This window comes from Abrus precatorius, unplaced genomic scaffold (genome assembly GCF_003935025.1).
Source record: "Abrus precatorius isolate BTA unplaced genomic scaffold, Abrus_2018 Scaffold8, whole genome shotgun sequence".
Lineage (NCBI taxonomy): Eukaryota > Viridiplantae > Streptophyta > Magnoliopsida > Fabales > Fabaceae > Abrus > Abrus precatorius.
The window spans coordinates 26,118,583-26,181,122 of record NW_020874428.1 but is presented as its reverse complement, the minus strand read 5'-3'; the positions used below and the strand labels follow the sequence as shown (position 1 = coordinate 26,181,122).

At 31.5% G+C, this 62,540-nt stretch overlaps 9 protein-coding genes across 18 annotated transcripts; 4 read left to right on the top strand and 5 right to left on the bottom strand.

The window, feature by feature from the left end:
- The first annotated feature begins 2,993 nt into the window (after window positions 1–2,993).
- On the top strand, window positions 2,994–4,655 carry LOC113848286 (taxadiene 5-alpha hydroxylase). Its single transcript, XM_027477740.1, has 3 exons — window positions 2,994–3,945; window positions 4,047–4,234; window positions 4,359–4,655. The coding sequence occupies exons 1-3, from the start codon at window positions 2,994–2,996 to the stop codon at window positions 4,653–4,655; spliced, it is 1,437 nt and encodes a 478-aa protein (XP_027333541.1).
- Window positions 4,656–8,547: 3,892 nt separating this feature from the next.
- LOC113874556 lies at window positions 8,548–9,572 on the top strand. The gene is made up of 2 exons (XM_027512777.1): window positions 8,548–9,369; window positions 9,516–9,572. Exons 1-2 carry the CDS (start codon window positions 8,548–8,550, stop codon window positions 9,570–9,572), a joined length of 879 nt encoding a protein of 292 aa, XP_027368578.1.
- A 4,727-nt stretch (window positions 9,573–14,299) lies between these two features.
- On the bottom strand, window positions 14,300–16,193 carry LOC113848526 (peroxisomal and mitochondrial division factor 1-like). The gene is given in 3 exon segments (XM_027478100.1): window positions 14,300–14,880; window positions 14,882–15,797; window positions 16,077–16,193. Coding segments are annotated over 2 exon segments (933 nt in total). The 5' UTR covers window positions 15,790–15,797; window positions 16,077–16,193; the 3' UTR covers window positions 14,300–14,855.
- Window positions 16,194–19,990: 3,797 nt separating this feature from the next.
- LOC113848527 (transcription factor PAR1-like) lies at window positions 19,991–20,543 on the bottom strand. The gene has a single exon (XM_027478101.1). The coding sequence runs from the start codon at window positions 20,490–20,492 to the stop codon at window positions 20,091–20,093; it is 402 nt and encodes a 133-aa protein (XP_027333902.1). The 5' UTR covers window positions 20,493–20,543; the 3' UTR covers window positions 19,991–20,090.
- Window positions 20,544–25,043: 4,500 nt separating this feature from the next.
- Window positions 25,044–30,594, bottom strand: LOC113848523 (mitogen-activated protein kinase 10-like). Of its 3 annotated transcripts, none has more exons than XM_027478098.1 (11): window positions 30,141–30,594; window positions 28,627–29,035; window positions 28,145–28,272; window positions 27,944–28,003; window positions 27,507–27,656; window positions 27,241–27,396; window positions 26,833–27,044; window positions 26,616–26,717; window positions 25,800–25,957; window positions 25,592–25,718; window positions 25,046–25,460 (listed from the first exon to the last, which is right to left on the bottom strand). In XM_027478098.1, exons 1-11 carry the CDS (start codon window positions 30,225–30,227, stop codon window positions 25,436–25,438), a joined length of 1,614 nt encoding a protein of 537 aa, XP_027333899.1. In that variant the 5' UTR covers window positions 30,228–30,594; the 3' UTR covers window positions 25,046–25,435. The 3 variants fall into 3 exon arrangements, with proteins under 3 accessions (XP_027333897.1, XP_027333899.1, XP_027333898.1); XM_027478097.1 differs by having other exon boundaries at window positions 25,067–25,460; window positions 25,569–25,718; window positions 30,141–30,577; XM_027478096.1 differs by having other exon boundaries at window positions 25,044–25,718; window positions 30,141–30,591.
- A 5,874-nt stretch (window positions 30,595–36,468) lies between these two features.
- On the bottom strand, window positions 36,469–40,157 carry LOC113848525 (DNA primase small subunit). Its single transcript, XM_027478099.1, has 16 exons — window positions 40,067–40,157; window positions 39,902–39,952; window positions 39,640–39,815; window positions 39,385–39,462; window positions 39,165–39,276; window positions 38,950–39,034; window positions 38,805–38,856; window positions 38,668–38,729; window positions 38,475–38,590; window positions 38,263–38,384; window positions 37,961–38,023; window positions 37,729–37,786; window positions 37,453–37,526; window positions 37,091–37,139; window positions 36,822–36,904; window positions 36,469–36,531 (listed from the first exon to the last, which is right to left on the bottom strand). Exons 1-16 carry the CDS (start codon window positions 40,119–40,121, stop codon window positions 36,469–36,471), a joined length of 1,299 nt encoding a protein of 432 aa, XP_027333900.1. The 5' UTR covers window positions 40,122–40,157.
- A 620-nt stretch (window positions 40,158–40,777) lies between these two features.
- On the top strand, window positions 40,778–48,523 carry LOC113848484 (protein MEI2-like 2). 7 transcript variants are annotated; one of them, XM_027478022.1, is made up of 14 exons: window positions 40,967–41,142; window positions 41,235–41,374; window positions 41,698–41,754; window positions 41,850–41,993; window positions 42,094–42,560; window positions 43,371–43,529; window positions 43,618–43,734; window positions 43,852–44,003; window positions 44,645–44,736; window positions 44,849–45,788; window positions 45,904–45,988; window positions 46,129–46,197; window positions 46,475–46,654; window positions 47,667–48,523. In XM_027478022.1, the coding sequence occupies exons 3-14, from the start codon at window positions 41,709–41,711 to the stop codon at window positions 47,781–47,783; spliced, it is 2,568 nt and encodes an 855-aa protein (XP_027333823.1). In that variant the 5' UTR covers window positions 40,967–41,142; window positions 41,235–41,374; window positions 41,698–41,708; the 3' UTR covers window positions 47,784–48,523. The 7 variants fall into 7 exon arrangements, 6 of the variants coding, with proteins under 6 accessions (XP_027333821.1, XP_027333825.1, XP_027333823.1 ...); XM_027478025.1 differs by lacking the exon at window positions 41,235–41,374 and having other exon boundaries at window positions 47,667–47,727; window positions 47,850–48,372; XM_027478020.1 differs by lacking the exon at window positions 41,235–41,374 and having other exon boundaries at window positions 40,778–41,142; window positions 47,667–48,383.
- Window positions 48,524–48,819: 296 nt separating this feature from the next.
- LOC113847588 (ribose-phosphate pyrophosphokinase 4-like) lies at window positions 48,820–51,600 on the bottom strand. 2 transcript variants are annotated; one of them, XM_027476783.1, is made up of 7 exons: window positions 51,410–51,600; window positions 50,633–50,948; window positions 50,140–50,235; window positions 49,898–49,966; window positions 49,694–49,822; window positions 49,280–49,376; window positions 48,820–49,195 (listed from the first exon to the last, which is right to left on the bottom strand). In XM_027476783.1, exons 1-7 carry the CDS (start codon window positions 51,532–51,534, stop codon window positions 49,062–49,064), a joined length of 966 nt encoding a protein of 321 aa, XP_027332584.1. In that variant the 5' UTR covers window positions 51,535–51,600; the 3' UTR covers window positions 48,820–49,061. The 2 variants fall into 2 exon arrangements, with proteins under 2 accessions (XP_027332584.1, XP_027332585.1); XM_027476784.1 differs by having other exon boundaries at window positions 49,898–49,962; window positions 50,136–50,235; window positions 51,410–51,587.
- A 6,124-nt stretch (window positions 51,601–57,724) lies between these two features.
- Window positions 57,725–59,696, top strand: LOC113874555 (glycerol-3-phosphate acyltransferase 1-like). Its single transcript, XM_027512776.1, has 2 exons — window positions 57,725–58,509; window positions 58,818–59,696. Exons 1-2 carry the CDS (start codon window positions 57,781–57,783, stop codon window positions 59,694–59,696), a joined length of 1,608 nt encoding a protein of 535 aa, XP_027368577.1. The 5' UTR covers window positions 57,725–57,780.
- The last annotated feature ends 2,844 nt before the right edge of the window (window positions 59,697–62,540 follow it).

The following is a 62,540-nucleotide window of genomic DNA, read 5'->3' as shown; positions in this document are numbered from 1 at the left end:
CTAACTGGAGTGGTGAAGTTTTCATGGATTCTGACTATTTTGGTAAAGGTGCTCTGCAACATTTCTCTGAGATCGTCTCTTGAACTTGGATCTGAATTGTTCTTGATTAATAGGACAGAAATATGACTTTGGACTTACTTTAGTAACATGTTGTAATATTACGTTACGAGAAAGAATATATATATATATAAACTCTATCAATAATGGTGACTATTACTATAGTTATTTTAATTTTTGTCATAATGTTAAGCAAATTAATATGAGAAAATCTAAATTCTAAAGGTCATAAATATTTGAAAAATGTTTAAAAGTGTCTTTAAAATACTAGTTGAGATATTAAAAGGACAAAGTATAAAAAAATATTATCAATATATTGTTACTGTTAGCATTTTTTTATATATATCTTTTGCTGTAAATTTTAATGATATTTTTATGCTTATTTCTTATCCAACGATGGTAAGAGGCTCATTAACAAGACCTTCAATTTCATAGGAGAGAATTTATCAATGATTATTGTTTATAAGGTCCATTAGTTATATGTTTTGAAAAATCATGTGCTTCTCCCTTTAATAAACTTGTATATATCTTATGATTCACCTATTCTCTTTATCAGTTTATCCTCAACCAAAATATTTACCACGGACCTAAATTAAAAGAAAAGGTGCTTCCTCTACTACAGCAGGAGTTCTTTTTATCAGTTTCCATAAATTCGCGAATCCAACAGCCATCTCTGCTTGAAGAGGCAATGCAAAAGGGTTTTCTTAAAAATTTGACTCCATTAGGCTCATGCAAAGATGAATATTGGCTGAAGGAGTGATAAAAAGGAATGGAGTGTATTTCTATCCCTCACGGGAACTTCATAGAAATAACTTATTATAAGGGGTGCAGGACCACCCTTCTAAATAATTAATATTCTATAATGTTGAAAAACAAAGGAGCTCTTTGCATTCTCTGTATCTTGAAGCACATATATAAAAAAAGAAAATAAGAAGAAAAAAAAAAACTCAATTTTAACATGATTCAGCATTTCTTGTTTACATCTATAAATTTCTAACATAGTTTTATTATTCAGTAATTTTGAAGGGATAAAATTATAATTTTTTTTTTACTTATAATTTTTTGATAGAAAATTACAAACTCTCATCTTTACTATTTTTAGACAACTCAAAATTTCCGGGCATTCAAAGTAATATACATTATTATGGTAAAAAAAAAGTACAAAATAAAATTTTATATTTATAATATTTTTTTACTTTTCCTTTCATGTGAAACTTCGATGAACAATTCCCTTTTACTTATGAATAATACTTGTAATACATACAGGTTACCTCGGCGTGTGATAATGAACAAATCACGAGATGAAGCGAAGATAGAGTATATGACTATTAAATGTTTATAATATAATAAATTTACAACAGCAAAAAATGTATCTGAAAAATAATGGTGTGGTGTGATCTGCATAAGCCGTGTGAACTACCACTATTTTGATAACAACGTCTAGACTGCATTGAATGCAACCATCCAACGTCAATTACATGATAACAATGTCTGTATGAAGCTTCCCACAAGATATTATACGCTGTTACAATGTTACTTTCTTCCAAGTGGTCTCAATCCGTTTGCAATTATGTTTTGGTGGTTACATTACCATAATCTAAACTTTCCCTCGAGGGAATGGGTTGTGATAGAACCGACAAGTTTAACATACCACGTATGGAAGGACCATAGAGTCGTTAATTTTCTTTTATTATTGAGTTGTTAGGAATGAGATTTGCTCTATGAATGTAGCTACTCTAGAGCCAGTTCATTTCCTACTCACTCTTGCATGGTTCCATGAATGAGCCAATTTTACTTGAAAATACCTTTGATACAGTGTCATAGATATTTTTTTATATTAATTTTCAGTTAAGATTAAAGTTTATCTCAGTTCCAATTGATAAACAGTACAAGTAGCAATAGCTAAACAACCGCATATAAATTCTGTCTTTTTACTTTAATTAACATCTATTTTAACTATAACAAAATTATACTACTGTTAAGTTATTCATACGAAATAATATATAATAATGTAGAGGTAATTCTATCTCAAAAAAATTGTTGTTGATTATCGTAATCAAATAATGAATCATACAGTTTGGTGACATTGCACTTCCTTTTTTGTTTTCTAGTTTTTATATAAAGTTAGGATTACAAACTAATCTTGACATTAATTTAATCTTAAAAGAACAACTGTATACAATCCTTTCACAGCTTGGTTATAGTTCCTTCAAATTTACATATATACCATAACGAACCTTCTATCCTAAATATCCCCCAACAAGCAATAAATCCTCAAAATCCAGCTTTCTAACTGTGCTTAGGCGGTTGCAAACAACATTATCTCAAAGATTATTAGCCTACCCTTCTAATTACTTTAGAAAGATATTGTAAAGTTGAGATTCAAAGACGGTGATTCTGCACCGTCAGACATAAGTATTTACTTATATATTGCTGCAATAATGAGCAATCATAATGGCTGAAACAAGACCATAAGTTACATAAAATAATGAGACTTCACCAGATTTTTAGGGATTTTTGGGTAACTAAAAAGCTTCTAGCGTTGACCATGAAGAGAAAAACGAGTTTTTTTGCATCTTGAATTTCTCAGGTATATAATGATGATTACGTGTCATTCTTTTGGAACAATGAATCTATTACCGCCAAGAATCCTACATGGGATTCTTTTCACAAGTTCTAGTGCTGTAGTATTCATTTTTCTTTTTGTCAATTTGACCAGATCACAGGCTTTCAAATAAGATATTTATTAGAAGGGAATTGACTTCTAGGATTATCAACATTATAATTATAATAAAATTCATTTGGGTTTGACTTTATTCATCTTCTTCCACAAACCATAGGTTCCTATAAATATGTGATTAGTATTTGAGTCTTAAAACAATTTATAAGATAAGAGTTCAAAATTTTCAAAGTCCTTGATCCTCGAAAGCTCACCAATGTTTGGGGACATAATCTATTTTATTTTATGGGGTTTGTTTCCCCTACTTTTGCTAGTGTCTTTCAATTTCTTGAGGCACAAGCAATGTTGCAAAGACAAAAGAAAGCTGCCACCAGGGAAAATGGGCTTTCCATTGATAGGGGAGACCATGGAATTCTTCAGTGCTCAAAGGAGAAACCAATTGTTTGAAGAGTTTGTTCAACCTCGCATTCTGAAACATGGGAAGATCTTCAAAACAAGGATAATGGGGTCTCCAACAGTGATTGTGAATGGAGCTGAGGCCAATAAATATTTGTTGTCTAATGAGTTCAAGTTGGTGAAAAGCTCTTGGCCTTCTTCCTCAGTTCAGCTCATGGGAAAGGACTCTATCATGGAGAAAGATGGTGAAAGACACCGATTCCTCCGAGGTGTTATTAGCACAAGTCTTGGCTATGTTGGACTTGAACTGCTAGTTCCAAAACTGTGCAATTCAGTGAAGCTTCATTTAGCTACAAAATGGCATGGTCAAGAAAAGATTAGTCTTTACCGTTCAACAAAAGTCCTAACATTTAGCATAGTGTTTGAGTGCTTGTTGGGGATCAATGTGGAGCCAGGTATGCTAGATACCTTTGAAAAAGTGTTGGAAGGTGTATTTTCTCCAGCAGTTATGTTTCCAGGTTCTAAATTTTGGAGAGCAAAGAAGGCCAGAATGGAGATAGAAAAGATGTTGATCAAAGTGGTGAGAGAGAAGAGAAAGCAAATGGAAGAAGGAAGCTTGCAAGAAGAACAAGATGGAATGCTGCTGTCCAAGTTGGTATCTGGGATGATCCAAGGAGAGATCAGCGAAAAAGAGGTCGTAGACAATGTGGTGTTGCTGGTTTTTGCAGCTCATGATACTACTTCTTTTTCAGTTGCCATGACATTCAAGATGTTGGCTCACCATTCTGATTGCTATGGAAAACTTCTCCAAGGTAATCTAAAATTAGCTTTCATGCACTCCGAAATAATCATGTTTAAATTGTCCAAAAAAAGAAATAGAGTTGATAACTTAGTAGTACTTACTTTTTTGCAGAACATGTTGATATAATGAGCAACAAAAGATTGGGTGAGAATCTCACAGTGGAAGACATAAAGAAGATGAAGTATACATGGCAAGTTGCTAGAGAGAGCATGAGATTGTTTCCTCCTATCTTTGGTTCTTTCAGGAAGGCTATTACTGATATTGAATATGAAGGGTACATTATACCTAGAGGATGGAAGGTGAATACAATTCCATCTTTCCTTCTTGTAAAGATTGAATCCACATGTATTTCCAAAATTGTCAATTGTGAATTAAACCTTATAATTAGAAATATGGTGTGTGTTTATTTTTTGCTCTTTTCAGGTGCTATGGACAACATATGGGACACATTACAATGAAGAGTATTTTAAGGATCCTATGAATTTCAACCCAAGTAGGTTTGAGGAGGCAATACCCCAATATGTTTTTGTTCCCTTTGGAGGAGGGCCAAGAGTGTGTGCAGGGTACCAATTAGCCAAGTTAAATATCCTCATCTTTGTGCATTATGTTGTGACTCAATATGAGTGGTTCTTACTCCATCCAGATGAGTCAATCACAATGGATCCTCTGCCCTTCCCTTCCCTTGGAATGCCCATCAAAATTTCTCCAAAGTATACATGAAATCATCTCAAATCATATTTGTTTTACCATATAAAATATTGTATTCTTGCAACACATTGACATTACCAATAAGATAATAATAATATTATTTTGTTTCCTATCTTATGCTGTCCTTGAACTGAGGTGCTTGCACATGTTACTTCGATATGGAAGGAGTTTTTGACTCGGTTCTCTAAGAAAATTGAGAGCAAAATATAAAAAGATTCACATGAGCAGCATCATTTAAATGTATACTAGTGAAAAAGAATGTTATGGGAAACGTATCCATTGAAGTCACAAAACCAGAAAAGCTATTGGTGTAACCATTTCCAAGAAAATATCTGAAATTTAAAAAATAAATGTTGCAAGTGGTAACTGATAAGGAACGTGATTTGGAAGACACGATTTGTTATGCTTCTTTAAATTTATCAAATTCTGAATTTTAAGAACCATCTAATGGTTAAACAAGGACAATGATAGAAATTAAAACTAAACTAGACACGATCTTTCATTATTATGAGATAATAAGATATACCTTGTCACAAGTACACTATTTATAATAGACAAACTCACATGCTTTTTCACATATGATATGAACGTACCAAACATAAAACAGAGTTGCTTGGAAGATCACAAATTCAAACAACTAAGCGTGTGCCACATGAAATTACATTTTAATGTAAACATTATAGTATATGGAATTAAAATAAATTTATATTTAAGTAAATTCAACGTAAAATTAAATATACTTAAGTTGGATTTGTATGTCAGAAGATAACACATCGATAATTTAGAAATAAAGTCTCTGGCTCCTATCAGGTTACTGTACTGTACAAGGTTAAGTCAACATCAAAAATCAAAATTTTATTGAATTATCTTTAAATATTTTAATGTATATTTTTTTAGATATAGAGAGATTATTGTTGTAACTTAAATATAATATTTGTATTTAAATTTAATCATGATTATATTCTTAGTAAATTTTTAAGAGGTGAAAGGCGCACAATAATAGGATAACCGTGACAATATTAATATATATTCTCTATATTAAAAACAAAGAAACAAATAAAAATAAAAGAATAATTTATATAAAACTTACAAAACTTATATTGATACCCGTACAATATAGATTTATTTTTTTAAAATATCACCTATGTTACCTTTTCATAAATAAATAAAAATCATATTGTTTCTATTTGGCTTTGCATCTAATAATTTTTATGGAGAATTAGAGATTCTGATGGAAATTGGAATTGTACCAAGTCCTGTTATTATTTGGTTCTTGCTGTTTGAGACAATGTGGGTCTGACAAGGAAGACTTATACACACAAAAGTTTGTGATAAGGTTTTGACTAAATGCAATGCACTGCTCTGCTTGCTACATGGCAGAACAACCATCACTAGCTATAGTTCACACCTAGCATTGCACAATAACTATTTCATTCTCATTTTTATCCATTTAAATCTTTTTACATTACATTATTCTAATTTTTATCTATCTATTTATATATCAAATATTGATTAAAAATTAATAATAACTTTTTATACCCTCTTTTGTAATTTTGAAAGTACTCTAAACATGATTTTTAATAAATTTTATTTTATTAGTTTTTAATTAATATGTAAAATATTATTTAACAAAATACATATATATTAAATTCATTCATAAAATGATAGAAATTGAACAAGTGTGAGCCAGTTGGTGTACGATGATGCAGGTGAAGCAATGTAAATAAATAATAATAACGTACGAAATTGACTTTCCTACCTTCTTCAAGTATTGAGTGCAGTTTTGTTTACGTGTTATAACTCAATACCTCACAGCAATTATGAATTTTTTAAACTAATTATTATTATTATTATTATTATTATTATTATTATTTTAGAGGCAAAGTGGTCATTGGACATAACCCTCTTTATTACAACAAAAATTTTTGAACTCTTGATATCATAAAGAAAACTTATCTAACATTAGTCCACTTTATTTATAATATTAAACCCGAAAAATATAGTATATTTAATGGGTCGACCTGAGAATATTTGTAAAAAATAAAATAAAAATTTAGACATTATAATTGAAAATTCAAATAAGTTTAAATTTTTTCAGTTCAATTTGTTTAAACTCAAACTCATATAAGGTTGAGATGTTGCTCTTTATTCCATCGTTACTATAAATAAAATATATATATATGTGTCCATGAAAAGAAAGTTTAGTCAAATAATTATATTTTTCATAACATGTGACACTCTTTAAACAAATTTTGTCTAAAATGAATAGACATATATAATTGGTTATAAGGTGACTTTAACAAAACTAGCAAATAAATTATCTAAAAGCTAAAAGCATTATCAAAGATAATAAGAAAACTGATTGAATTGAAATCATTTAAAAATAATAACTTTTGTAAAATATGATAAATAATAAACGAAAACATTACTAATTATAAAATCAAAAATTTTAATAATCACATTTTTAAATAATTATAATTTTTCATATTTTAATTTATTTTATATCATTTATAATCTTAAAAATTTTCTTTACATCTAAATAAATGTTGGACCAATCATAGAAAATCCCTAAGAAACCTTAATTTAATATAAAATATGTTAAATTAGTTGTTCATTTTAGAGGCACCCTTACGTACTTTTCATGAAAATTCTCACTTTTTTTGTTGGACAGCGGTTTCACAAAGCCGAAGGCCCAAGTGCAACAAAGTCACAGGCACAGAAAAGCAAAACCACAAGAAAGAGATGCAAGGCACCCACAAGCCACAACCATTCAACTTCTTATTTTGGGATTGACTTTAAAAAAAGAGTTCTTATTTTGGGTTACACTTATTGGACTTATCAAAAATATTAGCTGCACAAGCGTTACGTGGGCCGAAATCTAACAACACCAAGAAAAAGAAAAAATAAGGAGCAAGAAATAACAAATTTTGTAAGAAAATATTTAAACGTTTCTCCATAAAATCAATCATACGACATTTTATAAATGATAGTTTCTTGGTAAATTTCAAACCTCAAGTCACTCGCATATATTTCAACACATTCTTTTATTTGCAACGTTTGACTCCAAAGACAGCAAGTTAAATCATCTACCTAAGATTGGTCGTGTAATGAAAACATAGTACACATCTTTACACACATATTAAGCATAATATACTTATTCAAGTTAAGGTTGTAACGGTTATCAAAGCATTTCCCTTTTGGATGATGATGATGATTGTGCACATTCCTAGCCCTGATGTGTTTGGACTTTGGTCTTTGGGGTGTTCCATGTAACTGAACATTTCATCATCACTTCAGTTCCCTCCACCAGCGTTTCAATTTAAAAGCACTTTCTTTCCTTATTTAAGTAAACAACGACAAAGAAAGAAAGGGAAGCCACACCATAACCATTTACACACCAAAACCAAAACTTCATCCACCCTTCTCTTTGAAACAACCAACAACCATTCAGACTCAATGCCATCAGCTTCAAGAAGGAAAACAAAGCAAGCCAAGAAAATCAAAACTTTGACCACACCCAACCACCATTCTTCTTCTGCTGTTCAACTCCAAGGTGATCATCACTCTCTAACACTGTTATTGCTCTCCCTATCTACCTTCCCCCACCCACTTGCCTCACCTTTTTCTTATGGCTATCTGTTCTTTCTACATCCTTGTTGGGTATCCTATGTCTTTTTTTTTTTAATTACTTTTCTTAATCTCCTTTTGTTCTCTTTTTTGCTTTCAGTAACAGTTAGACCAAACTGTTTAGGTAACTGTGATGTTATTTATGTTTCTTTAATAAGAAAGAAAACGGTTATTTGACACTCATCTGCCAAAGCCATCTTTTGTGGTGATAAAAGCAAGATAAAGGGTCATTGTTTTATCTGCAGGTGCTGCTGTTTCTGCAAACCGTAGCAACACAATGGAAGGATCTCTCGATGGAACACTGCAAGACACTCAGAAGGTAGCATCTTTGAGCGAAGAAGATAAGGGGGTGGTTGTTGAAACTGCTGCTGATGAAGATGGTGTTAGGTCTTTCAGTGAAACCACTCCGGATGGTGATATTGCCGTCACTGATGAAGAGGCAATTCAAAATGAGGAGAAGAAGGAGTTGATTGAGTCCAGCAAAGTTGAAGAAAGAATATATGTTTTTGAGTCAGTTGCTGATGATTCTTTTGAGCCTGGTGCAACAAAAGATGCTCAAGTTGATACTGTAGAATTGGAATTGAAGGACAAGGAATGGAAAGATTTTGTATCCGATGTAGCTGTGGCTGATGATGGGGTAAAGGAAGCAAAATTGCTTCCTTCAGAAGACAATAAAGAGATCTCTTCAGTTTCAGGTAATGAGGGCTTAAGAGAAACTGAAGTGGTTGAAACAAGTATTAAGGACATGGCAGTTGTTGAAGAGAAGAATGTTTTGTCTTCAGTTGTCACATATAGGTTCAATAGGGAGGGTGAAGAACCAATTGAAATCTATGGTAATTCTTCTTTGACTCCAATTGATGTGACTTCTAAGGAAACTATGGAGATAAGTATTCCAAAATCAGATGAGAGTGAGAAGGTTCCTCCAACCATAATTGAGAAATCACTGGAGTCATCTATGGTTGATAAAGTTGGGGAACCATCAAATGAAAGTGCTAAGGAGTCTTTTCAAGTTCAACCAATGCCAAATGTTCATGCTGAAGGCACTATTGCCACTGTGCAAGCAAAGACTGAAGTAGTACCAAGAAGCACTGAAAATGGGGTGAGTATTTCACACTTTATGATAATTTCATATAGACATTTTATTTTGTGCTTAGAATGTGTTATTAAGTTTTAGAGTTTTTTTTTTTTCATGTGCCTTTCTTTGAAGATATGTATTTAATGATCCTATTCTTTTTGGTGTGACAGACCTCTTGGATGAGTTGCTGCGGACTCTTTGATATTATGACGGGTGGTGGTAGATAATTTAAGGTGAGTGAACTTCAGTTAAGGATTATTTTTTCTTTAGCCAATAATAAATTTTAAATAATTGATTAAGGTGGAATTCAGAAGATTATATGGAGCTTATTTGGATTTATCAAATGGCTCATTCTCTTATGATATGCTCTTTTTATTTATTTTCCTATGGCTATGCTATGATATAAGCTCTTTGGTCATAAGTTTATTGAAGAAATGTTAAATTAAACTGTTTATTTGAAGTGGTTTAATTATGATAGCATATCAATTGGATTTGAATCTGAAATACAAATTGATTGTCTTTATGATAACATTTAAGCCCAATGGGAATATCTGGAGTCCTATGGTTATATTATACGTTTTCCTTTTGATTTGTCCAATTTTCGAAGTTTGCCTTAGTTGGCATCAGAATTACACTTTATTCATCAATTTAGTCCGTAAATTCACTTTAGCATACATTCAATGTCAAATCAATATGATTATTTGAACACAAATTTTGCATATCATGCATGCGGTCAAATTCACAATTTGTGGGTTAATATGCCAATATTAACAATAGTTTTGCTTTGGGGGCATTTTCTAACTTGTGAATCGCTTTGGTTGATTTATTCAGTATTACAGGGTAGAGCATCTTAGAAGGTTGAACCTCGAGCTAAAGTATTGAAGCATTGCACAATCATAGGCTGTGACGTGCCCTTTCTCAAATTAAGGGGCATCTTCTGGTGCTTGGTTTCAGAATTTTTACATTCATTGTTTTCGTTTCAAAACCGGGAAAAAAAAAATGGTACATTTCTATTGTGGTATATTATAGACTTCCATGAACTAGAATTTATTATAAGAAAAATATTTTTCAGTCACACACGTTGTCGACCAAGTTCATGTGTCTCCTGATTCTTCTTCCTACAATTTTGTAGCTTATACATAGCGATAGAAATGGCATTTATCATAAAGCACAAGAACTAAATAAATGAACCACATAAACGTGGCACCATTGAGCTATGGAATGACCCCATTGCACATTGCAATCAGCTGATGGATTTCCATAACTAAAGAAAATAATCATCCGTACCCTCTATCTTCATTATTCAATGCAATTAAATTTAAAAATAATAAATTAAGAGTACAATTTTCATAATTTTTTTTATATTAGCTTACACTAAGCAGGTTTGGAATGGAATGGAATGACTACCAAATTATCCATCCCACACTCATTTCCATCACTTTTTATAAATAAATTCTTAGATCCAAATATATACTCATTTAATAGATAATTTTCCTTTCCATTACATACAATGTTTGTAACTATGTACAAATTAAATTCTCATCCCTAAACACATAACGCATCTTGTTGGCTAATTCCTTTTGTATTTAAGTGAGTATAGGAGGATAGCTCAACTAAATTCAAAGCAACTAAAAGAGCAAAACCTCTAAGAAAGGGTTGATGAAAAAATTAAGTAGTAACTTCGTATGATGAATTTTAATGTGGCCATGGAATGATGGTCACCCTTGTGGTGTCATCTTATTAATTAGTATCTTTCCTCGTCCTCACTTGACACACAAACGTTACAAGGATAAAACCTTAGCACGGTATGTAGTGCGTAAGCCAGCTATCAGTTTCTTTTGCCCATCAAGATCTGCATACCCTCTATCATAAAACAAACTTTTTCACCCCCATCACTTCTAGAGTGAAAAAGGAAGAAAAGCATTTGCGTAATGACTTGTTTTTTCCTTTACCTTAATCCACAATTATACATTTAAACGTCATATAATATGTTTTAAATTTTACATTTATAGACATGTTATATGTACCACAACCATTTTATTAATCATGTCTCTAAATGATGTTTTAATTTCTCCTTTCTGCAAAAAAATGATGAAATAGGGAGAGGAGTAAAATATAATAATTTGAACCGCTGTATACCATGTGCCGAGCCCAAATGAGATTAATAATAAATTTGAATACATATCCTAGCTGTCGATCTGAAAACTGTCAATAGGTAAGGTTGATGATTGATCAAAATTGCACCACACAGCAATGCACAATGAATTTGTCAATTTTCCTTTCAGATAGTGTTCTTGCCACCAGCACCCCGCATGCATGTCATGCTTTAATTTGTTTATGCACATCCAAAGCTCACATTGTTGGGTTTATTATTAACATTGAGACAAGTTCGTATATGTTCCTAACTACTTTAATTTTTAGTTTCAGACCATTAGAATACCTTTTTTTCTTTCACTCTTATGTACTATTGTTTAGGTTTGTCTAATGACCAATGGTGTATTAGAAATAGTGTATTAAAAGAGCGTGTAGTTAACACTCCTCTCAAGATAATTTCAAAGGGAAGTTAATGCACCCTGACTTTCTAAAAGTTTCACTTTTCTAAGTGGCATGTGTGACGAGTAATGACCCTACAGAATATATGCCACATGAGCCTGCTCAGTAAAAGACATTTCCTCCTGAATACCATGCAATTTACAGTGGCTAATTTTTCTTTTTAATTCTTCTGGGAAAATTACCTTTAAGTACGACTTTACAAAAAAAATCCATTTCACTTTATATTTAAGCATGTTATTATGTACCAAAAACAAAAGCAAGTTATTAAGCGAATATGAGCCTTCACCTTTTAAGTTTAAACAAGGCAAAACGTAGGGTCCTTGAAGTTTACACAGGAACCGTTTTTGAAACTACTGAATCATTTTGCTGAGCTTGGTTTAAAATTTTATAGGAGAGGGATTCCTAAAAGGTTGCTTACACCGAGTTCTTCAGACACTGCATAATTGCTTATTGTCACGCTAGAAATAGATTATTTTACTGAGATTTTTACACATCAGAATCATGTTAAAAGATAGACAAGTACAACAACATTGAACAGGTAGAATTCCATCAAAATTTGCAAGACCTTATTTGAAGCCTTTGTATTATCTTTCCCTTCATATTAAAAGTTTCAAATGAAAGAAAATTCATTTTCATCTAATTTACCTTCAATAGGAGATTTTTTTTTTCTGTAATTACGATGTCTAAATTTCCATGAACTAAACATGTTTATCAAATATAATTTACAGACACTATATTAGAACCTTGGTAAGTTTATTTTAATCCATTGTTGCCCTTCTGTTTTGTAGCTTGTAGATATAAACATGACGATCAGTCTTGGTAAATATAGCAATATTATATAAACAAATATTTTTTTGCCTTTTTATTTTTGGCAAAAGATATACAATAACAATTGTTTTATCTCATTCAGTGAAGTCAATTACACAGTTTACAATCAAAAATTAAATTTTGAAAAATAAAATTAATTAAAAAAATTTCTTTTAATAATATTTGGATATCCATCTACTTCTCTTTGACATAAAAATGAAGGATCTCTAATTAATTTTAAATATTGCACATAACTAAACTACTTTAACCAATTTTCAGTATTTTTGCACTATATTAATATAAAAATGAACGATGAGAATTACTTGACTTCTGCTGATTTTAAATATTTCAGTCAGATTCTCGTGGGTAAAGAGTGCACAACAAGACAGCCTTTTGTACTAAGTGAGCATGAGGGAGCGTGATGTCGTTGATGGAGTGACGAGGAACGAACCAGACGGGGATTTGGATGCAGAGCGGTGCAACAGAAGGGCTATGCCGATGACAACCGATCTCTAATTCGTCATTTCCTTGACGACCCAAAACTACAATAATGTTCATGTCCGTCGCCATAGTGTTTCTTGTGTCAATAAGAAGATGCAGAACAGGAGCTATTGATCTTGACTGCACGAATCTTAATAGTAAAAATATCTAAAAAATCAGAGCTTCTAAGCCTCATAGTTGCTTTATTTGGACGATCTACGATGGAACGGCCCCAAAGTTTTTCTTTAGGTCACATGAATAAGCCCCAAAGAGAGAAGAGCCAAATGGAATGGAAGTGACTCAGCTGCTGCTACCGTGAAACCTCGAGTCTAATATTCATGTAAACTGACCAATGGCTAATAGGCTGGAATAGGGTCTATACCCCAAAAGACGAAGGGAGTGAATGCCAACAAATCAAAGAAAAAGAATTATGTACAATTTTATTATTTATGAATACAAATAAAAAGAATTATCATTAAATTCTAAATAGCAATAAATCTCTGGTTGCATGCACGAGGAATTTTGAACCTTCTCCGTGCTAAAATCCATGAATGAACACATTAAGGAGATTCTGATATTAGGAAAAGTTTTAATCCTTCAAGAATGCATACTCATTCAGCATTCTATTGAAGTAATAACACGCACCTTGTACGATTATTTTTTTCATGATTTTTTTTAATTTTAAAAAAATACCAAAAGTGCAAGACAGTGCGTACTTGTACCTTACTGCCTCCCTTTTTATCTCTCTCAGGGTAGAAACTAAAGAAAATTCAGTAAAATGTTCCACTCACAGAATTAGGTCTCCTACGGAGTCAAACAGTAGCTTAATATCTATCAGGTTAAGTCAATGATAGTTTAGTAATAGTATCTATCTAACGTTGGTATAGCAGTCTAACTCGTTTGGCATTGATCTTCAAATTTACGAAATAGACACTTGTGTATCTTTAAATTAAAGCAATGCAAGCCAACGCAAGCAAGAGTACACTCATGAGCCAAACCCACCACCTACAAGTGTCGAGAACTGTCAACCAAATACGAATTCTTCAAAATACGACCACCACAAATGGATTATGAACATGGAAATAAACGAGCAAAAACAGGAAAAATAAATAAATCTATGTTAGAGCACATTCCAAAATGGAACCAATAAAGGCAAAAAGGCCAAAAATAAAACAATAATGAAAGATAAAAAAATCAGCGATATCATCTAACCATCATATACGATTCACCATGGAAAAGACTAATGGCAAAGAAATCATCTTCAGAAACTAAACAACTAGACCAGAGGTGATAATATGACATTGGACAACTTACAGAGTATAACATTAATACCAAGGGAGCCACCTTAAATTGCGTGTAAGGCTGTTGTTATCTTCCAAGCTAACAAGGTCAAACTAAACACAGAAACATTTAATCTCAATTTTGCAACCTATTTATTAAATCCAACACACAATGGTTTGATCCTTATAATAAGCAACTAACAAGCGAATATGCCAACTTCAACATGAGTCAAAAATTCATAGGCTCAAAAAACAAAAGCCAGAGAAGCATTATTTTATAACCCAACAAAATTGCAGCATATTAGTGACTAAAAGCCTGATAAATCTAACCTCTACAACCTCCCATTCAAATTCCCCTCCTTCCATGTTCACTCTCTGATCACAGAAAATTCACCTTCGTTTTCCATAGCACACAGATCACAGCAGCAGCTGCAACAACAGCTCCTGTCGATCCCGCTGCCACTACTGGCCACTGCAACTTCATCCCCTTCAATCCCTTCCCATCACCATGTATACCGTTTACACCCCTATCGGCTGTCTCAACCGCCTTCTCATTCAGCGATATGATCACCCTCTCAGCTTCGGCTGCTTCCTTGCGCAATAGAAGAATATTCGATTCCAAACTTGTTGCTTTCTCCTCAGATTCTCTAAGTGCCTCCTCCAACCTCAATTTCTGCTTAACCGATTCCTCCAACTCGGATTTCTTCCCAGCAGCAACTTTCTCCAACTCCTCAACCTTTTGTCTGAATCCCTTAATTTCCCTCTCCTTTTCATCAATCTTGTCCCTCATCTCCTCCTCGACCCTAATCCTCTTGTTCCTTTCCTCAATTTCCTTGGTCTCCAGAACGCCAATTTTCCTCTCCAAATCCCTAACCTTCACCTCACTCTCCGCCTTCACCTTCTTCAACCCTGCCACTTCCTGTTCCAGAAGCTCAACCCTAGACTCCTTCTCTTCCAAAACATTCTTCAATTCAGAAGCCTCCGCTCTTGCTTCTTCCGCAGCACTCATCTCCGATATTGTATCATGCTGCAGCCTCGACACCTCAGTCTCCAACTCCGCCGCCCTGGCGGCGATCACCTCCGCCGCCTTCGCGGCATCACGCGACCGCACAACCTCTTCCTGCAATTCTTCGATCTTCTCCCTCATCTCCGCACCGTCGCTCCTCAATCCGTCGAGCTCCGCCGTCAGCTTCTCGATTTCCTCCTTCCTATCCAAGATCTCGCTCACCAATTCATCTCTCTCGCGACGCAAGGCCTCCATCTTCGTCGCCGATTCCTCACCGTACTGATCGTCAACACCGTTGGCAACGCCGTCGTCCGCCATCGCTAATTCTACCAAAACAAAACAAAAAAAGCCAACACCGAAAGCTGTTAATTAACCAAAATCAAAATCGAAAAAAGAAAACGAACCGCGCTGTTCAGTTTCCAAGTAAATAAAAATGAAAAAAAGTTTAAAAAGTCCGAAGTTACCGATCAACGATCCGCGAATCAAATTATACAACGAACTAAACAAATTCAAAATAAATAAATAAAGTGATGTGGCATATTGAGAGGAATGAAAGAGCAAAATTACGACTAGTACAGATTATGGAGTCGGAGAGATGAATTTTCCGGGAAAGTGACTGAAGAAGGAGGAGCTTTGTTTTATGGAAGGCGCAGGACTAGGGTTTTGGGTGGTGTGTGCCTCACAAATATCTTTACCATTTTCGTTTTCACTTTTTGGTTCAGAAAAGGGAAGAACTCAGAAAGTGAGATCAGAATCCACCAACGGTTCAGATTTGAAATTCCATTCTCCATGATGAGCGTGCCACCATCCTCCACGTGTCCATTTCTTTCTTGTGTTTGGATTTGGAAGCTCTTCCTTCCAATCCACATTTTTAAGAACCAACAGATAATAGATATTAGAAAATGGAAAAGGGTGCTGCCCATAATTGTTTGGGCCTTAGAGGAAACCCTTAACTCACTATCACCCTTTTGCTATTCCTATTATTTCTATTTTTATTTTCAATTTCACTTACTGATTGATTAAACGACTTTTTTTCATTATGAAATAATTATAATTTTAATATCTTTAAAAATTATCTTTATTTTTTTAATATTAAATAATTTAACTCATTTATTTTATCTTTTCTCTTTTTATGTTTTCTTCTTTTTTCTATTCTTCGTATTCATAGTTGTAAAACTGAGCTATTTTCCTTTTTCATGAAATGGAGTACTATGAATGCCTTGTTTCAAGCTCTTCAGAAATGCCCAGAAAAAGGTGATCAATTTAAATTTACTTATGTAACACCTTAAAACTTTAAAACAATAATGATTTTAAAACAATATAACAAGTGAATGTAAAAGTAACATGTTGTGATTAATTTAGATTTGCTTATGTGACACCTTAAAACTTTAAAAGTTTTAACACACTGGTAAATTTTATATGGATTAAACATACTTCTCTATTTTTACAACTATTGTATCCCAAGGCCCAGGTTGAGCTTCTAACCCTACACATCTCATTGAAAAAAAAAGGACATGTAAGGGTGCATTTATACGTATGATTTTATTAAATTAAAATAGTTTATTTAAAGAAGAAAATTATATTATATTAATATTTTTAAATTTTTTTAAAATTTTAAAATGATAAATATATTATTATATTATATAAGACTATTTTTTATTGTATATAATAAATATCTTATACATCAACAAATTATTTTGATTAAAAAGAAAAACTTCTGTGTAAAAAAATGTTGAATTTAATATATTTTTCAAAAAAATTAAAAGTAAAAATTACATATTTACTTTTCTTTAACTTATGATATTATGCATCAAACGAATATGAAAAAAAATTATATTTCTTAAATTTTATTAAAATAACAAATAAATATTGTTTAATGAATTGAATTATTGTAGTTATTCAAGATTATTTCTCTATTTTCATGTGCAGTTAAAACTAATATTATAGATAATTATTTTTAACGTTATAATTAAGTAAATCTAAAAATTTATAAATATAATTTTTAACTAGAATATAATTTTAGAATTTTATTTAAAAATATTTTTCTTTCAATAAGAATAAAGTTAAAGAATTTAAAAGGAAAATTTTACTATACACGTTAATCCTATCCAGCTCAAACAAAATTGTTTCTAATAAAGGATATTTACGATTTTTAAAAAATTAATAAAAGTTATATATTATTACTATTGTTATTATTATTATATCAATTCATAAAAACACAAATATTATAATATTCGGATAAAATCTAATCTCATCCTAATTGATAAAATATCAACTACTTTTATCTCCTATTTTACCTAACTCTCATTCTATCTTTTTTTAAGTTATTATTTCTTAAACAAATATTGCTTAGAATTATTCTATTTTATGTTAAAATTTAAATAAAAATAAGATTAATGATAGCGTTTGTCCTTTCACTTTCAAAGAAAAGCTATTTATCACAGAGAAAAAACTATTGCAGTTATTGTGATAGAAATTTATAATTAAAAATTAAAAAAATTTAACTTGTACGACATTACATATGATTAAAAATTAACATATAATAAGTTTTTATTAAAAATTTCAGAATTTAATGTAGTAACAATATTAAATACTACAAATTTTTTTATAAAAATGTATTATATATAACTTTTTATCTTATTCAAGATTTAGTGTAATGTTACATGTGTTAGAAAAATAATTAAGAATTATCAGTTTTTTGAAAATTATTTTTGTTTTGAACTTCAGCAATCAATTATTTTAAATAAAAAAAAAATTATATCTCATTTTTATAATTTTAATAAAAGGATCTCCTTAATACAACCCAAACAAATAATATTTAATTTTTTAATCCAGCACATTCAAACATAAAATTCATGTAATGAATAGTTATATCAATGATTGATACATACAAATTTTGTCAACCAGTCTAAACATACACTAAAATAATCAATAAAAAAAAGAAAAGTTATCCCTGGAAGGAAATGACACTGATAAAAGAGATGGGATAAATCTCTTGACATGTAGGAGGCTAGATAATGCTGTTTCAGCAGTGAAGGTGGCATTACTATTGGTAATTGTAATTTGTTATGTATTGAACATTAACGAAAGAAATGCTCTTAATTTTGGAGGTAAATTGAGTGGTTATTGTGCAAATGGATAACAGTGTAAAAGTGAGTGATGTAGAAGTTAGATAACTGATGCTGCTACATGGGAAAGAAAGAAAGACTGGTAATGTTGATGTTCTGTTCTGTGCACAATGTCACACGCCCAAGTTTCTGTCTTGATAAGCTTTTTGATGATTCTCCAAAAATTTATGGTGGCTGTGACTGTGACTGTTCCACAAAGTTGGTAATTGGAGATGGGTTTCCGCAAATTGTGCTGAAATTGGATTGCCAGCCACTAGCCAGAGTGTGTGTGCCTGTGTTGGATCTCTCACTCCCAAACACTCTAGTGAAACTGCCTGTGCCCTGTGCTAGATACATTGCTCAGAGCAGACTTCGTTTTATATCATTTCTGATTTTTATTTTTTACTCCAATTTCTTTATTTTATTTATTATAATGCACTATGGACTGATTTATATTTATTATATTAAAATTATAAAAATATAATGAATATTTTTTAATAAAATATTATTATTAAATACTTGGACTCAGTCTTGTACTAGAGGTTAATAATTTTTTTAATGTTACTGACCCTTGCTGATATTTGTGAGCTATATTCCATCTTTGAAAAACACACAAAAGTACGATAGTTAAGAGTGATCCATCTCCAACAAATGTTTGTAGAATCATTTTGCTAACACTCTCTCTCTCTCTCTCTCTCCAATGTGTGCTTTTTTAGCTTAAATTATGGAAGATCATCCTCGGATGACAAAGAAGCCATGTGAACTTTATAACCCTTCAAGTGGAATGGTCTCTTTTTCTGTATACCGCATTCTAAGTCTAAGTTATTGTGGTAGTAATGGCTAACTGCCAAAAAAGTCAAACAACCCTATTCCAAAATCCTCCAAAGCAAGGTTTTCACAAACAAAATAAAGAGAAAGTGACCAATGACCACATGTGTATGTGCCATGTGAATGACTTTACAAAACGTTCGATCTCATCCAGATTTTAAGACCCAATAGGATGGCCCACTGGACCAAGATGAAAAAACTCTGCCACAGCCCACGTATATAATTAAAATCACCAATGGAGGGCACACCATAATGCCATGCACTCTAATCCATTCTACCATTTCTTCAGTCCAGAGACCATGAAACAGGTTAAGATTCTCACAACAGTTGCCCAAAACTAATAACTACTTGTGTAACACTAACCCAAAAACCTCTTTCTGCAGCGCAACAATATCATTATAATCTATCAAGATTTATATAGATAAAGTCATAAAACATAGTAAGAACTTCAAAAAATAAAAAATCTAAGAACATGGGAAATATTTTCCTTCATCCCAACCAAAAGTACAGCATAAAAAAAAGGTGAAAAAAATAAAATAAAATCAACAGGAATAAAAAGAGAAGGGAAAAAAATCTAACTAATGGGTCTGTGGTAAAAACCAAAAGAACCTAATAACCTAAGGTTCCATCATGGATTCATTCATCCCCTTCATGTTCATCTACCCATCATGATGAACATCATCATCAACCTCCAAACTTTGTCTTCTCCTTCTCCAACTTCTCAAAGAAGCCAGTGAGAGCCCTCAAGGCTTTGACTTGGTACTGCAAGGACACTATATAGCCAGCAGTTTCATCAAAAAGCTTGTCCACACCAAATGACTCTCCACCAGGCACAATCCTTTGCAATGCATGAATCTTCTTCTCTATCTCTTCCTTATCATCATCTTCCTCTTCCTCTTCCTCTTCTTCCTTTTTCTCAACACAATCATTCACAGCGTGTTGCATATTTGGACCCTCTCTACACCGCCTTCGGCTTCTCCTAAAAACATGCAAAGACTTGTGAGGGGTGATGGAAGAGCTTTGGTCGGATTTTCTGAGAAATGTGGGTATGATTGTGTGTGTTTGTTGTGTGCTTTGTTCATCCATGGATGATGTGTGTAATGGTGAGAGAAAGAGGGAGAGTGTGTGTGTGAGAGAGAGAGAGAGACTTATATGTATGAATGAGTATCGAGAGAGGGAGGAATGAGGAAGATGTTAAATTATTGTTGAGCTCTAGAAATGTCAATGCCAACGAAGCTGGTCCCACTTCTTTTGGCCTCACAATACAAGAAAGAACCCCCCAAGTTTTGGATTGGAGCAACGGGGTGCCCTTCACGCTCCATATCAACACCCTCTTCCACCTCACCATTTTTTTACCCTCATCTTCTCCTTGCTTTCTATATTTTCCTTTTTCCAATGTAATCCAAGCACAAATAGAATACAACAACTAGAGAGAAGGATATTCTTTAGTATACTTTTTTATTAATAATTCAAAGCTTATTAAAAGTCATGTAATTATATACGAGACCCATTGAATAAAATTTAGAATTTATCCATTTTAATCAATAATAAAAAAATATGTTCAAAAGTGTTTCTTTAACATTTTTTAACAATTAAGGTTTTGTTTCAATGTTCCAAGACATAAGATACTTAAAAATAATTTTTTTAGACTGTTGTGTATATGCATAATCAAGTGTAATGTTATTATATTCTTTCTACAATGAATAACGAATATACATAATTATGTCACATTTTAGCATGATGTTTGTTTTTAAATTTTGCTTTGAATGATATATTTTTATCACTAATTATAAAAATATTCCATTACTTTAACTACTACTTATTTAACTACGAGTCTTTTGAAGAAACGAAGCATCTAACATTTTGATAGATATGAGAGAGAGTCACACGATCACGGGCAAGAGGTATCTTAGCAGAAATGAGATATTTATGGTGATTGATACACATGTTAAACACATGCTTCTGGCTAATACTCTATAAATTAATATCTAATGGCTATAGGGAGTAAGAATTCTTAGCTAGTAAGATTCAAATGAAGATTGTGGTTAGAGAGAGATAGAGAATGGTGAGGTAAAAGTGAAAGTATAAAGTATAGAAATCTGACTGAAAATGCAATGGAACCCCGTTAAGGAGTGAAGAGTGAGTTGTGAGCTGTGGAGAGGGCATAAAAATGGTCCCACAGGACACAAAACAAAGGGGAGAAAGCACATGTGCTCACATGAATTCCTTGAACCTAACACCCACCCATGTGCCTCTCCACTCTCTTCTCTTTCATATGCTACATGATCTGCATCACCATCCTTCGCATGACTGCCACGTGTTTGCTTTCCAGTGACCCCACCTTGAGCCCCACAACCCCCCCCCCCCCCCCCTCTCTAACCCTTTTAGCCCAAATTAATCATGTAAAATGCTAGAATCATATCAATCCCAACCCATATCAAATTAACAACTTGGGAATTTAAGGAAATCAAATACCCTTTGCTTAACTAATTTAGGACAAGTTGGTTTTATGGATAAAGAAGCTCAGTTCGCATTAAATTTGGCTTTTTCTTGTGAAATACTACCATGTCACTCAATTAATTAAAGAGAAAACAGAAAGAAACATGACTACAGTATATGTAATTTACTAGATGATTGATTATACCGTATCCATAATAATAAATGCCTGTAAAAAAATCAATAATAATAAATGAACGGTATCAACTGACAGTTTTTCATTAAAAAAAAATGTAGCACAGATGATAAACTTGACAGAACACGCAAAAATTAAAATTGAGTCATTACGTTGGTGTACTAAAAAAACAATGACAGTGAGTAAAAGATAAAAGAAAACATAAAAAGAGAACAAAAAGTTGTGTAGATTATTATATTGATAACATAGAAACTTATATTTTATTTTCACATACAGAAAGTTACTTTCCATTGTATAACAGTCACAAGCATTGACATTTACACCCAATTTATAAGGACATTAAAAGATTTTCATATATTTAGTGAAAGTGGTGTATTTGAAGTATTATTCAGAACATTTGAATGAGTTTGATGTTTTGTTTATGATATGGAGGGACATATATATATATATAAGATGGAAAAATAAGATACTGAAAAGATGATTGATGTTTGTTAATTTGATAGTGCAGCTTTAGTGTGACCTCTCCCCCCTACTTAGTGATGGTGGCCCTGAGAGAGTGTGGTGGAGAATCAGAGAGGGGAGGTGGTGGTGTTTCCAAGAAGGAAACCAATCGGCGTATTGGGTCATTGGGATTGTATGAGGATTTGGTTGTGTTGGGCATATGGGACTCCATGTGCTCAGACCCACTCGGATCCCTCTGTTCTTGTCACATTCACACACTACACCCCTCTTTTTATTTAATGCCACTCAATATTTTCAATCCTTAATAATTTTATTTTATTTTCTCATTTTCTTTGTTCTAGGGGTAATGGGGGTCCGTACCACCATTTTTTTGTACGAAATTGCATCAAATGGTTGCCTAGGGCCTTGGCATATATAATTGATGAGAGAGCCTTATGATTCAATATATCACACATCTAATCTAACTGCAAATGTGTGGACATCCTACCTGAGTTTTGTTTCTGTTCACATTTTAGAGCAAACCTTGGTTCTTGGTTATGCATTGATCCTTGCTTATGTTTGGACATAAAAAGATGTCCAAAATCATATTATGGTGCAAGCAAATCAAAGTTTCACATGGTAGGCCTCTAGGGCTACATAATGACATGTTTCTGTTTATCTATTTTTTGTGAGATATAAATGAAAAAGATATAATAAATGTTTAACATGTTCAAGTGTGAATAGTAGCATTTAACTAACTAGTTTAACCATATTGTAAATGATGAAAGCCAGACATTGAATTAATCATCTTTAACTAAAGAAAATTATGTGGATATAAATGAACTATGCATGACGCTACAAAAAGTTCAAACAAGAAAAGAAAGGTTTGTCTGTTGTCTTGGTTTATTATCCGTTTTAAGGGCATGTAGATAAATGAAACAAGAGAACACTAGAACAAAACTTACTGCAACAGTATCAGCAATTACATTTAAAATAAAAAAGAAAAGAAAAGAAAATGCATGAAACTGGTGAGGAATATTTACACTTGATGTTGTAGAAAGGGAAGAATGAGGATTTCTCAACCTGTTTAACTTAATGATCAGCACATGAACTGACTCAGACTTTAATTGGTGAGCCCCGCGTTGTCTGCAGTTTGCAGCTATGGTGCTTGCATATGCAGTAAATGCCAAACAATCAACAAACGACCAGATTCAAATGCATTATCTCAATTCCCTGTTTCAATTTCAGCTTTTTCACTTTAATTTAATAAAAAAAAAAATAGTCTTGCTAACAATGACGTTGAAGATGTATTAGAAAAATAGTAAAAGTATATTAATTATTATGTTTTTTATTTTTTAATCAGTATCTTAAAAGTACTAGTCAGCATTTGTCTTTATTCTTCAAAACATTTTTGTTGATATTTTTAATGTATGTCTTACATTAATGATTAATGCAAGTTAACAAACAATACATTTTAGAGATATGCAAGTGGCCCTTTTTCTTATCTTCAGTTATATTATGCGGGATGCAACATTATTGTGGCAAGAGTGATCCTCCAGGTTATTGATAGGTAAGTAACAAGGGTCTTCGTATCAAACTTTTTCACTGTGACCAATTTAACTCTTGTAAAGTAAGAAGTAAGAAAAAAAAAAAAAAAGGAAGAGTCTACATAAAGTTAATCTTATCCTGTATAGCTATAGCTGGAGCTTCCAAAAGGTAGCTGCAGTAACTTCCTCCACAGGGAAGGTCAATGAGGGTGAGGGTGGGCACATGTTTGTTCATATTTTCAAAATCCTATGAAATAAAGTGATGCGGTATCTTATCAAATGCTCAAACTATTTGTTTTGAGGGCTGATTCCAATAAAATAATGAAGTGCCTATTTCCTTCTTTAAAAAGAAAAATAGAAAGAAATTATGTTGTAAACAACAAACCTACTTTCAAGGATAAATTGTTACTGTGCCTAGGTGAGGAAAAATTTGGAGAATTTGAGCCGTTGATCAAATTTCAAATGGAATCCAGGTGTTAAAGAAACTTGTGAGGAGTCTGTTGCAATAATGTTAATAATTTTCACACCTATTTTTAAAGAAAAAAAAATGAATGAATGAATGATTAAAAGAAAACCACAATAGTTAAAGTTAAACAATGAAACTCCTTTATCCTTGGTGGATAACATGCATAAAACACACTTCACATTTCCTAGTATATGTATCAATCTGATTTATTTATCGCTATTTAGAGGAGATTTTATAAAATCTTACTAACAGCCTACAAACCCGACTTTAGTTTTATTTCTAATAACAAGGATTTTATTTAGCCGGGATAGTAAGTATTTATTTTCAAAAGGAACAAACTATTAATAGATTATATGAAACCAATTGGAGGAGATAGCTAGACTTTATAAGCTAAGATTATAAGACAATAAAAGTTGACAGTTTAAGATTTTATTGATTAAAAGTAGCCATGATTAACTTTATAGTTTTTGTCAACTGTTTCCTAAGTTTGCACACTAGTATGCGGCTAGAAGTGATGAACCATCTTAACGTCAAAGCGAGAGAGATAATGGAGAAAGAAAGAATGGCGTGGATTGAATTACAACATAGGACTAGATTTCACTTGTACAGTTTTATTGATAACTGTAACCAAAGTTAACAGCGTTTGACCAGAGAAAGCTGGCTTTTTCTGAGGAAGCACTAAAGTCATTAACCTATCTCATTTTTACACAAAGAACCAATAAAGACTACAGCTTCTCCACTATAAAGAAACTTTTTCCCTCCACACTCCACAGGGAGTGTTCCACCTGGCAAAACTATTCACAAGACAACATTCTTTTAGAACAACCTTGTCATACCATACTGAACAGGTCCAACCTTTCTACGAGCAGTGGCACCAGCAGCAACATTAATTCCACCATATTGAGCCTTTGATTGCAGCAACTTTGTGTCAATGGATATTCGATCATCCTGCTCTATCTTGTTCACTCCTGCTCGTGTCATAAAAAAAGGGTTGGTATCAATATTTATAGCTACATCTGGTGCTATTTTGGCATTCACACCAGATTGCTGGGCAAGTTTTGATTGTAAAGACACACCCTTGTCAGCTTCTGTTGCTGACCTTTCTTGTATTCCAGAGCTAGATCTTTGAACAGAACCTCTCATAAATGTCCTGGGATCATATGATTCCTTGACAACACTTGCATAGTCGTATGGAAGAACTGGCCCACCAACTTTAACAGGTTTTGCTGAAAAGAAAAATGTTAGTGCACTGATGACACTGATAATGTATATAAACTTGACTGACAATGATGATGGTAATCACATACCAAGTGGAATTTTTTGCAGTCCCTGAATGGACCTTGGCACAGGATATTCTGTATCTCCGGAATTATTATTATGCTCCTCGGCTGTTTGCTGGTTTTTGCAGGAAGCAATATTTGATTGTTCTTTAGAGGGTACCATATTTGAATGTACAATTGTTGACCTGTCAATAATATGTACCAACGAAAAATGCAAAGTTCAATATGATATAATCCAATTATGGTCCTTAAGAATGAAACAGCTGTAACAGCAAAGGGGAACAATACGGCCAGGAAAAAGTAAGGATTGTTTTGGTCAATTTCATCCCATGCCGTGTGCTAAGACAGTGAAAGAGCAGCCAAAAAGTATGGTTGGAAAAATAACTTAAGAAATGGGATACACCGAAACTAATTAACTGAATATAAATCACATGACTGAAGTTAAGGGAATATGCATCTCATGCACGTCGCTACTCATCCACACTATAGTTGACACTTGATGTAATTTAATCTTAGAAAAATGCCTAGTAGCATCTATGCACATTAACAGCATTGACTACAAGGAATAAACACCACTTTGACACTGTATTATGCTATGTAACAATGATGGATTAAATTAGAACTAACTGGCATCACCTCAAAGCAGCTGACCATATCAGTTTCTTTTGGCACATGCATAATTTTATGCATCTCATAAAACAAGTGTATTTAACATTCATCATAGAATAGTCAATCCTATCTTAAATATAATACAATCAAAGTAACCTTTGTCAACAACCTATGATCACAAGAAATGACAAGTGAAATCCAATGAGACACTAGTCACACACATTAATGAATTACCTGGGAAGTGATACATGTTTTCTTTCAAGTGGTATAACTGGACAACTTTTACCACCAGTTTCCTCAACATGAGCAAACTGCTTCTTGAATTGTTCAATAGCACTGTAACATATACACAAATGAAGTGTAAGGAGAGAACAGCAGGGTATAACATACGAATAAAAGGTTTTAAGGTAAAAAGGACAAAAAGTTGATAAATAAACAAAAACTAAAAAACCTTGGATAAAGAAAATTAGTTCTCTCTGTTCCATTTACGTAGTCTTTCAACAGTTGAGGATGGTATTCTAGAATTTCACGAAAAATTAACTCTCGAATTTCTTCCTTCGTTACTCTTCGCCTTTCGAATTCAAACTCCATTTTTGTAATAGGCTGGCAGGATGGTTCCCTCTCAACTTTTGCAAGTCCCTTGAAGTAAGGATCAGCTAATGCCTAAAAAAAACCAAATCCTTCAAAATTCTAGAGCAAGGAAGTTACATATCAATATATTTTCTCTGTGATTGATTATACCTTCTATTGTCCAAAGCAAAAGCATAAGCTCAGAAAGCAGTTAATTATCTGACTAAAATAATTTTTCAGTGCATGCCATACACATTACACACAAGCAATAGAGCACAATATAACAAACCTCTTCAGCAGTAGGCCGGTCTTTCGGATCAAAGGCAAGTAATCTTTCCAGTAATTGTAATGCTAAAGGATCTGCAGTAGGAAACTTTTGTGCAAATGGTACAGGTTGCTTTTTCCTCATACTAGTCAGGTATCTCCTAGCCTTATCGTTGCGTACCTACATCCAACACAAGGATACAAGATTGTGACCAGCAAAACCAAGATGTTAGTGAAATTAAGCTAAGCAATACAAACATTTTTTTCCTCTATAGAGGCAAAGGAAATTACCAGGGATATAGTATCCAGTGAGGGAGTCCCAAGCAGATCTGTCATCAGATCCAACTGATGGACAACGTTTTTTCCAGGAAAAAGTGGCTTTCCTATTAAGACTTCAGCAAAGATACAACCTATACTCCACATATCAATTGCTGGAGTATACTGCAGCCAAATAACCTCAGTGTTAACTCATCAGCATATATAACACTTAACAGATACAGAAAAACAGTGGACTAATAATAATTAATAATAAATAACAGATGGTCTTGGGTCTTACATTTAGCTATTGATGGGAAAGAAGATAACAGAAAGCATGTATCATGGGTTGATATGCAATTTCTACACACAAAACTAACGAGCATGAATTAGGATATGGTGAGACAAGACTATGCATAATTAGGCTCTCTCCCACTCATATGATATCAGAAAGAATCTTGAAAAAGCCATACCCTTGAATAAAATGATCCACAGAGCTCTGGTGCTCTATACCACCTTGTAGCAACATAATCCTATAGTATTAGGTAAGCAACAAAACATCAGCCTCAATGTAACTGATACTTTAGATTTTGGGAGAGAAGGGGGGGAGGGGTATGGAAATCTTGCAGGGAAAAGATTAGGAAACAGAGAGAGATAATGTTGAAATGGAATACCGTCCAAAATACTGTTGTTGGTGTGTCACTGAAAGCAACTCTAGCTAACCCGAAATCGCAGATTTTAAGTTTACAGTTTGCATTGGCCAGTATATTCTTTGGCTTCAAGTCTCGATGATAGACATTTGCTGCAATGTGTTCATAAGTATTAGATGAGAAATATTGACATGAATGCCAGTAAACTTATGTTGATAACTAGACAAAATAAAATGTAAAAAGGACAAATGAAGGAGTGAAACATTTTGGGAAAACCGCAAAAGTACCATGCAAGTTTAAGGAGATCCAGCAATAAGTGCGAAATAAGTCTACAACAGCAAAAGTTAGAGAAAAAGGATTCTGACATCTTCATAAAGAGAAATGCTGAGGAATGATGCAATTTCAATTACATTTCAAGAAAGCGATGAACACATGATCATTAACAACAAAGTGTGCGTTCAAATAATATATTCACAAACAAGTAATTATTGGATATTAAAGAATACCAGTGTGAATATACTTCAATGCTCGAAGTAACTGGTAAAGAAAAAACTGATGGTGCTCTTTTGTTAAGTCATCATTGGCTTTAATGACTTGATGCAGATCAGACTCCATGAGCTCAAAAACAACATATATATCTTTAAAGTCCCTCCTAGAAGGAGGAAGTATAACGTGCTTAATTTCAACAATATCAGGATGTCGAAGAAGTCTAAGCAACTTTATCTCACGGAGAATACGTGCAGCATCAGATATGTGCTCGAATATATCATGAATCTTCTTTATCGCTACTTTTTCACCAGTATGAGTGTCAATAGCTGAACAAACAACACCATAGCTTCCTTTCCCAACGACTTCTTGAATTTTGTACCTGTTGGCATCGCCATATTCGGAGAAAAATTCCATCTCCGTTGAACTCTGTAGCAAATATATCAAAGTTAATCCTCTAGGCAAAATTAGGCAAGCCCAAATTTGATGTCTGAGAATATTAGTATATCAAGCTAAAACAACGAACGGGAAACACATTTTCACAATGGATAAAATGAAATTAAAATAATAAAGAAACTTTTTTTACTATTTTACAAGGGAAATTAATTTATACATCAGAACTCATCCATAAGCTTCATAGACATAACACAAACCTTGTGTGTTCCATTCCATAGAATTTACATAAATGAAATTATCCCAACATTAAAGCATCATAGACTCCAAGAAAGATGGTAGAAATCATATTTGCAGTAATCTGATCATGTATGCAAAGATTGGACTAACACAAGAAAAATAATAAAATAATAAACATAAAGAAACACATTGTCACCCCGCAACGATTCACTCCCCATCCTTAGCTTAATAAAAGGAGAAAATTTAGCATTTGAAACCATTAACAACATATCACAATTCTTAGGGCAAACCAATCTTCACTTTTAAGACCAAAACCTTTTCTCTTACCCAATTCACCATTTCTTCTCATTCACCACCGTTTATTTTGGAGAGTCAATCACGTATAACGCACCTAAAGCGTGCAAAACACATCTCAGAATACGTAGAAAGAAAGAAAAGCAAAAGGGTGCATTGATTGGGATGGAAGATCAACCCCGGGAATTCCATCTAACCAGTTAAAAGAGGAAGCATATGCAAATTTCATTAGCACATGGTATCCAACATCACACCCCAAAAAAAATGATGAAAAAGAAGATCTTGTCCACCATGACATTATCCTCCTTAAAGTAATAGAATCGTGGGGGAAAGAAATTTCATCACGTGATGAACTAAATATCAGGAGAAAACTAACATCATAACACGGTCCGATGGAACCAACTTAGCAGGACGCTTTGACTATAGGAGATTGAAAATTCTCAAAAGTAACCACCAACACGACACAAAACAACATTTTGTTTTCATCATTCAGCTAAATTTAGCTTTGTCACAAAAAGGGCACCTTGGAACTTGAAAAAAGAAACATTTTTTAGAAGCAATTACAATTACAATAATGCTTGAAAATAAGGTAAACAAAAAAATCCACCTTTTTTTTGTGATCTTGCTGCATTCTCAGGCAACACTCACTATGATGAGGCACAACAAATATAAAGGCAAGTTTGAATTTTGGCATAAAAATTCAGCCACATTTGCCCCACCTACCCCTGCTTCGGATCACAAGCCCAAAATCCGAGTTTACTCTCTTCTCCAAATCCTTGAAGAAACATAGGATAAAAACGAAACCCCACATGCACCCCTTCTCAAATCCCAACACCAACCTCACCAAACTGTCACCACCCACAATCATGAAGCGACATAGCTCCAACCCAGTAACCAAGACTCACTCATCTTTGTTCTTTCGATACCAAACTTCCACGAAGAAGCGAAAAAACGAATACCCAGAAGAAGTATAGAGCGAGAGAGGGAGAAGGAGTGAAAATTTTGGAAGCTTTTTGAGGATTCAGAGAGATTGAAAGGGCGGTTCTATTGTTCTTCGCATTCGCTTCTGAGATACGGATATGTGATTCTTATACCCACATGGCGTATATGTTGTTTTGCAAATGCATTGAGGGTATTTCCGTATTTTCACTTTTCCCAAAGACAAGTGACAAGGACGATACTGTTCTCGCAATTACATGTCTGTCCCCTCTCTAAGTTACATGCCACAGGGAATGTACCCGACACGTGTCAGATTTTCAGATATTCTAATCAATAAAGAAAATTATATATGTAGTAGTGCCTACATGTAAAATAAAATCCATAAATTAGTTATCGATATTGAGTGAATTAAATATTTTATTTTAAAATTTTAAAATTTTCAGACGATATTTATCTGTTTTTTAAATATAAAATAAATTTTCTAAAAATAAATATTAATTAAAATTAATTTTAAAAAAATCTTACCCATATGATATCAAAACTATAAATATTATAAATTTAAATGAGATTATCTTATATTTTTTTAAACTAAAAAAATTATTCTAATCAAATGTTAACCAATATTCTCGTGAATAAAAATATTTTATTTTATCAAAACTATTGTTAATGTATACTTTTTATACATTTTAATATATTTTTTAATAATCTGTAACAAAAAAATTTATTTTATAATCAAGTCATATACGGATGAGACTTTGATTACATATAATATCCCAAGAGATTCATTGATCCTTTTCCAAAAGAAAAAATAAAAAATAGAGAGATTCATGCATCGAACATAACTAATAAATTCCATCAAAATGAACTGCGGATTTGATAAAATCGATGACTAAAGTAAATTAAATTTGAAGCACAGCATATTATTTTCATCTGCAGAAAGTTGTTTTATTATATATCAGTTAATTAATTCATCGGTTATATGTGTTTTTGTTGCCTTTATGATCCCACACCTAACCAGCCAGCATGCATCTGCAGAATTGGCATGACAAATAATACTCATTTCGCTGTACTCACAATGACTTCATCAGCTGAATATAACAACACACACAATAAAGTGATTCGTTTTCAATGATAATGATCTCTGCTGAATTTCACAAATACGTAAATCGAGATTAATACAAGAAAAAATTGTTCTCATTAATCCATCTAAACGCATTTAACTGTGTTTATATACTGTTCAGAGACCAGTTATCAAAGGTAAAAACATTTTTGTGCTTTCAATTGTTTCAAAATTGACTTGGGATTTTAATTTCATTCTATTTCTACATATACTAAAATTTTTAGCTGATTAATTTTCCGAACGGCCATTATTCAAAGAGTAAAATATATGATACGATTCTGTGTAAAGTTCGACTTCACATTGAAAAGGAAATATTGTGAAATGAAAATATACCATTTAAACATGTCTTTTTCTTCCAATAAAAGTGTATAACATTAAAACAAACGCAATGTTGAGATCATGTCATGAAACAATAACCAAACAAGCATCATATATGGCAGAAATTACAAAATCAGTAACGATAAATAGACATATTTTTCTCATAAAAGAAAGAATTTGCGAACGATCGAGTAGAACACTTCAATCATTTGATTACATTTGTTTCTTTTACAGCTTATAGTTGTTTAAAATAATTTGTTATTTGATTCTCTCAACCTTTGAATTCAATATTTATACTTTAATTTGTTGTAACTTATGGCATTAAAGCGAGGAACAGCATGCAATAGGATCATTATTTTCTACTCAACACACATTCTTATGCAACGTAACGTAGCACATGCAAGGCGTGTTTCACGTTCACGCTATATTGACTCATGAACAAAGTTTCATATTATTATTAATAAAGCTGAAAATTAAGAGTGATCTAGGACATATATACTTAATTTAAATGCTTAATACGATGATAGTTTTTCAAACCTTACGCGTGTTGAAAATCAAATATATGTTTTATTAAACTTACTTTTATACAATTTAAAAATACACAAGCCTTAATAACTAAAAAATTAAGGCTTAAATTAATACAAATTGTCATGCGTGAACATTTTAGACATGCAAATTGTCACGTGTGACTTCTAGTTTAAATTATATCTACTATTATTTCCATATTGCATCAACCTTTTAAGCATATAAGTTTTCTATATTGATTAGTTTTTGGTATTTGAAATAAATCAATACAAAAAAGTAGTTGTTTGTATAGTTAATAAGAACTTGACATTGTTTATAACAATAAGTGGAATATAAATTTAATATATAAAATTAAAGATAAACAATTAATTTGACCTTTCAACATTATAATATATAACTTAAAGCAACATATAAATAAATGTGAAAGATGTATTTTGAAAATAAATAAAGATTAGGACCTAACAAAAGAACATAAAGAAGCACAAGAAAAATGAAGAAACCTTGGTGTTTAGTTGCACGAAAGGTTGTCATAACCTCCACCAAAATGGACGTTTTATCCGTCATGAAAAATGTCTCCATTTGTATCTTCTTCTCATTCAATTATACTTTAGATCAATGCCAACATTGCCTTCAAAAATAAAGAAAATAACACCAACTCTCAGCCTTCAACGCTTGGAATTTAAGGCTATGGTGACGTGACAACAGCAGTAAAATAGTAGTACTAAATTGAATCTGCGGGTTTTTTTTAATAGACAACAAACGATGACTTATCAAATTAAATTTGGGTTTAAATTTAAATTTTTTTATGATAAATACTACTTAAATTAATTTACATATGGTTGTAATTTAAGGTATGATTTCGAGTTCAAGTTTCACGCTAAAACTAAATACATAGATTTTTTTTTTTAATCATAGATCATCGATAGGCTTATATGTGGTATTGTTACAAACAATTTTATGTCTTTTTAGTGAAGCTAACTATATCTTTAAGCTATGAACGGTTTGCACCATTAATAATGTTATTTATACATTGTTTATTTTTTGTCACATTATACATCATATTTTCTTTTTCTTTATTTTTTTTTTCACTTTTTATATTTAAAAATGAAGCTTATGAACATTAGGGATGTTCAAAAAATTCAGTCTATAACTAATATAAAATTCATTTTAAAAATCTAGATTCATATTAAATTAATTTTTTTATTAATTATACTTTTGTAACTAGTTTAGTATCTAAATCTATTTTTTAAAATTATATATTTTTTAGTTATCCAAATGAAGCAACTTTATATCTTTATATATTAAATTTTGATATTATATTAGTTTACCAAATTTTATTATAACCACATTTTACCACTACTATTTTTTTTATTAATCTTAATTCTTATAATTAAAATTAAAATTTTAAAATAATTAAAGATATTAAAATATAAAAAATACTTTAAAATTAATTACTACTATTATTTTTATATTTATATTTATTTTTTAATTTTTAAAATATTATAACATAAAATTTTATTATTATTTATATTATTAATTTTTATTTTTATAGGTTTTAATTTAAATTTTTACTATAAACTCTATTTATTAAAAATAAGTTAAAAAAAATAATAAATATTTTATATACTTCTATAAAATATAATATATTAATAAATATTGTTAAATTTTTTTTGAAATACACTAATTTAATGCAACATTTTGTACAATAAATTAGTTTTAACTTAAAAATAAAATTCACAAATATATTGAAAATCAATTTTGCGTTAAAAATTAAATTTAAAACTAATTTAACATAAAACTAATTTCAACAAAAACTAAATTTAAAATTGATTTCAAACTAAATTTAAAATTTAAAACTATTTTTGAACCGATTAAAAAAATAAAAAAATAATTTAAAGTTGAACTCATATAATTAATTTTTGTAATTGATAGATGATAAAAAGTAGAATGTATCTAAAATATTTATTATTTTAATAAAAAATAAAAATAAAAAATATTATTAATAAATTAAAATATATGTAAATATTTTCTTGATATATATTGTTAATGTAATGGGTTAGAGTATTTTTTATATTCATATTTTATTTTTAACAAATATTGATGCTTAAAATATATATATATATATATATATATATATAATGTTATATTATTTATTATAAAATTTAAATATTTTAATATAATAATTTAATAATAATTAAAAAATAATTATAATATATTTTTACTGTAAAAATAGTTTAAAATCAATTTTAAAACGAATCCAAATTTTAAAATTAAATTTAAACTAATTTTTAAAAAATTAAAATAAATTGATTTATAATCCAATTCATATAATTAAATTTTAAATAGATTTAAATTAATTTTTTAAAAATTTAATCCATGAACAACCCTAATGAACATCATTATTCTATTTTTTTTTATAAATTTTATTAAACTATAAAATAATAAAATTATGTATTTCACTTCTAATAATAATAATAATAATAACATAGAAAACTTTATAATATTTTATACTTTATTTCCTTTATTTCAAAAATATTTAATAATAATAATAATAATTTTATTAACATCAGTTTCTAAAATGATTTCTTATATTATAACTATAATTTTAATATAATAAATATTTATGAAAACATTTTTTTTGAAAATCAATTTTGAAGATTAATATCTTTTTCTAATAATAATTGTCTCCCGAACTCACATGCACATAGGCAACGTGTACTGTGATCTTAGCATCCAGCTCTGTTTATGTACGGCTTCAGCTAAAAAATCTTCGGAAATGTTTGGATTTTTCCCATCGTTACTCTTAGCACCTTTGAACCCCACGTGTCAAGTAAGAAGCCGACAAACATAGTCGTATCATGAGTTTAATGTTTTAAATCATTTGTAACAAGTAGAAAATAAATTCAATAAAATTGTTTTCATAAAAATACACGTAATTTATTATTTTAATAAATATCATAAAAAGCACTCATAAATATGTTGTTATCTAATCCCAGTTATTTATTATACTTTATTTCAAAACTAAGTTTAAGAAACTGAAAACCAAAAGACACCTAATTGTTGTGGTGAAAGATTGGGGTTGACGAACCGTTTTCAGTTCTGTAATTTTTTTTTCTAAGAAAGACGCTCATGTTTTGCTTAGAAGAAAGTATATTAAAATGGGTAAAATACTATAATTAAAGAAATACTATATAGGAAAATATTAAATCTAAAAAATAAAAATGAAAACTTCTTGAATTTCCCCTTTTCTTAGACATGTTAAAGTTTTAAAAGTGTGTGGTTCATTTTTCTTTAATTTTATTTATAAAGATAAAAAGAAAATATGCATTACATAAATAGCAAAAATTTGATGGAGGTTGTGACACTAACGAATCATGAGCAGCCAAAGAAAAAAGCCTTAGCTTCGGTGTACTGTACGGTGCCGTAGGATTTTGTCTTCAATACAGCGTTGCACATATACATATCTGACCTGTCCCTAACAAAAAGAAATACGTATATGCTTAGCCTCCATCCGCATTCTATACTGTCGTCACATGAACCAGCGAAAATGTGGGCCATTTTCTCTGTCAATTGTGGAAAGTACGAGTCATTCTCTGGTTGCTCTCTCACTTTAGATTTTCTGGATTTGGAGGAAATATCTGACTTTTTTCTATATTTATTTCTCAAAATATCACTAATGAAATTATTTCTCAAAATGCGTTGAAATATAAACACGTTAGGATTGAGCATGATGATTTCTATTGTGTTATATTTCAGTGCAGTTTGAGAAATGATCTCAAACGAGTGGTATTTTAAGAAATAATTTAACATAAAAAAAAGCTAAACTTTTTGATCCAATATTTATACGATGGATGGAAAGATTCAAATCAATTGCCTTTCTCAGCACCAGAAGAAGAAAGGTAGTTGCAAGAAAATACAAAAAAGGGTAAAGGCTTCTTTATAATTCAACAATACTACAAATATTTCATCCTTTGGTTGTGTCAACTTAGGTGACCTCCAGAAAGCTCTACACAACCAATCAAGAAATGTGGTATTACCAACCAATGGAGTTCTTAGACTGCTGCAATTTTAAGTTATAGGAACTTTCTATCTCTTCCTGCAATATTCATTATTGAAAATAGTTATGATAGGTATGCTAAAAGCTGAATCTGTAATTATGAATCACATTATTAACAGCAACAACAACGGTGTTTTGAAGAACGTGCATTGCAAGGGAACAAAAAAAACTATAAATGAGTCATCATTCCTGGCATTCTCATGTTACTTTTTTCAAATAGAATTGATTATTCCAAATGCTTAATAAACTAGTGTCAAGGTGTCTACATTGCATAAATTTTTTAATGGAAAAAAATGTGGAGGCGAAAATTTACAAAATGATCCACATACCTTGCAGGTTTTTAGTAAAGGCTGTAAGAATGAAGATCTGAAGAGCGTAATGGCATTTCCAAGGGAAGTCCTATTCCATTCTGCTATCAAACAAAGTATTAAAATAACTTTCATTAGTACTGGACTCCATGTTGCAATTACCACTGGAAGGAACATATCAATATAAATAACCGGTATATCCTTTCCCACGGCATTTTAAAAGACACACGGCGATGTGAAGTTTTGAACAAAAAGGAGACTTTGATCGTTCGAGTATAAAATTAACATACCACCATCAACATCAGCTCTTGAGCCTTCGTTATTAAGCTCTTCTATCAGCTGCAATGTTACAACTCCCAATATCAAGATTCACACAAACATAAGAAATGTCCAGGAATTCCTAGAAAGCAGTAACCTGATGCGGTACAATAGTGGAATACTGGCCTATTCATACCAACTTTAGGTATGTCTAAGGTGATATATTTCATTTCCACATGAGAATGCATTGGAGAAGGAAGTGCAAGTGTCTTTATGCAAGTTCCTGACACTCCCAAATAATAAATAGAAACATCCCTATTGAAAACTATGGAAATGATTCGGACCAAGGAGAAGCTTCCCTCTCCCTGGAATGCAGATTGCAAAATAAGTTTACCTGTGAAAGGGTGGTTACTGTAGTAGGATCAAACTCGTCACAGCGATTAGGATCAATAGGGACGCAAACACGACCTAGGACAAATAATACCATGTAATACTAAATCTATCAAACAATTTTAATGGGGAGATGATAGTTTCAATTTTCTTTTTAAAAAAATAAAAGATAAAGATAATATCATATAATTATAATGTTGTCAGTGAATGCTCAAGCCTCATAAAAAATTCAATAGATTATGTCAATAAAAAATTGTACATAAACATATTAGATACTGACCTGTTTTTGGATGTACACAGAATGGTGCTTTAAGCAAATGATTCATATGTTTAGAAACCTACAAAATAAACAGTCTTAATAAACAAAAATTCAGACTAAACTTATTAGTCAGAAGGTGTTATTGGTCTTCTATTCATAGAAATATATTGTCAGGCAATATGACTGGGCAGAAATGAAAATAGCATGAAAGATAACAGGATATGGGGGAAAAGGGGCCTGTTGGTAGACGAACCTCCATATCTAGCCTGGGATAAGTAAAGAAGAACACAATCTCTTCAACACACCTACGCAGTCCCTGTGCATACAAAAAGGATTAGGAAACCTTTAGTAATAAATAGCAATATCAAATCATGCTTGTTTTGACAAATCTTGTACAATTTCGAGCAATGAATCGTACAATTTACAATCATTCTATACGAACAACGGAGCATGCAACTACTGTAGGAGGTCATAAGAAGAGTTTAGGCAAATGTCCATGCTCAAGACCATTGTCACCTTGATATTCAACATTCCCTAAAAGGCATCTTATAATACCTTATATTTTCCAGATTGAAGCAACTGTTTACACTGTTCCCATCGAACAATATTGATGTCTTCTTTTGCATTAGAAGACCGCCTACTATCTTGCCATTTCCCCCTAAGTTCGGAAGCAATAGCTGCAAAAGTAACTCATGTATTATATAAGATAATGGCAGGAAATGAAATAACAAGGTTTGCATGAACAGAGGGCAGAAAAAAATATGTACATTCATCAGGGATCATGTTTAGGATCTTCTCATATCTCTCCTCAGTAGCAAGTAAATTTTGATTTGTAAGCAGTTTTTTCTCAAAATAGTCATTGAGAATATTAGTGTATGATGTCCTGGGAAAATAAAATACTGGTAAAGATATGAATAAGAAACCTAGTTCAGAAAATTAATCTTCTATATTAAGACTTACGCCAAGAAAGGATGGAGAGCAGCACCCGTCAAAGAAACCTTCCTATAACTATTTTCATTGCCCTGGATAGAACATGAAATCAGCACACACTTAAACAAGGATTGGCAAACCCACTTGTCATCACTAAAGAATACTACCTTGTAGACACGAAAATAGTCAGCAATAGCAGCTCTTTGCTCATTAGTCAACCTGTATGAGTAAAGGAAACCTATTTGAATTAATGCCTGTGTACGGCCACTAGTAGCTATAGGAAAAATTATGTTTGATTCTTTAGTGCCTCACCTTCTTGCCTTCCCATCACAGACCCAACAATGAACACCTCTACGTCCACTATAGACCCAGAGAATGTGTTTGAAACCAAAGTCATCTGAAACAGTAGCCCCAGAGCAAAATTCAACGCAACAGTTGAAATGAATGCGAACGACCTCTTTCTAACCCGAATACATGAGAAGTACTAATGATCTAATTAAAAAATCATATAAGATGCAAAATACTACCTCTTAAGGCAGTATCAATCACTTTAATAGCTATAGTCATCAATGGCCAACAATCCAAGCAAACATCAGCACCTGAGCAACAGTATCTAACATCATCATAATCTGTCATATCCTACAGAACCACCAAAGTGAAAAAAAAAAAAAAAAGGTGTCAAATGCTTAGAACAACACAGTAGCTAGAGGTTTTACTAGGACACTGAAATTTTTCAAAAAATCTTACTATATCAAAAATCAACTCCCGCTCAACTGGAGCAAAGACATTATTATCACTCTGTGCATAGGCATTCCTTTTTGCAGGCTGAACCAAATATAAGGAACAAATTAGGTGACTAGACAAAATATAAATCTCATTATAACATGAAGTTTGATGAAGAAGAAACACTACATTATTTCTGCATGAATTATAAAAGCTTGAAAAAAAAATAACAACGAAATCTAGGTAGGAGGTGATTTTGGAGCTAAGGGGACATATTACATCAACAGTGTAGACAGGTCCAATATCTATCTTCAAAGGGGATTTTTCTTTGATGGAGTTTTCGAGCTCAAGGGCATTGTTGAAAGATTGGAAACGCAGATATATATCATTCTCCAGAGTGAAAGAAAACTCTCTTCGCCCAAAGTAGGAATGATCACAACCAGGGTGCTTTCCATCTACAATTAATTCAAACAAAAACTAACTAAAATTAAAATTCAGGAACATGCATTTGACGATAATTAAATTCCAATGGAAAGGTTACCGTTGCCATAAGACACCCATTTAACTAAATCAGCATAAGGAAACAGCTTTCCTGCGAAAATTGAGAAGAAAAGAGAAAACCTTAAAATCCAGTACAAAGCAATGGAAATTACGCTAATTTCAAACAAAGATTTTTTTTTTAAAGTGAAGTAACTAAATAACTAACCGTAATATAGTTTGAGATAATTGGGATTGAAATTATGCTCTTGTTGTGGAATCATTTGCAACCGAAATTTTGAAATTAGTTGAATTTGAGAAATGGGAAACAAAGGTATCGAAAATGAAGAGATTGATATCGATATCTGGGAGATGGCGGGAATTTCAGCATATGTGGCGGGAAAGACATTAATGGGCCTAATGTCTTCGGCCCATATCATTCTCACCGGATAGATTTTTGGGCTTTTTGTCGTTTTGCATTGCCCAACAAGCAAGCACGTGGGTCTTGTCGTTCCCTCCGCTCCTTATTGGGCCTCACCACCTGTCTCCAATTTTTCTGTCCTTGCTAAATTAATTCAACAAGGTAAATTTAAAGTTAAATTAAAGAGGAAAATTGTATTATCTGATTTTAAAAAGTTTAGATAATAAATTTTTAATTTAGTGAGATCTTGCTAGGTACAAATTTTTTTTTTTGTTCGGAACACATTTTTTACAGGCAGGATTTAACATACCTTTCTTTATATCTGTTTTTGTTATAAAAAAAATAGAATTTTTTTGAAAATTCTTATAATTAATTGTTAGAATTTAGATAATATATTTTTAAAATAGATCCCTGTTTTTGGATAAACCGGAGGATATGCTATTCCATGTGTAATTTTTTTTACTCTTTTGATTTTTTCTTGTTTTGAGGGATAAAACTTGGAACACAAGAACGCGTGTCAACGGACCCCAAATAAAATTCTAATATGCCACAAATTGATAGTAGAGACAGAGAAAAAACAATTAAAAAAAAATACAAAAAGATGATAAGTTTTGTTTATTATTTTATTTTTTAAAAAATCATATAGTAGTATCTCAATAATTTTGTTCTACTTGTACTTGTTCCCTCCAATCATTTTCGACCATTTTCTTTCATTTTCTTTGGTGTCTCAGATTTTCCGGGAAAATCTGTGTCACTCTTGCTGTGCAGCACACGAGGGATTACAAGAGTGAAAGAAATAAACTTCTCTGCTTCCGCGAAACGCGCCCTTCTCATTCCAATTTCCCTGATCACCGCGTGCTTACTCTGCTCCATGAATCCGTAAGGTGTTGCTTTTCTCCCTCTCTGTTTTTCCCCCATTTTCACTCTATTTTCTTCTTAAATGCTTACCAAGCATTCGAGGCGACTCAAATTTCAGGTTTTGTTTCGAATTTTAGTTTTGCTGCACTTGATCGGTTTATCTACCATGTGGGTCTTCACTCTTCACTATTTTCGCACCAAAAAAATGTGCTTTTGGTGAGGAACTCCATTATTAGGGTTGGCCCTTGGAGTTTTGTGGTTAGTGGTTGCTATGGATAATCTGACTTTAATTGTAATAATTTTTACCCTTATGGGGCTTGGCCAAGTTGACTAAATTTAGTGGGTCATTTTGGACTGGTCCTTTAAGTTGACTCTGTATTATAAAATGCTTAGGCTATCGAACAATAGAAGTAGTGTGTGTTGATGATCAACACCGTGTTATGGTTATAGAGGTTGTATGATTTGCTTCATAAGATGTACAAATGATTGCTTTTTAGTTGTTTCCTGGTTTTATTTTGTTTTCAAATGATGGATATTAGAAGTCTTACTCTTTGTGGTCTTACATTATTCAATGTAATTAGAAAGTGAGTGGATGGACAAACATTCTGGGGATACTATGCCGACTCGTGGTGCTACAGGTGCTTCCTCTTACTTCATGCGCAGTATATAGTTATATACATACTTGCATGGACGCAAAAAAAAATTTTAATCAACTTTTAAGCTATTTCTATAGGTCCATCTGAGATTTTCTCGCTTAATGTTGCCAAAAAAGTGGGAAGCAGTGCATGGGGAATACCGGGTGGGACTGGTGCATTTCATGGTTCAAGTGATGCTAGCTTGTTTTGTAGTTCACTTCCTGTTCTTGCACACGAGAAGCGTAAGTTCAGATGCTGCTAATGATATCTGATATCATAATCACTTGAAATGGCTGTTGAGCTTGAGACCTTTTCTGTTTCCTTTTCATTCTCCAAATGCAGTAAATATTTCCGACTCAGAGCATTACGGTCAATCTGTTGATGATAACTTGCCAATATTAGACAAAGGTCACAAAGAGGTTGAGGGACAAGATCCACTTGGGCATGTTGAAATAAGTGCAATTGGGAACATGCTTCCAGATGCTGATGAGTTATTAGCTGGGATAACGGATGATTTTGACCTGAGTGGGTTGCCCAGCCAACTGGAGGATCTGGATGACAATGATCTTTTTGGCAGTGGAGGGGGATTTGAAATGGATTTTGAGCCCCAAGAGAACCTTAGTCTTGGTATATCAAAGATAAGCTTATCTGATGAAGTTCATTCAAATGGTATTGGTCATTATGCAATTCCAAATGGCATGGGAACAGTGGCTGGGGAGCATCCTTACGGAGAGCATCCATCAAGGACATTATTTGTGCGGAACATCAACAGTAATGTTGAGGACTCTGAATTAAGATCTCTATTTGAGGTATTTAACTTAGACCAAAATTACCAAAGACTTCAATAATGTTATGGCTATCTTGGAACTCAATTTTTAATGTTTTTGGTGATCAAGCTATTGCTTTTTAATTACTTGTTTAGTCTGTCTTTGAATTGATGTCTTGTAATTAGCTAAGTGTTTCAATAAAGTTACATTTTTACTCTGTTAATTTACTGATTTGCAAGTTTGTGCCTATCCTTTAAAAGTTGCTTCTTTGTCAACATTTGAATTTGTTAGGTTCTTGAAAGTTTGAATGAGTCAATAAGTTATTTGAAAAGGTATCAAATTTGTTAAGTTCTTTATCCCTTTTTGCTTGTTCTTAGGGATGGGATTTGGAACACAGCCTTCATCTATATATATATATATATATATATATATATATATATATATATATATACACACACACACACTAGAGTGAATGGTGAATCCCAAAGTGCTTTTAATTTCTAATTTGAACTCCCAATAATTTGTTATGGGTGTTGTGAAATGTGACACATCTCATTTGAAAATAATTTATTTATAACTATATACTTGTAGAAATTCGCCATATTCCTATTGATGTATATATGCAGAGCTGTGGCTTACCTTTTTATAATTTAGTGATTTTCTGAGCTTGTATCTAGGAGGGTTGTTGAGAGAAAATTCTTGTTTGGAGCTTAAAAAGTGTTCTTTTTAACTATGTAGTTTATATTTGGTTGGTGTAAAACTCAAAAAGCTCCTTGTTTTTCTGTTTATTTCACTTTCGTTAATGTTGATTCCTTGTTTCTTTTTCTTTCTTTTTGACCCCCCTCCCAACAGCAATATGGTGACATCAGAACACTGTACACTGCATGCAAGCATAGGGGCTTTGTGATGATATCATACTATGACATTCGAGCTGCTCGCACTGCAATGCGTTCTTTACAAAACAAGCCCTTGAGACGAAGAAAACTTGATATTCATTTTTCAATTCCTAAGGTTTGTTATATATAGCTGTAATTAAGGTTTGACTAATTTTCATTGATATTTTCTCTGCCAAATTCATCTTTTCTTCTGCTTGTTTCAGGATAACCCCTCAGAAAAGGATATTAACCAAGGAACGCTTGTAGTTTTCAATTTAGATCCCTCAGTATCTAATGATGACCTTCGTCAAATATTTGGGGCTTATGGTGAGGTCAAAGAGGTAAACCTTTAATTATTTATATATTTAACTCTGCATCTCAATGTATTTTCTTATTATCTTAATTTGCATCTAAACTAGTACCTGGAGTAGTTGTAATTTTTGGTTTTAAAATTGCAGATCAGGGAAACACCGCATAAGAGACACCATAAATTTATTGAATTTTATGATGTTAGAGCAGCAGAGGCTGCTCTTAAAGCATTAAATCGAAGTGACATTGCTGGGAAACGCATCAAACTTGAACCCAGCCGCCCTGGTGGGGCACGTCGAAAGTAATTTGAACTTTATCATGGTTTGTTATGTTATGAACAGTTTGCCTGTCAGTAAACATTATTATTCATCTGGTGTGTTAGTACTTATCGCATGTTATAAAAATAGTGGCAGTGCTTAAAACCTAGAACTTATGGATTAATGATTGAGATTTGGACAGTGATTTCAACAAAACCTGCAAGTAACAGCTTAGAAAATGAGAATCCTATACTTTCATTTTATTGGCTTGCTTGCCCCATTTTAAATGAAGTGAGAATCAATGATCATTTCATTTAGCAGTTGATTGATTCTTGCATATTTAAAACCTATATGCTGTTATTCTCAAGTAACAGTGGTACAACATTTAAGTTTTGAATTAATATAGTGTTTTAGAAGCATTATTAATGCAATGAGGTTTATACTCTTAATCTTAAGATATGTTTTTGACATGTACACCTTGTGAAAGTTACTCAGAAAGTGTGAAATAGTTCAAATCTACCCTAAAGTCAATCAACACCATTTTTGTTTTCATTTTTCTCATTAATTTTTCTTTGCTATGGTTTGGGTTGGGCTAATATTCTGTAATATGTCCTTATGTGAATGGTAATGTAATATCTGCATAACTGTGGCTTTAAAAAATTGGCCATACTTTTTCTCCTTTTAGCTTGATGCAGCAACTTAATCAAGAGCTGGAGCAAGATGAAACTCGAACTTTTAGACACCAAGTGGGTTCACCTATTGGCAATTCTCCTCCTGGTAAAATGTCTTATCTCTGAATTCAGTTTTCTTTCTCATGCATAATTCTAGTTGTGTCATTTTAGAAACGTATCTTCTGTTAAAAGCTAAACTAGTTGGTAATTTTGCTCAGGTAACTGGGCACAATTTGGTAGTCCAGTTGAACATAACGCACTAGGTTCTTTTAGCAAATCCCCTGGTTTGAATTTTGCCAGCCCTATGAATACAAACCATTTGCCTGGATTGGCTGCTATTCTTTCCCCACATGTATCAAGCTCTCCAAAGATTGCACCAATTGGCAAGGACCTTGGAAGGGCTAATAATGCAAAGCAGATATTTGCAAGCTCTGGATTGTCACAAGGAGCTGCTTTTCAGCATTCTACGTCCTTTCCCGAGCAAAAAATTAATGCAAGTCCTAGGCCAATAACCACTTTTGGTGAATCAAATTCAAGCTCGTCAAGTATTGGAACACTGTCTGGTCCTCAATTTCTTTGGGGAAGTCCAACTCCTTACTCAGAGCATTCAAACACATCTGCCTGGTCATCTTCCATGGGGCTTCCATTTACGTCTAGTGGACAAAGGCAGGGTTTCCCTTATACTAGTCAGCATAGTTCTTTTCTTGATTCTCACCAACATCATCATGTTGGATCTGCTCCGTCTGGCCTTCCTCTTGACAGGCATTTTAGCTACTTTCCAGAGTCACCTGAAACTTCTCTCAAGAGCTCAGTTGCATTTGGGAGTATGAATCACAGTGATGGGAATATTCTGATGAACATGGGTGCTCATGCATCTCTAGGTGTTGGTATTGGCCTTACAGGAAATACTAATGAAATGAGTTCACCCAATTTCAGAATGATGTCACTACCCAGGCACACTTCCCTGTTCCTTGGAAATGGTTTATATTCTGGGTTAGGAGGTACTACCACTGAGGGAGCTGAGCGTGGTCGAAGCAGGCGACTTGACAATAGTGGGAACCAAATTGATAGCAAGAAGCTGTATCAGCTTGATCTAGACAAAATTATGAGTGGGGAAGACACAAGGACTACTTTAATGATTAAAAACATTCCTAACAAGTAAGAGCTAAACAAGTGTCTTAATGAAGTGATATCACTGTACTAGCAATTTGAATAGGGTGGTGTAATGACAAGTGACGAATTTCTTAATGTCTTTTTGTATTTTGTGATTAAGGTACACTTCGAAGATGCTGCTTGCTGCAATTGATGAGAATCACAAGGGTAGTTATGACTTTCTCTACTTGCCAATTGACTTTAAGGTATACACATCCTATGCACCTGCTTGAAGAGAATAACAAGTGATTCTCCACAATGACTTATGACAACAAAAACAATTAAGCCTTATCCCACCAAGATTCTCCACAATGACTAATTTCATTAAAAATGTTTTTGCTTGCAGAACAAATGTAATGTGGGTTATGCTTTCATCAATATGGTGTCTCCATCACACATCATCCCCTTCTACAAGGTTTAAATTCCATACTTTTGCTTGTCTGAGGTCATGTTTTTGTGTGACTACAAGCGAAGTTTCTGATTCTTAGTTAGTGTTTCGTTAATGTGAAGTATCTTGAGGACAAATGCCAACACGTAGTTCTTCCAATATCATTTTCTTTTTTTAAAAAAAAATATTAATTGGTAGAAAGTATTTTACTTAGTTGTTTCTGGTAATTTTGTTGGTAATTAAACTTGTGCTGGTCTGATGTACATTTCCACTTTATTAAGTCATATCATGAAAATTTGTATAGGCATTTAATGGGAAGAAGTGGGAGAAGTTTAACAGTGAAAAAGTTGCTTCCCTGGCATATGCACGGATCCAGGGAAAGGGTGCACTTGTGACACATTTTCAGAATTCAAGCCTAATGAATGAGGATAAGCGGTGCCGGCCAATTCTGTTTCATTCTGAAGGCCAAGAGATTGGTGATCAGGTATGTTTTGACTATTGATTGATTATAATAATTAAAAGAGTGCTAGCTGAACATACAGTTCTTTCCGGTAGTGGACTTGCAAATCTTAAAAAAATGGAAAGTGGTTTGATATCAGATATGGTTTTGCATACATCTTCACTTTCAACTTCTACATGGATCAGGTCAAAGATGGACATAAAGGCTCCAATTTGACGAAAACCCTAGCTTAGTTTATGTTTTCATTGTGGCTTGAGCTTAGCTAGCATAAAGTTATGTTTCCCCTTAGGTTAAAATAGCAAAGCTTGCTAGTTACCTTGACATCAGTGATTGCAACAATTCAACTTGAGACAAAATTATATAATTTCTTTATCTGGATGTTATTAAATAACACAAAGTTGGGACAGACTCTGAACTGCATGAACTTACTTGACAGAAGGATATACTTTAAGGAAAAGTTCAAGACACCACCTAGAGAAGAGATATTTTTGAGGTGGACTAGTAAAGAATTTAGAAAACGAAGTAGTTCATGTTGAGTCCATATGTTTGTTGTAAGTTTTGGAGGATGCGCAGGCGTGCAGCCCATTATCAGAATTTATGCTAAGTTTTTCATGTTGAGTAAAATAAGTTGGAGGTGAACAGGGAAATTGATACAAACCTGGTATCTTTATTAGAAGGAACAGGGAAATTCAGTGTCTAACTAGCAGAACTTTGAGGATCTGAACCTTCTGGTGCCAGTGTTAAATTTACCTGTTCACATGGTTGATGGTTCAGATCAGACCTGAACATATAGTCTATTTGCATGTACGACTCAAACGAAAAGCAAATTGAAGTTTTAAGATGGCTTTGAGGATAGTCAACCGTTGATGTCAAATTTTGCTTTTAGTTTAATTTTTCGTTCACAATATAAAATTTGCTTCATCAGATTAGATTTTTTTTATTCATTTGAAAGCTACGTTCATTGATCAATTAATTCTTTTGTTTGACATTTCTTTTGAAGGGCTTGTCTGACTATTTCTCTCTGCAAACCCTCCAGGAACATTTTCTCTCAAGCAATTTGAACATATGCATTCGTCAACCAGATGGTTCTTACTCAGGTGATTTGATGGAGAGCCCAAAGGGCAATTCAGAAGAAAAGCTAGAGAAAGATTAACTATTTGTTTCCTAGCCATAATAAATGGGTTCTAGGAGTACTAACTGTTGCATGGCTAATCTTAAGGTGTACAAAGCTGATTATCGAAAAAGGAAAAAAAATGTAGTTTAAAAGTGAAGGAGCAACCTGGTTACCAGTGGCAGAAGACCAAGGACACCCAATATGTTAATAGTTCATAATAATGATAAAAAAGTAAAGAAGCAGAAATCAGTATGTTGATTTGTAGAGAAGCCATTGTCATTAAACCAGTGGAGAAGAATAAGGTGTAGTGTACTGCTGGACTGAGTTTCTATAGCAGCATTCTTACCAGATTGTGCAGGATGACTCCGTCTGGGATTTGTTATTTTTTTGCCAACCTTTTGTTTTGGCTGTTCCCAGTCCTTTGAAGATATGGTTAATGTTTATAGTTTGGGAGGGATTATGATGAAAAAAAGTTGTATAGAAAGGAAACAAGGAACAACTATCCTATCTGTCGGTTATGTCATGTACCAAAAACTGTTGAATGACTGTACAGATGTTTAATAATTCCTTGCTTTTGTATTTATGTCAGGGTGTTGTTACTAATGCATACCTTGATAATGTTGGTAGTCTTTTGAAGTAGTGTTATTTCTCTTCATCATTTGAATGTGCCACTCTTGCTGCTACAAGGAGTAGCATGTAAGATTTTATGCCTAGGAAAGTTATATTATTTGGACCACGAATATTTCTATGGAATTCTCTTGAATGGTTGATTTTTTCTGTTAGATTGATTTGTCAGCCAAACTAATTAGTTGAATTCTAGTTGATAAGTCGCTCTAGGAATCCAAGAATGCATAGTCAAGACTTAAACCTTTTCACAAGTCTTTATAACAAAACTATGCGCCGGCCATTAGTTTCTCCTTTGCTGCCAGCTTTTTAAGATTCCTTGATGTGAACTAAAAACTTTAATAATCGTTTAAAAGCTAGCATATATTACCAACTTCAGACGCGTTCAAACAATGAAATAAAGTTTTGATGTCTCTTCGTCAGCACCTCAGATAAGTGATTTGCGTTGAATTACGATCTAATAAATTAGTTGACATCAAGAAATATGTTCAGCATACAATCAGTCAAGAGCTAAAACTAAATTCACAATTGTCACAGCACTAAGCTCATACAGCAATAGAGCAGAAGTGAATGGATGTCAGCAACTTGACAGAGACTAGACAGGGGGACTTCTTAAAATATTAAAATGGAAACGTTGCAGTGGATATCCCTTTTATAGTTCCATGATTTTCCCCTCGTGTGATGTTTTTGCCTTCAAATTTGTAGAGCATTGGCAATAGACCCAGCTAGACTCAATATTTCAAAAGGAGCCTTATTTTCAATAGCTTTGACAGTAAGTGGGCAAGAATCTGTGATCCAGAAGTAGGAAAATGCCTTCTCCAAGCCATCTGAATGTTGAATTAAATGGTAACATTCAAATATATGAAAATGTATGAATGTAGAAAGTGTGTTTACTATGTGCCAGGACTAACCATCTTTAGAAATGAACCTCTCCCATGATTGATTAGGAAATACACCATGGGTGACATAAGCACTCACCTTTGCTGCACCACGGGCTGCCAAAACTTTCTAGGAGAAACCAACAGGAAAATAAGATAAGTGTTAAGTTGCATATCAAGACACATGCTTTGATAATAATAGTATCTAGGATTCTCACATAAGATTATCTGTTGCTTCACATCCATGCTCACATCTGAAACACTCCAATGTGTGTGTATAAAATTTCTGACTTTCCTTTGTGTGTGTGTGTATAAAAAAATCCTACTGGTCATTTGCCAGTGTTTTTGGGATGAGAACATGCAAAAGCATAAATTTTTCATTGACAATATATATATATATATATATATATATATATATATATTGATATATAAATTGGAACCATTTACCTGACACTGGATCAGGGTCCCTCCAGATTGGACCAAATCATCAACAATGACCACATGCCGACCAGTGGCATTGCCTTCCTTGAGCCGAACTATCCTCTTATCACCTTCACGAACCTTTGTGCATACCACCTACCACTTCAAAAAATTAGATAATCTATAAAAAAAATTGAATTGCAACTTAAACTACACTTACACAGAACCTACCACTGAAAAACTATCAAATTGCTTGTGGAATCGCTTCCAAGCACCATCGTCTGGAAATGCAATTACTATCTGAAAATAACAACCAGGACTTCAGGATGTTAAAAAGCAAGTATAGCAGTGTGTCACAAATATGATACCAACATTACTTCAAAGATTCAGGATGGAATGCAACATTTCCAGATTGTATCTACAGACAAAGGCAACATGATTGTGAAGGAAATCAAGGAACGGAAAATACTTACATTATCAGCATCAGGAAGCTGACTCAAGCGATGCTTTAAGAGAGGAATACCAGTCTCAAACAAGGGCAAAACCTCATCTCCAAAATAAAATCTCTCCTGCATAATTTTATAGGTAAAAACAGCTGAGAGGAAAATTTAAAGAATACATGTATAACATCTAGTACGTTGGAAAAAGAAAAAAGAGAGAGTATGATGATACAATGTCGATGAGATGATGCTTTCAGTCGTTATTATTCTGAAAGTATGTTCAGTATTTGAGAAAACTTTCTTAAATCTATGAATACAACACCGAAAAACAGGAGTGCAACATAAGTATGCAAACATCGTATTCATACATAAGCACGTGATCAAATGCACCGCCAAAAAACATACAATAACACTAAAATAACAAGAATAATAATAAAAGCAATCCACAACACAAGGATCTAAATTAAATCACCCCAAATGCAACACAAAAGTAACTTTTATTTTTATGTTGACCATGTACACAAACCTGCAAAGCATGAATGTCATATATGACTAAACTAGTTGGGCCACCTCTTGAAATTGGGATGTTTGACAGCATCCTTGCAAGGGTGAAGGCAGTGGCTACATCTCCTTCCTCTTCCATTCGCTCAAAGGAACCAGTTGGAAAGAAAGGTAACACCAATGTGAAGGAAGCAACAAAGAGACGAGGGAGTGCATATATGACTGAAAGTTGCTCAAAGACATGTGCAGGGGAGTTGAAAGAAGCCAAAAAAGCAACATGTTGACCTCGAAGCTCTTCTGCATTATTTATATATATATTTGGAAACCCATCAGCAAAAGACCTGAATATGCATAAAAAAACTAATCAAATCAGTTTTTCAATTTTATTGTCTAAAAAAAATTTAATTGAGATTAAATTGGAATCCAGACACAGTCATCCAATCATAAATTGTCATATCAAAGAGAATCAGCGTTACAATCTTTAAATTGACTAGGTATCAAAATTAAACACCCCATCATGTAATTTGCTTGCAATAATGGTGTTGAGGCGCCAACATGCACAAAGATGATAACCTTAGTGTTTGATAAGCTAAAAATAATTAGAAAACACGACATGCAAGTAAATTAAGGCATCACAAACAAAGCATCAAAACATAGCAGTGGTTGTTAGCAGAATCCTAGGAACATGTCAGAAATAAAGTCTGAAACTTTAAGCCATGAGAAGCATGCTTAAAAGGGAAAAGGCAGAATGAGAAAGGAATGAAAGAGCAAAGAGAAGTGATAATAAAAATGAAAAAGAAACCTCCATGTGATATTCTGGAGAATGATGTGGTCACAGTGATGAGCAACCTTGTGAGCAAGGTCTTGACAATGGAGGGAGTAGAACAGATTCACTTGTTTCTTCGTCTTCTTTTGCTCCGTTGCCATCCCTCAGTTTTCTCTCTCAACGCCTCCACTAACGTTAGCTACTGTTTACTAAGGTTTTCTGTCTGCAAATTCAATGGTATTTTATGAAGTGATATATTATAGTTTAAAAAATATTTTTTAAAATATTTATATTTGAGATTTTAATTCACAACTCTTCAATAAATAATGATTGAAAACCATTTAATTTGTGAAAAAAATGAAATAAAAATAATTCAATAATTTTTATAAAAAAATAAAGGGACTGAATTTATTTAATTTTAAAAATAAAAATGAATTAACTTAAAAATAAATAAAAGAGATCAAGATTACATATAGTTTAAATTAAAAATAAAAACTATAATTATACTTCAATTTTATTTCATATATTCATTATTTAAGTTAACTAATTGTAATGATAAAGTATATAATTATGATTATTGATTAAAAAATTAGTAGTTATATTTTAGTAATTTTATAACTAAATGTATATAGATACTATTGCTACAATTATTTTAAAAGTTAAATTTCAATCAAATATTAAAATCGTGGACTTTACCGACTAATACGTATCATATTAAACATATATATTTTTTTTATTAAAAAGGTTAGATAAAGAATATAATAATGGAATGAAATATGTTGACGTCGTTTATGGTTAATAATGTATGAAATATTTAATGCATTCTACTAAGGGTATTTATGTAAGTTTGATTTCAAATTAAATAATTTTATAAATATTGTTATATATATTTTTTAATTTAGAGTATGTTTATTTTATTTTTTAATTTTTTAATTTTTAAAAATAAAAATTGTTTTTAAAAAAGAAAACTAGCTCTTAATTCTTATAAGTTTTAATATAAAAAAATTCACCATTAAATGCTAATATAATATGCATTTAGTCACGTTATATTATAAATTATTTTAAATCATAAAACAGTATGTTTATGTATATTTTTTACTATTATATCTATGTTTTATATAATTAGTTAAAAATTAATTTATAAATATAATATTTATTATAATTTTTTTAATATCTATTTATTAAAGACAATTCTATTGAAGTTGAATAAAATTATTACGAGCAGAACTTTTTTAAATATTTAATATAATTATATTAATTAAAACTTGAACTTATACATCATATTAATATATAATTAAATGATAATTTTTTATTTTAATTAGATACTTATAATTTGGACTTTATTACTATATTTAAACTTTTATCACTTTTTTATATATAAGTAAAATAATTAATGATGAATTAAAATAATATAACACTAAAATATAATTCAAGAATAATAAAATAGTATAATAACTAAAACAGGTATTTAATTTATTTTAAATTATGTTTTAGCATGATATTATAAAATAATAAATAATTTAAATTTATTATTTTATATTATATTTATTTTTTTAAATTAATTAATTAAAAATCATAAAAATATTTATATATAATAAATTTATACTGTATTTTAAACTTTCAGTGTATTAAATAGTCATATTAATAATTTATATATTAAAATTTTTATTAACGTTATTGAATTTAAATATTTAAAAATAATTAATTTTTATTAAAATACATATTTATTACATTAAAGATATAAAAGTATATAAATATTTTTAATAAAAAATTATTATTATATTTATTTAAATATAATTTTAAAGATTAAAGTAAAACAAATTTTACAAAAATATATGATTTAAAATAATCTATCAATATATTTAAATTATATTTAATGGTATAATTTAATTTTATAAAATAGAAAAAATTTCTCCCCTTAATTTTAAGATAAAATTCCTCTTCTAACTCTTTTTGTTTCACTTCATACTTTTATCTTTTAAAAAAATTTAAAATATATCTATTAAAAATTCTAATTTTGCTAAAAAATTTGTCGCTTTTTAACTGTGTCTTATTCTTCATATATTTAACACTTCTTTTTCTTCCTTCTCTTTTTTATATTTTTTTGTCACCTACATTTAGCATTCATCACCAACTCTCAAATTATAAATAAATCAACTTTCTAAATATTCACTTTTTATCTCCAGAATATCCATGTTTATTTTCATATTATACTTTAAGCTTTCAAAACATGATATTTTTTGTTAGTAAAGACTTTCAAAGTCATAGTAGTATAAAAAATTAATAAAATAAAAAATGAGAACATGGATAATTATGTATTTAAATTTGTCAAAAATAAAAATAAAAATTATAAAATTACGTTATTTATAATTTGAGAGTTAGGGATAAATACTTTTAGTATTGATAACAAAAAGATAAAGATGAAAAGAAAAAAAAAAAGATACACTAAAAGTAATGTAAAAAATTTAGAGAGAAAAATAAATAATAATACACAGTACACGAGATATAAAATGTCAATTTCTTTTTAATAAAATTAGAATTTTTAATAGAACAATACTTATTTAAAAATTTTTTTAAAATTAAAGGATTAAAATGAATAAAAAAAATTTAAATGACAAAAATAAATTTTATTCTAAAATTAAAAACAGAAAGAATAATTTTATCTATGAATTTAACTTGTATTTAAATGGAGACGCTGTTGAAGCTAATGTGGTGTGATGTCAGGGCTCCTTACGCGAGTGATTGTGAGGTCAGCTCCTGAAATTGCGTTGCGCTGCGACGGATCAGTGTCTTTGTCTATGCAGCTTCCCCATAAATACATCATCACCACACTATAATATTTAATTATTAATATTTATATAATTTTTTCACTGTACATACATACTTTATATTCGATTAACAATTAAAAAATGCAAAATCCAATTTTGAATAAGCGAAATAATATATTGTCACGTTCATAATTGATGAACACAATGCATTGCCATTTATAAAAGTGATGTTGCTTTTAACCTATGCAGCGTAACTTAATCAATGGTGTCATTTTGGATATTACCCTAATTCACCAATCCAGAGTCAACTTTGTTGGCAAAATAGTGTAAATGGTGAAAAGGAATGCTTTACATGGAATTTGGTAACATGGATCGACAACAGTAGGCTCCAATCACTTCCTCACCACCTAGACAATAATTATGAATATTTTGATATTTACTATCGTAATTAACAAAATAAAGATGATAATAACAATATTGCTTTTGAGTCTAATTTTGTCTTCTCTTGAAATAATTATATATATAACCCAATTCTAATATGTGGGTCAAGTACACACAATTTCATAGTTTGATATTATTATTATTATTATTATGTAATTAGGTAATTTCATTTGGTTAATTGCATCCTTTATTAATATCAATTCTTGCACCTATCTCTTAACTACTTTCTTTTTTCACTTGCTAATTTTGTTCATTATAAGTTTCTCTTGCTGATTTTTTTTTTCTTTTTGCAATTTGCTAATAAGCAATTAAATATATAATTAATTTATGTCAATTTCATTGACTGTTTTTAATTTATTATACAATAACAACAAACAGGATAGATAATCGATCGAGTTATAATAACTTTTCGCCCATAAAAGATTAATCTAATTTCAAGAGGTTGGTTTCGACTCAACATTATGTTTATTTTTTTTTTTATTTATAAAATCTAAAGGTTTTGGCAATACTTTTTCTACCCATACCTACAAAACTATTTCCAAAATTCATAATACAGAACATTTTATAATTATAACTAAAAATTACCAATTATTTATATTTTTAGAAAGTATGATATTAAATCATTGGTTATTCATGTTTATTAACAATTTTAAAATTGTATCAAAGTTGTAGACTATATGTTATTTCATTAGTGGATACAAAAAATAGGAGTTTTTTTTTGTATAATTAATATTTTTCAAATTTGTTAAGTTGTCATACATTTCTACCATTAACTAACAGAACCTAAAATTGTTGAATGCCCTTAACTTTTAAATAATAACCAGTGTCTTAATAGTATTAAAAGTTTTTATAAACAAAATTAAAAATAAATGTTAACTAGTGACTCGTGATTAATTAAAAGACTATTTGCCAAGCCTAACATCCTATTATTGTTGTCGAACAAGAGTTAATGAACTTTACTGAGTTAGTTGAAATAAATGAGTTTGATTTGGAGTAAACTTAAACAGGAAGTCAACGAATGTTCATTAATAACAATCCTATTAATAATAATTAAAATAATGTCATTTTTTTTTACTTGAAGCTTGATCAATGTAACTTAACTTTTAAATTAGTATTTTGTTATTTAATTAGAAGATTCATTTATGATACATTTATGGACTTTTCATTTCTCTTCTTTTCGTCACCCTTTCCCCTCCCCCCATCATTTATGCCTCTTTCTTGCTTGCATGCTAATTAAGTCTATATTGACTTTTGTGTGTATCCTTTGTTTAAATGTACATTTCTTATTCTATGAGAAAACTATGGTGAAAAATAGATAGGTGGCAACGGTGGCCTTATCCAAGTGAATTCACCTGAAATATATTATAACCAAATAACTATATTAATTATATGTGAGTAGAAGATGATTCAATGAAACGTGCATGCATTGTCATTTATTTACGAAAGAAACACAAGGGAAAACAGAAATGAGAAGCTATAGATTTGTGAATCTTCTTAATGCTTCCATGCAAATTATGTGCATTGAACAGCCATATCAAATGATTAAGGGTTCACCAAACTACAAAATGAGGGTGACATGAATTGGTGAACTAATCGTCACACAAACAAACAGAAAAGAAAAAGAAAGAAGTTCCATACTTAAGATTTTTAAAGATTTTGTACCAAAGGCATGTCTTTACATTTTGGACAAAATCTTAATATTATTTGGTTAAATTCTTCTCACTTCTCAACAACAATCAACACCATATTATTACTATCATAAACACGGCTTCATTTAAGTTGAAGTCACAAATAAAACTACTCATGTGTATAGTGTGTAGCCGTAAAAGAAGTAGAAAATGCTAATAAATATCTTAAGAGTGTTTATTAAGAAATTGAAAAAAAAAAAAATTCAAAAATGTGTCATTTGATAGTTTATTGATTTTTTAAACTAACATCATTAAAACTCTCCTTAACTAAACTCAGAAGTATAAAGAACGACAATCACACTGGTTAAATAAGATATACAATTTAGTAGAATATACAAACACTAACAAATGCCTTCACTTATTAAGAAATAAAAATTATAAAAAATATTAACATACCCTCAGAATTATGATTTTTAATTAACAAGCATTTTAAACACTTGTTATCAAGATCCATTCGAACTATGCAGAGAAGTCGCATGGAATATCAGGTGTAGTATTTTATAAAGAGTATGGTTTTTCTGAATTGTTTAATTATCTTCATTCAGCCTTGATCTATTTGCTGGGTTCTATAATATACTTCACAAATTTATTTCTAATTAATCAGTACGAGAGCTGCGATTTCCGTCACAGCAGATTAATTAAGCAATTAATTAAAATGAAACCCAATAACCGTCCCTCTTCATGTAATGTGTATGATCGATGATAGCCTTGGGAATGTGTAGAGCCGTAGACAGCATGACAAAACAAAGTCAAATGGTTAATGGAGTAGTACCATGCAACATTTTTTTTTTCTAACACATATTTTATAATGAAATTCACATATAATTTAGCTAATAATTACAAAAAGAATTTGATGGAACAGCTTCAATCTTCAGAATTTAGCTTAAAGTCAACGACAATTTTCATTGAGAGGAGGCATTTGACTAGGGATGATTATAAAAATGGGTTTTGAAAAGTCAATTGATTGGATGATGTGGGTGATCTAACTCACCATTGGGTTATATCCACAGAAGAAGGCAAGAGAAAATGGAAATTTGTTTGACGAAAGGGTTAATTTCAAAGGGATACACACATTCCAATGTCATTAAAAATTGGTAGTACAGTGTGTGCATGGGCCAAGTTTTCAAAAATACTACCAATTCCATAGCCTCTCAAAGGCGGTCACCAACATTTTAACCTACCTACTGTATTTATGTCAGTAGCCAAGCAAATATTATCTGGCACCATGTAGAGTGCATTTGCATGAAAGAAAATGCAATGGCCAATGTAAAAAATCATAACAAATGACAATAAAATTGTGAAAGGTGAAATTAATGCCAGCGGTGTGGTTAACCAAATGCTAGAATCAAACTTTTCTTCTGAACCCTTTTAATGACTCTATAAATATTCTCTGCACACTTTCTCTTCACCACGGATACACATAACCTTAGTCTTCTTCCATTTACTGCTCTTGACCCTTTGAGTCTTATTCCTTCACAAACACATCATCAATCAAGTTGCAAGAGTTAGCATGGTGTTCCCAATGGTGCTCCTAAGGCTTGTAGATTGGGTCTTGTATCAGTTGCTTGCTAACTCATGTTATAGAGCAGCAAGGAAAATGAAAAGTTATGGGTTTCATTTGGGCTATTTGTCATCAAAACCACCCCATCAACCGTGTTCTTTTCCTAGCATAACCAAATGTGATTTGGAGGATAGAGGGTCCCAAACTCTTGCTTGTGACATTCATAGCGTCTTGTTAAGGTCACACTCTTTCTTTCCTTATTTCATGCTGGTTGCCTTTGAAGGTGGCAGCATTTTCAGGGCATTTCTCTTGCTTTTGTCTTGTCCTGTGCTGTGGATTTTAGACCATGAGGTAAAGCTCAGGGTCATGACCTTCATCACCTTTTGTGGGCTAAGAATAAGTGACATGGAAAGTGTTTCAAGGGCTGTTTTGCCAAAGTTTTATTTAGAGAATCTCAACCTTCATGCTTATGAGGTTCTGGCTTCAGCAGGGTCCAAAGTTGTCTTCACAAGTGTGCCTAGAGTTATGGTAGAAGGTTTTCTCAAGGAGTACTTGAGTGTCGGCGCTGTTATGGGCACAGAGTTGCACACTGTTGGTTGCTACTTCAGTGGCTTGCTCTCAGGTTCTGGCTTACTTGTCAAGCACAGAGCACTAAAGGATTATTTTGGAGATAGAAAGCCTGATATTGGAATCGGAAGCTCAAGTGTTCATGATCATCTTTTTATCTCACTTTGCAAGGTAAGTCTTGAGGTACTTAGCTCCACTGTTTAACTCTGGCGAGTTCAGTGTTTTTTTTTTTTAGTAACATTTCACTGTTTTCTACAACTGAGACCCCTGAGTACAAGCCTTAAAAAAATGGGACCATTTAAATTAAAAAAACAATTTTTTCAGGTGTACAATATTACTTCTCCTTTTGACATGTTAATTTTGTTATTAGTACAACATAGTATAATTAATCTATTTAATTTAGGTTATAATTTAATAGACACGTTTTTATTAAATTTATTGATGTATGGTGACTAATTTTAGCTGCATGATAATGACAGGAATCTTATGTGTTGAACAATGAAGAGGGCAAGAACAATTCAAGCTCAGTGATGCCAAGGGACAAGTATCCAAAGCCCCTAATATTTCATGATGGAAGACTAGCATTCCTGCCTACTCCCTCAGCAACTCTCTACATGTTTATGTGGCTTCCAATTGGAATTCTTTTGGCCATTTATAGAATCCTTTTGGGTATTTTATTTCCATATGGATGGGCAATGACATTAGGAGTTTGGAGTGGCATAGATTTGCATGTCAAAGGTTGTAGCCTTGAAAAATCAAAGGAAAACAAAGGGGTCCTCTATGTTTGCTCCCACAGGACTCTCCTTGATCCTGTTTTCCTTAGCACATGCTTGGCTAAGCCTTTGACTGCAGTCACATATAGCTTAAGCAAGGTGTCAGAATTGATAGCCCCTATTAGAACAGTGAGACTAACAAGGGACAGAAAACAAGATGGTGAAACCATGCAAAGGCTTCTAAGAGAGGGTGATTTGGTGGTGTGTCCTGAAGGAACAACTTGCAGGGAACCATATTTATTAAGGTTCAGCTCACTGTTTGCAGAATTGGCTGATGAGATTGTGCCTGTGGCTGTGAATGCTCATGTGAGCATGTTCTATGGGACCACTGCTAGTGGGTTGAAATGCTTAGACCCTATTTTCTTTCTCATGAATCCAAGGCCTAGCTATTACATTCATATTCTTGGAAAGGTTCCTAAAGAACTTACATGTGCTGGAGGAAGACCAAGCTGTGAAGTTGCAAACTATATACAGAAACAGTTAGCTAATGCTTTGGGATTTGAGTGTACCACACTCACAAGGAGAGATAAGTACATGATGCTAGCAAGGACTGAAGGTATTGTAAAAGAGGATAAGTGGAGTTGATCATATGGAAGTTTGGATTCCCCTAATACTATTCTGAAATTCTACCTTGTTTTGTACACTTAATTTTATTTTTGTTACTTTATTAATTTATGGTCTTGTTTGTTCTTGTTGGATATGACATTTTTCATTGTGATAATGTTAAGGGAATGACAGTATCAAACGTATTCACGTACACTGGCACTGCTTCTTCAAAGTAATTAGGACTAGACTTTACTTGGGACCATGAGTTTACATAATTTTGATGAAATTAAGAGTGAACTTTATTTTTGGTACCTTTACATCATAGTGTAAAAAAATGTACTTCTTAAAAAATGTTCTAGGAAATGTGTCTAAAATAATTATATATTCACATGTAAGAAGTGAAAATTGGAATGATATCATTCTTCTAGCTTAAGAATGATAATGTTTACTATAAGTGAAAATTGGAATAAATGAAAATAATTGGCATATCTCACATATTGTCAAATGTTACAGGCTTCTCTCTGTTTCCTCTCTCACTCATTTACCATTATCATTACAAAATATACTCATCATTCACAGGTAGGTAGACACATTAATTTTATTGATTCAAGGAATTAATGAGTCATGGGCAGGATTTATGTAAATAATCTTGTCTGCTACAATTTTAGATATATGGACAGGGGCTTAATGTTGACACATTTTCAGTGTATAATTCTTTTTTTGGAAATTAATCTTTTAACTTTTTGTTAATACGCATTTAATTAATATTTTTTAATATATGTCTAAAGATATATAATAAAAAATAGAAAACAATAAATTTTAACTAAAAATTCATTTTATGATTTTCAATGAAAACTTACTATACACTTTCTCTTTTTTTTTATTTTTTATCTATCATCATTTTTTAAAAAAATTCATTTTATTTATCACTTTAGAAATTCAAGAAATCATTTATTAAGTTTGTCTCATTATACTCTTACGCTTTACAAACTGTAATAAATAAAAAATAGTAATTAATTAGAGAAAAGAAGGATAAAATTAAAATTTTTATAATAATTTTTATACAAACTAGACATTAGTTAATTTTCTTAAACTATGTAAAATAACCTTAAGTGATAGATAAAAAGAAAGAGAAGGAATATAAATTTGTATTATTTGTTCTTTATACACTTTAAAACAATGTTTAACTAACTTAACAACATTAAAAGTTGTAATATTTAGGCATTTTTACAATATTAATTAAAGCATTGCCAAGGTTTTGGTAACCTACCAACCATTGTGAAGACATAAATATGAAGAGAACGTTGCTCCCATGCATGGGCCAAACTGAATCAATATAGTCATCATCAAGAATGTACTTTCTTTGGAAATAGTCAAACTCTATAGAACAGCCACATATTTTTAATCTTATTGTACACCTTTGCTAATGGTCATGCATTTTTCTGATAAACAACATAATGTAGATATTTAATAGAGCTTTTCACCTTCTTATAATCTTAAAGTTTAATTAAACGTATAATAAGGATATGTATTTGTCTTTGTCACATTTATGAAGTCAGTTATCTGTTATTAGCTGCTAGTTCGTAGAACCAACAATTGATATGATAAATAGTCTATTATGTTAGTTGCAATTCAGGGACACCCACAAATTTATCTTCTTTTTTCTTCCTAGTTTTGGTATATTATCGCTCATAATATAAGAGTTAAATCTTAACCACGTAATCAAAATGGATACAAATATTTTTATAATCTATGTTGTATAATTATATATTACTCAAAATTAACTTCTTTTTATATATATAATGTAAGTTTAATTGTGTTTTTTATTTTTACACTTTAATATAATATACGTGTAATTTTAGTTTTTTTAATTTTAATTATTCAAATTTAATCTTTTTAATTTTTTTAATGATTAAATTAACACTTTTATTATAAAATTTTATTCAATAATCAGTATAAACATGGTGGAGATATGATATTTTATTAATTTGTATAAACAAATAAAAAAATATTTACAATATATTTAATTAAACATTCTACCATCAAACACATGAATCAGTTAATAGACCTTTATTTTAAATTAATTTGTAGTATCGAGTTTAAATTTTAATAAATATAATTATTTTAAATAAAAAATTGAACTTAAAGTTAAAAATCTTAATTTGAATATTTTAGAGTGGATAACTTAAATATTTAAAAAATAAGAGAGATTTAATGTGAACAATTTTATATATATATATATTGTGCCTAATTTTTTATAAAAAAATCCTTTTTTTTTCTTGTAAATATTAGTTTTTATCAATTTAAATATTATTTCTCATCAAATAGAATAAGTCTATAAAACTTCGTCAATTTAAAATTAACTAATACTCTATTACACAATTTTATTTTGACAAATAATAAAAAATACACTCCATTGCAGTGTTAGAAAAATAAAATAAAATATATTAAATTAAACTTATATACGCGTATACGTATCTCTCTCTACACGTGTGTCCGTATGTATATAATATTTTTGAGATTTAAAAAACAAATAAAAATTGTTAAATCTTTAAACTCTAACTTATGCAGTTTATTTCTAACTGCCCAGTACATTAGTTTAGCTATTTCGAAAAAAATTAAATCAATTTTAATTTTCGATAAAAAAAAAAAGTAACATTTTTTATCTTTTCCATAAATTGACTTAATTAACTATTGATTTATACTTCGAAACCCATTTTTCAAAATTAAGAATCCTTAGGTTGTCAAAGAATGATAATAATATATGCAGCTTAAAAAAAAAGTCACAGGCAAGAGTTTATGATTTTTGGTAAAAAATAAAGGCCCAATTGAACCCAAGTCCATTCCATTTTTAAGCCATTCAACAAACGCAACCTTATCCCT

Excerpts from the sequence above, each read along its gene's own strand:
- LOC113848523 (XM_027478096.1), bottom strand. The coding sequence starts at position 30,227 with ATGCCAAAATTCAAACTTGCCTTTATATTTGTTGTGCCTCATCATAGT. Across the intron at positions 28,273-28,626 it reads ATTGAAGTATATTCACACTG|CAAATGTCTATCATCGAGAC; the intron begins GTATTCTTTAAT and ends AACACATTGCAG. Across the intron at positions 28,004-28,144 it reads CAACAACAGTATTTTGGACG|GATTATGTTGCTACAAGGTG; the intron begins GTATTCCATTTC and ends CTAATACTATAG.
- LOC113848286 (XM_027477740.1), top strand. The coding sequence starts at position 2,994 with ATGTTTGGGGACATAATCTATTTTATTTTATGGGGTTTGTTTCCCCTA. Across the intron at positions 3,946-4,046 it reads CTATGGAAAACTTCTCCAAG|AACATGTTGATATAATGAGC; the intron begins GTAATCTAAAAT and ends ACTTTTTTGCAG. Across the intron at positions 4,235-4,358 it reads TTATACCTAGAGGATGGAAG|GTGCTATGGACAACATATGG; the intron begins GTGAATACAATT and ends TGCTCTTTTCAG.
- LOC113874556 (XM_027512777.1), top strand. The coding sequence starts at position 8,548 with ATGGAAGGATCTCTCGATGGAACACTGCAAGACACTCAGAAGGTAGCA. Across the intron at positions 9,370-9,515 it reads CAAGAAGCACTGAAAATGGG|ACCTCTTGGATGAGTTGCTG; the intron begins GTGAGTATTTCA and ends TTGGTGTGACAG.
- LOC113848527 (XM_027478101.1), bottom strand. The coding sequence starts at position 20,492 with ATGGATGAACAAAGCACACAACAAACACACACAATCATACCCACATTT.
- LOC113847588 (XM_027476783.1), bottom strand. The coding sequence starts at position 51,534 with ATGGCAACGGAGCAAAAGAAGACGAAGAAACAAGTGAATCTGTTCTAC. Across the intron at positions 50,236-50,632 it reads ATGACATTCATGCTTTGCAG|GAGAGATTTTATTTTGGAGA; the intron begins GTTTGTGTACAT and ends AAAATTATGCAG. Across the intron at positions 49,823-49,897 it reads AATTTGATAGTTTTTCAGTG|GTGGTATGCACAAAGGTTCG; the intron begins GTAGGTTCTGTG and ends TTGAAGTGGTAG.
- LOC113848525 (XM_027478099.1), bottom strand. The coding sequence starts at position 40,121 with ATGATTCCACAACAAGAGCATAATTTCAATCCCAATTATCTCAAACTA. Across the intron at positions 39,953-40,066 it reads TTATCTCAAACTATATTACG|GAAAGCTGTTTCCTTATGCT; the intron begins GTTAGTTATTTA and ends CAATTTTCGCAG. Across the intron at positions 38,857-38,949 it reads TGTGATGGGAAGGCAAGAAG|GTTGACTAATGAGCAAAGAG; the intron begins GTGAGGCACTAA and ends TTACTCATACAG.
- LOC113848484 (XM_027478021.1), top strand. The coding sequence starts at position 41,709 with ATGGACAAACATTCTGGGGATACTATGCCGACTCGTGGTGCTACAG. Across the intron at positions 43,530-43,617 it reads TTCATTTTTCAATTCCTAAG|GATAACCCCTCAGAAAAGGA; the intron begins GTTTGTTATATA and ends TGCTTGTTTCAG. Across the intron at positions 46,198-46,474 it reads ACATCATCCCCTTCTACAAG|GCATTTAATGGGAAGAAGTG; the intron begins GTTTAAATTCCA and ends AAATTTGTATAG.
- LOC113874555 (XM_027512776.1), top strand. The coding sequence starts at position 57,781 with ATGGTGTTCCCAATGGTGCTCCTAAGGCTTGTAGATTGGGTCTTGTAT. Across the intron at positions 58,510-58,817 it reads TTTTTATCTCACTTTGCAAG|GAATCTTATGTGTTGAACAA; the intron begins GTAAGTCTTGAG and ends TGATAATGACAG.